Below are 72089 nucleotides of genomic sequence, written 5' to 3'. Positions count from 1 at the left end.
TCAAACACATACATTTGAAGGGTAAAATAGAGTTCACAGCCCAAGCATGTGCTTAGGCCTTAAACACCCCTATAGCCTTCTCTAATTCCTTAGAAACACTTCTAAATCCACATGAGACTTGAAAGCAATCAAAAACACTCCTCCCATGAGTTTACGGCCGTAAACTCATGGGGGATGTGGCCTCCCAACCGTAAACACACTTAGGGTGGGTTTTAGGAGAGTAAACTCCAATGTGAGGTCATACACTCCTTCCATACAACTCATTAACCTTCGAGCACTCAACCATAAGACCTTAAATCAAATTGGAATGTCTAAATGCTTTAATAAGAGTATAAGTCACTAATTCCTTGTAAAACATATGACTCATATGTTACTAGGGTCGTAAAGGGTGTACAAGTCCTTACTTGACACCAAACGCTCAACCGACACATTCAGCCGATTTACTCATTTCAGGTGAGTTCATACCCCTTAATGAACCATTTTAAATGTTTTTACATGTTTTAGGGGGGATACAAGTATAAACTCTACAAGTTTTATTATTAAATCATATGTGATTCACACAATTATCATCAAAAAGGAATTTTCTACACTTTTAACTGTTTTCCAATAAAATTGTTTTAGTTGATTATCAAATGCATCTTAAGATTTAAATTGTTATTAAACCGTTTTTTTTTAATTTCTTTTCTTTTTAAAATATATATACACTAATATATTTATATAAGTAAGACTTGAAGGACTTAGGACCGATAGCTCGCCTTATTTCTTGTTCTTGTTTGATGTGGTCCTAGGGTATTTGTTATCCGTCCAACTGTTGTTGACTTCTTAGTTATATATCATATATATTAATGTTAGATATGAAAGTCTTCATATTATACACTACCTTTGTTATTCAAAGGCCGGAAACCATACACTCTAGTTAGCTATAATAGATATAGCTAAGACTACTACTTGTTACCTCTACTATTGCTATACTCACAATAACGGCTATTACGACAAGTTAATACACGTATAAGAGAACACTCTAAGAAATATACAAAAGATTACTCTACTATAATACAAAAGAAAACATGAATCCAGGGTATAACACACTATCTCTCTAAAAGACACTCTACTACGCTTACACTATGTGACCAGGGCTTTCCGGATGGAAGGCATCACTACACGTATAGATCTATACGGGACAAACACTATTGCATCCCGACTGCTAGCTACAGTCCGAGCCGACTAGGCTTAGGGGAGACACTACTTCACTACACTACGCACGACCGTGAAGGTCATCGGGTTCTCTACTACTACATCATTCTGGTCACCTGAGGGGTTACCATCTTTACCCAACATAATACACTAAGACTTAAGTCTAAATTAACATCCCGAAGTAAGTAAATATAAATTACTAATGGAAGATTGCACCGCTACTACTGATAACAGGCATAACTTCTCCTAATCTATGTTACCCACACAAGATTTATTACTGTACTTTTGTGACTGAAGGTTTTTCAATGAAAATGCTTACACACGGCTCAAAGGATTTAACTTATAAAGTACTTTTCTGGAAAATATAGGATTTTCTACTACTTATAAACATAAACTTTCAGTTTTTATTCTATAAGTTGGAAACACTTTTATTTAACAAAGCCACTAAATTCTTATGAACTCACCAGCTTTATGCTGATACTCATTTTCAAAATAACTTGTATCCTCCGGTCAAAGATAGACAGGTACTGGTGCAGCATTTTGGAGAAGATGGAGCATACAAGATCCATCTCTTGTTTTTGTTATATTTTTGGTATCTACCGAATCTTAAAGAACACGATTGTAATTAAACTCACTATGTAAATGAAATGGTTGTTGTTTTTCTTTCTTTTACTATTATGCAATCGTGATGATACTGTACATGACGTCCTCCACCCCGGAACGTATTCCGCCGTTATCGGTTTTAGGGTGTGACAAAGGCTAAATCTGACATGCCCCGTGTTGCCCTCTGCTTGCTTCTGATCATCAACACGCCACGTGTTAAATCTAAGGCTAAATCTGACACGCGCCGTGTCAGCATCAACATCATTAACACGCCCACTGTTAAATCTAAGGCTAAATCTGACACGCCCCGTGTTAGCATCATCATCAAGAAAACCCTCCAAAACCCTCCTAAACCTTCCAACACGACCCGTGTCACTTGTTCCTTATCTTACATGACCCGTGTGCATGTTTTTACCCAAAAATACCTTAAATACAAATACATAAACTCATGTATTTCGTAGCCTTTTGTAAACAACTTGTTTACATAAAACCGAACTTTAAATGAACTTTTTGTTAGTTATCTAATGTCGGATTGATCTTTGAACAAATATCGACCAGTCGTTCCAAGAGTCCCAATATTGATTAGTCGTTCAAAGAGTACCAATATAGACCAGTCGCTCCAAAAGTCCCAATATCGACCAGTCATTTCAAGAGTTCAAATACCACCCGTCATTCCATCAGTCCAATTCAGTCAATTTATTGACGAACCTACTTGATATATATTTATATACTTATATACATTTTGTTATAGCTTTATGTCATTTAAATATAGTCATTTATATTATTTATAGCTTTACGTCATTTAAATACAGTCATTTATATTATTTATAGTTTTACGTCATTTATATTATTATAGCTTTCAGTCATTTATAGCTTTCATATTTATACTTATTCCGCATTTATTATTCTTATATATATCTACATCTTATATCTTTAACTTATATATCTGTCACACTGTAACTGGTAACCATCATCCATTTTCACACCTTTGGGACCCTTGTGACTTTCGAAGTTCAATGTTTTATGAGTATATAAGCTTATATCTATGTTTTTATTTACCATATTTCATTTTTTGGCTTGATATAATGATGGGGGTCGATGACGTTGCAAACTTTATGGATATCCAGTGTCCACTTACTGAGATAAGTGTTGGATCTAAACTATGGTATGGTTTTAGGACTCTTGCATGAGATCCTAACCTCATTGTTTCGTTGTTTTGCCCTAGCTTGTGTTTGGGACAAGGATTGGACATGCATTCCCAAAAATCTATAATCTTTATGGTGTTCTAGGATAGAGAAAGCCTTATGGAAGGTCTGAATTGCAACGCTTAATTAAGAGCTTCAATCTCATTTCTGTCCAGAGCATCATCATAATGTAACAACTCGGGTGCTACGGCGTGAAAATGGAAGAACCGCAGCTATTTTGTTCTTATTAGGTCACTATGTGACCAATAGATGGTAAAGACGTGATGACTAATCGAGTGACCTTGGAGTATTGACTTTGATCGTTGATTGTTGACATTGACCAAGTTTGACTTTAGGTCAAATGGAGTAATTTGAGTAGTAGATTGTGGCATGGTCCCTATTTGTTGTACAGTTGACCTATAAAGTTGGTATTTGGAGCAATGATCTATTCAGCTATCTTTTGGACTTTGAGTTGAGTTTCCTTCATTGTACTCATAGTTAGAAGCCACTAATGTCAGCCTACTACGTTGTGTTATATATCCTAGTTTATAGGATGTTGCTATATTGTAAGTGATCTATTAGATTTGTAGATCTATATTATTACTGGTACTTGTTGGTTGTATGTTTACGCTTATCTGTTGCATATTTGGACATAGTACAGTTAGGTTTAGGCAATACTGCTTTATGCAGAAGCCATCAAACCTGTGAGTAGACCAATCATAAGCTGAGGGCCGGGAGGGCAATCCAATCATATGTTGTGGGCTCGAGAGCAATCCTGTCATGAGCTGAAGGTCGGCAGGGAAATCCAATCTTATGTTATGGGCTCAGGGGTAATCCAATCATCAAAAAATGGACTCGGGGATAATCCAGTCCAATGATTGTGTACCAAACATGCAAGTTTGTATATTAATTGTTCTGTGGGGATATTTTGGGAGAACTCACTAAGCTTTGGCTTACAATTTGATTTCATAGTTTCAGGTAGATCAGATGATCGGAGCAAGGTGAAGGCATGATTATACACATCATCAATGGATATTGTATTGAGATCTTTTTGGTTACTTTGATTTAATACCTACTTTTTTGGAAACAAGGTTTTGTATGACTTATGGGTTATAAAGTGATTTTGAAAAACAAAATTTTTACTATGATTTTTGGGACGTTACAACCGAGAGGTTGATTGTGGAAAATAAAACATGTTGTATAGTAAAAAACTGTGTAAGCTGGGATGAAACCAGTTCATAACTAATTGCTTTAGAATGTTTAACAAGAAGTTTGATAGACAAGTCTGGATCCGCAAAACACATACCTATTTGTTGAAACATGTTACCTTTGCAATAACAAGGAGACGATATCAGATCCACACAGTAAAAAAGAAAATGAATGGTATTGACTATCATATACAATACCCAAGTCAAAGTGCAAGGACTTAATCGAATAAATCTTTAGAAATTCATAAAGACAGTTGAAGAAGTCAAAGGCGAAGGCAAAAATACAAAGAATCAAGTTCAATCAATTCAGAAGCCATCTCAAATTCAAATTTGACATGAATGAAAAACTGTATGATATGATATTTGTTGCTCTAAAAAAGTGAAAGCATAGGAACTAGGCCCGACAGGTGGTCCCACTACTTCAACGAAAGTTGATTTCACGTGACAGGTTCTTAATGATAAGTCAAGCCTTGTTCCTAATTATTTAGTCTCAAGGATATAAAATTCTAGAACACGCCATCCACATGAGCAAGGCTAATCAAGATATAAAGTTTAAATAAAAATTACAATTGGTTTATTGGGTTACAGTGTCAAGCTTCTTATTGAATTTGGGAGTCCTTGAAAGATGGAAGACATTGTGATAGCTGTCTAGGTAGTGATTTCATTAGAGCTTCCATTGGTGTAAAGTCTGATCATGTGAAAAAATTAGTGAAGTGTTCTTAGTTTCAAGTTATTTAGTTTTTATTCTATGTTCTTTTTATGTCTTCTACATATTTCCATTTTGTTCATAATATTTAATCTTTTTATTACTTGAAGACAAGTAAGGTTCAAGATTGGGAAGATTTGATAGAAGTCATTTTATGCATCATTTAGGATTGTTTTTATTAGCATTTTGCATCATACCTTATGTCATTTGCATGTCTTTATCTTAAATAATGTTTAGCTCACGTCTTTCGTCAGAATTCTCGTACTACTAGAATTTTTATGTTGTTTTCAGATAATTTGATTGGAACAGTACTTTAGGAGAAGCGTTGGATGCGCTTAATGGAGCATTGGAGTCTAGTGGAACTTATGAAGGATGTTGAGGAAGGCTTGTTAGCTATTTTTGGTCAAGAAAAAAATGGACGAGCCACACCAAAAAAACACAAATTTGATCCCACTTCACCACAAATTTGATCTAGCTGATCCTACGAAGATAGATTGCTACATTTTAAAGCCTAAAGGATGTTGTTGGCAGCTTGACCCCTTGTTAGTATTTTGACCATATCTCATGACTATGAACTCCAATTGACAAGATTCATGGAAACTAGACAATATTGTTTCATGTTTGTGCAAAAGTAAAATAGCACAAATATTCGATGATGTAAACAGTCCGCAGCTCAGAATTCGTCAGAAATCAATTTATGCCAAAATTCGACCAAAATCTAAAAAAACGCGATTGTGTTTAATAAAAAAATTGAATTAATTTACCATTTTCTTTTGAAGTAAGTAACTAGCTTGCATATAAGTTGAACCTCTTTTATCAAAGAAGACCAGAGATGTTCCCAGACAATGAAAAACCCTTCTAAAGGTGAATTTTTTTTTTTTTCCTTTTTCATCACTTTCCGAAGATATGAAGGTTGTGGACCATCTCCTACATTTAGTTAGTAAGATTTAGCTATTTAATGTTTCTTTTTATTGTTCAAGACCAGATTTTAGCCATCTCAAGTTAAAATCCTAGTTTTCAATTCTACAAAAGACTAGTACTTTTCATGTGATCAAACATCAGATTTGCTTTTTATTGTGTGTTTCTGTTTAGTAGTTTCATTTTTGTGCTTAATGAATGTTTGATTTTGATTTTTGTTAGTCTGATCATCTAGCCAGGGTTTAATTATTCTAGTTATTCAGTTGTTCAAATCCATAATTGTTTTGACAATCTGGTAATAAGTAACTAGTAATAAATCGATTCTTTGTTTGGATTTGACTTTATTATAAATTGAAATTTCAAATCTTTATGATTATGAGCTTATGAGAAGTATTGGATATTGCTTATACAAATCTTAACGCAAATTTTCTGAGTTTAATTAAAAGGTTGTTTAATTATATTAGTAAAAACTTAGGGTTAATTGAAGAGCTTGTTTTGGTTCAGTAATTAGGTAAAAGAGAATGTACAAGAGCTTATTAGGTGTTCCTAGTACCAGCATAAGATAGAACACATTTTAAAAAACTAGGTTTATGTTGATTGCACGATTTGGAAAGTCGTAGCATATCTGACTTCATTTTTGTTATTGAATTTTCATTAGTTATTTCCACTCCTATTTTAGATTTATTTAATAATAATAAAATCCTCTTTTCTTATATTAATGTTTTATGACTAGTATGTGCCTTATGCAACGAGGTATTGACAATTTGGATGTGTCCCTAAGGATTCAACCCTAGTTCCTTGTGCTATCGTTTAGTGAGTTTGAGCAGCGAAATATTATTTTCTTAAATCGTGTGTGACAGTGGTTTAACGTAGATAACTTACCTAGATAGTTACTCCGATGATTTACAGCCATCTGAATGATCCTACTGACGATTCAACTGACGAGTTGAGCCTAACAAGTATCTTTTAGGTTTTGAGCATAACAAACAATCCTATGTGTGCATGCAACCCTAATTGTCACAATCTATGTTTTCTCCAATTGGGCATGCAAGAATTTGAACATCAATTAGGAAATCCTAAGAAGCCTACATTATTTTTGAAATTTACATATAGGATTAGTAAACATACCTTTGATTGTTATGTAGTAATAACAATCTTAATCCAAGCTTGAAAACCTTTTGTAGCAAGCACCACAAGTGTCGTGCCTCTTATAGCTAAAAAACAAACCCTAACAACCAAGCAAAACTATAGAATGAGAGGTAAGGAGCCAAGATTTCGTCTAAGGCACTTAGAAAGAAAGCATAGAGTAAATTCAACCCTAATGAGGGTTTATATAGGTATTTGGAAGGTATTGTATACGGCATGTATCTCCAAGGTATCCCTAATCCCTTAACTTCCTCCCTAGGACATCCAAGGCACCGTTAAAGCCCAAGGAAACCCTAGAGACACTCTAGATTTCGTTGCCCCCTCTTTAAGGAGGTTCTCTAATTGCCCAATTCTCAACTATTGAACATTGTCACCTTTAGTCCCTACCCTTTTAATTAATTCATTTAATCCTAAAATTAATTCAAATTTAATTTTTGATAAAATATTAATTAAACAATCTATTTCCATAATACATTAATAAATCATTTATTTTTATTTTTAATTAATTAATTAACAAAGTAAAAAATTAATAAATCATTGTTCTTTCTCTAAAACTTATCCTATTCAATTTCCAGGTTTGAAGGCAACCCAAAAAGGATTGTGCTACCTTCAATTCAAGTTTATACCAACTATAGTTATGGGCTTAGACACCTACTCTGACAGTCTCCCACTTGGATAAGTCTAATGACTATAACTGGCAGTATAACTGTTTAATTAACTAGCAAATTGTAGCTACCAAAAGTCGTTGTCGAACTCTGACCTAGTTAGTGATGTGTCCTAAGATAAGGGATCAAATATTCCTCTATTATACAAGATATCATATGGACATGAGACCTAGATTATAATCAATCTCTTTGTCCAAGATTTGTTTCTTGATTTCCGATTTATAACGACTTAATTTTGACTACCAATTGAATACATCAATTCAGTCCAGGCTTGGCCAAACGCTTAATATGTCATCATTAAATCATAAAGGAGCCCACATATATCGCTTTTCTCATTAGGGAAAAATGAATGGATAAATTCGACTTATATACATGCATTATTCACTAATTAAATCACACACAACAATATGTTTTATAACATCAAATTACTGATGCGTTGACGTTTTATCAATGCACAACTGAATCTTAAACAATAACTCATATATCTCAGTTTCAAGAATATAATATACTATTGTCTCAAAATTACTTGTGATAAAATCCAAGAAGTAATACTCTGAGCGTGGGTTTATCCAATACTTAAAACCCCCATTTCAAGTACTAATGAACATTGCAGCAAAACCATTGCTATGTCTAATCCCCATAGACAATCTACAATTCAATTTATGATAGTCTTGATTCGATACTTACTTCCAAAAGTACGAGCAAATGTGGATATTTGAATAATCCAATTATTCAGGAAGGAAAACATGCAAAGTGAAACACAATAATAACCTAATTAACTATGGTCTCAAAACTATTAAATATAAATAAACCTCTTATTATTTAATCACCATATTAACTAGACTTTATTTGTTGTATAATGTTTCAAGTAATAAACTAAACACTTGAATAAAACATCAGTCATGCCACGTAATAAACATAAATACTATGTTTCTCGACGGTCCTTCCTTTGTGAATAGATCGAATGGACATTATTCCAATGATGCTTATTTCATAATTCCGAAGTCTTATTAGAACATGTAAGAATTCCAAATTCTTGTCACTTCTAAATGTGTTAGAGTCCAACGTTACATGCAATATCCTTTTGTGACGACGTGGCGTCAAAGTCACCAACACTTAGCTAATGATGCCATAAAAAGACCCCATTAAAACTTGGTTACTCAAAATAGTTTCATGGTAGGAAGTCTCAAATTCAAGGTAACTCCTTGAAAACCTTCCTTGCATTAAAGTTTCTAACTCGCATATAGATATTATCATCAACATCCACTATGGAAACATTTCCATATTCCCGTATGACTGGGAATTCTGAACAAGATTTACCTCCACTCAGAATTATGTCAATATGGTCCATCTAAATTAATATTATACATCTAACTATCCACAATCAACTAATGTTCAGTAAACCTCAGAGTGTTGTTGACAGTTGTTTAACAACTTTAGTCGCATCAAGTTCTAGTACTTTTCCCTCTCAATGTCCTAGGAATTACGGAAAAAAATCTGAAGAAGTTAATATTATAGCATATGTAATCAATCCTGTATCCGAAGAACACGAGATTTGATACATAATGTCTTACTTAAAGCCTAATATCTGATCAGCCTCTTGCTATAATATTACCATATACAAATTCCCTATGTTGAATCATTTCAACACGACATTCAAATATGTCCAAGACTAAGTTCAACTAAAACTTTAATCTAAACTTTTAGATTTTAAATGAAGTATGTGTTTCCTCTCCCCTAAGCTTATCATAGTGAAACAATTCCACACTTTGCAACTTACATATTTGAAAACTTTGTTTCCTACGAATAGTACTGCTAACTTGAAACACTTATCATAACAATTACGCTTCTACTAGCATAACACTTATGTGCCCAGAAATCAATTGGACTTCTAGAAATCAATACTCTTTGACTTCCTTACTAAAGTACATATTTTTGATAGATGATTCTTTGATAAGTATTCAGCTAGGCTTGTCAAGCTTTTCAACCTTACATTTGATAGTGTATGTGTCTTTTAGAACTTATACCTATAAGTCCTGAGCATTCAAATAGTTGCTTGCCATTTCTCACAATTCGAACTATGAAAAGATATGTCGTAATCATATTGAGAATTTGAAAACACAATTATCACAACCACTCATCGTAATGATATTTTTCGAATGTGAGAATTCAATTATTAAAGATACCTTTGATTGTTATGTATTAATAATAATCTTAATCCAAGATTGAAAACCTTTAGTAGCAAGCACCACAAGTGTCGTGCCTGTAATGTCTAACAAACAAACCCTAGTGACCAAGGAATATATATATATATATATATATATATATAGAGAGAGAGAGAGAGAGAGAGAGAAGGAGCTAAGGTTTCATCCAAGGCACTTAGAAAGAAGGTATATATGAAATTCAACCCTAAGGAAGGTTTATATAGGTGTTAGGAAGGTATTGGAAAGTGCAGGTATCTCCACGATAACCCTAATCCATTAACTTCCTCCCTAAGGCATCCTTAGAGCCCAAGGAAACCGTAGAGACACTCTTGATTTCGTTCCCCCACTTTAGGGAGGTTCTAGAATTGCCTAATAATTAACTATTGAACGTTGTCACCTTTAGTCCCTACACTTTTGATTAATTCCTTCAATTCCAGAATTAATTTAAACTTAATTTCTAATTACATATTAATTAAACAATATGATTTCTAATTATTATATTATTTCCATAATACATTAATAAATCATTTATTTTGATTTTTAATTAATTTATTTACCAAGTAATAAATTAATAAATCATTATTCTCTCTCGAAAAGTTATGCTATTTAATTTCCAGGTTTAAGGCAACCCAAAAGGTTTGTGTTACTATCAATTCAAGTTTATACCAATTATAGTTATGGGCTTAAACACCTAATCAAACAGTATTAACCTATAATAATATCACTTATTAATCTCTATGATGATCTAAATATGAAAGATAGATCTTCCATTAATCCCACTAAATGTTGAGAGTTCTATCAAATAAGGATCACCCATGTCGGATAGTTGCGAGGTAGGATCATTTCGACATATAACCTTTCTGAAATCCAACAACCAAGCCAAAGTGACCATTCTAGACACCTCTCTTGTAAGTAGATCAATCATCATTATAGTTGGAATTGTTGATAAATGTTATTTATATATTCATAACAACGAATATGAATATACATTTAAGTTACATCAAAAGCGTAGCTTCACTTACAGGGATCCTAGAGAAACCCGAGATTTGTGTAGCAAGAACTTTGATCTGAAAGCTTCTATTTTTCAGGCTTCTAGATACCTCAGAGTCTTACTAATATACCCTAATAAGTAGAGAAACTCGAGCTCCAAAATTCAGAGAAATTCAGAGAGTAGAAAGGGTTGAATGTGAGGAAATGGTGCAAGTTCGAAAGGTACATATAGGCTGACTCGGGATGTGCGTTACGCACATGGTTGGGTGTGTGCCACACACTTGGTTGGGGGTGCTGATGTGGTTTAATCTAGGTGGTGACACATTTCGGTATATTGGTGGTGTATCAGTGCGCACCTCGCACCTTGTCGGCGTGCGCGTCTATGTGTGACATTTAGCAAACTTTCAAAAATACATATCTTTTTTATACGAGCTTTGCTTTCTATGTTCGTTATATCCTCGTGTAGCTATCGACGATATCTACAACGTTCATTTAGACTATATAAGAAAATTTGCATTTTATTTTTAAATTTATATGACTATTAAAGCATGTATAAAAATCATAACTCTCTCATACGATATCCACTCTGGTTTTGTCTTTATATTGATGTAATCATATGGAAGAGATCTTTAAGGTTATATGACTATTAAAGTATGTACCTAACATGTTTGCACAAAGAGGGAGTGGTTCAAGAACTTAAAATTCGTGCATATCTACTCTTTTTGTCCAAGTTGAGGCAAAAAATTATTCTTGAAATTATGATTCTAAACACTTAAATTTGGTGTTTAATATATTTTAGAAGTGGTATCACGTAGAAAAGAGCTAACTGTTAATGATGTGTTGTATGTTCCAGAGATTAGGAAGAACCTAGTCTTTGTATGGTGGTTGAAAAAGCATGGATTTTGCTTGGTGCTTGAGTACAATAAATTTGTATTAACCAAAAATAGAATATTTATAGGCAAGGACTATGCACATGATGGAATGCTTAAATTCCATGTAATTACTAATATCCATAATATCAAGGACATAAATAACTCTTCCACTTACTTGTTTGATTCTTCTAATGTGTAGCATGCTAGACTTAGACATACTAATTATGAGACATTAAGACGGTTAATCAAACATGAATACGTACCTCACTTTCATATAAGTCAAAATATGGATGCAAAAGACATCATTCTTTCAAGTCTATTGAAAGGACAAGTAAGCCCTTTTGATTAATTCCCACAAATGTGTATTATATCAAGCCAAATACATGTAAAGGTGCATATAAGTATTTTCTTACTTTTATTGACGATTACACTAAACTTTGTTATGTGAATTTACTAAAAAGTAAAGATTAGAAGTTTAAAGTGTTTAAAAGTGAAGTTCAGATCGAACTTAATGAAAAGATTAAAGTACTATGAAGTGATTGTGGAGGTGAATATATATCACCAATTAAAGATTATTTTGCAATCACGGTATAATACATGAGAATATTGGACCTTAATTGCCATAACAAAATGGTACCACGAAAAGGAAAAACCATACCTTGAAGGAAATGATGAATGTCGTGTTGTTCAGTGTAACACTCATGAAAAATATATGAATAATCTTTTTCAATCAAACAAAATTCATAGTGGTTTACATTGTAATTTTTAAAACGAGTTTAAACATCAGAGAAATCCCAAAATGATGAAATAAAACATGAGGATGTGCACGATCACGCCTTCGCCTTCCCGTGATCCTCTAAGGTACCTGAAAGATAATCTAAAATTGTAAGCCCAAAGCTTAGTGAGTTCCCCCAAAATACCAATACATAGCAAAGAGTACAAATAAAATATCAAGATGCAATGTGTTGATATCTAACATAATGGGTTACCCCTTAGCCTACAACATAAGTCTGACTTGACCTTGGCCCATAACTTATGTCTGGCTTTCTTCCCAGCCTAATCAGTCCTCAAACTGAATACCACTAAGCCCTCAGTACGAGTCTGGCATGCCCTTCCTGGTGTGACAACCCCCAAATCTATTCCCGTTACAAATCTCATCTTCACTAACGGAATGCGTCACTATACGTTATTTTCTATAATATTTGAAATCGTCAATAACCGAATATCTAGTTATATGCGTGTCTTGATATTATCATAAGTAAATATAACTTGGATGTGTTAACCCCGTTTAACCTAATGGAGTTATATTACTTTTTCAACCACTTCACCCGGGTAAAAAGTTTTAACCCCGTTAAACTTTAGCATCGAGTAGCCGTGTATCGGGTACGATACCCGAGGCATATGAAATGAGTGTAAACAACATTTGAACACTCTTTTACCACACAATCACTCTCTCTCACTACTTTCTCTCTCTAGACCCGAAATCGACCCCAAATCCGCGAATTTCCGGCTTCCAAACGTAAGGATTCATTCCCTATCTTAATCTAAACATACTTTACTGCATTTAGAGTCCAAAATCATAGAAAACAAAGCTCAAAAAGGAGTTTACGGCCTAAGAAGCCCCTTAGGCCGTAAACCCCCAAAATCATGCCAAAGACCTTGTTTTTCCTTCCTTTAAGCTTACGGATTAATTAATGAATAAACCTAGGAGAGTTTGGACACAAAAACACAAGGAATTAAAGCTTAAAAAGGAGTTTACGGCCCAAGCTTGTGCTTAGGCCGTAAACACCTCAAACACCCCAAAAACCCATGTTTAAAGTCCCAAAAACTCATCTAGGGTGTTTGGTAATTTAGACTTGACAACAAGGAAGGCTTAAATGCATCAAACAACATCAATTGATGGCAAAAAGAGGAGTTTATGGCCAAGGCTAAGCTTGGGCCGTAAACACCCATGTTTTTGTGTCAAACAAGCCCCTAAACCACTCAAATGCATGTAAGGAATTTAGCTAAGGCCTTTGGAGGTGTGTTGTACCATTAAACTTCCCATTTTGAGGCAAAATGAAGAGTTTACGGCCAAGGATATTCTTGGGCCATAAACTCCCCAATTTCATGCCAAATTGTCCCAAAACTCATCTTAGGGCCTTCTAGGATTTACCTAAGGTGAATGAGAACATGTAGTACCATTTAAACATACATCTTGAAGGATTTAATGGAGTTTACGGCCCAAGAACAAGTCTTGGCCGTAAACTCCCAAAAATGACACAAAAATAAGAGTATAATCCCTCCATATTGGTCCAAGACTCATACCATTAAAGTAAGAAAGTGAAATAAGGCCTTAAACACACAATTTGGAGGACCACATGAGTTTACGGCCAAGCCTAGGGGGCTTACGGCCGTAAACTCCCAAGGGGTGGCCTTTCGGCCGTAAACTCCAAGGGAGTGAGCTCATGGACCCTCCCATAAATCATTCTTGGCCTTGTACCACTCCCGGGAACCCCTTCTAGGCCCTAAAACCCCGAAAACGATGCTAGAATGTCCAAATACTATAATAAAAAGCATAAGATGATTAACTTCTTGAAAAATACATATTTCATATGACATTAGGGTCCTAAAAGGTGCTCAATTCGTTATTTGGTACCAAACGCTCAACCGACACTTTTACCCGATTTACCCGATTCACCCGATTTACGCGATTTCAGGTGAGTTCATACCCCTTTAATGAACCTTTCAAATGTTTTAAATGTTTTAGGGGGGAGATACAAGTTGCTTGTATATGTTATTGAAAAGCTTTACAGAACGATTTTTCAATGTTACGATGATTAATCACATGTGATTCACTATTCTTAGTTCAAATCACATGTGATTTATCACTATGCCTTATAAACAGGTTTTTACATTTTCAAAACTATTTTTGGACAGCAAGTCAGATTTTTAAATGTTCTTTAGGAAAATACTTTTATTAAATCAATTTACTTATAAAACGTAACCACTCTGATATATTTATATAAGTAAGACTTAGAGGACTTAGGACCGATATCTCGCCTTAGTTCCTGTTCTTGTTTGATTGTGGGCTTAGGGTAGTAGTTATCTGTCCGACTGTCGTTGATTTCTTAGTTATATAGCTTGTATATTAGTATGGGATACGAATAATTCTCTTTCACTAAAATACTAAAGTCACTAACCTGTCAAAAACCATCCACACTAAGATAACTATAATAGGTATAGTTAATGTTGCTACTGCTATTACTCGCTAAAGTCACTACTCCTTACGTTATAATACTCACTACTACTAGACAATACACTAGTAAGAGAATACACTATGCTCAATACTAAAAGATTACTGCACTATAACAAAAGAGAAAACACTAGACAAACAATAATACACTAACTCACTACGGGTTACTCTATTCGTTACCCACTACGCCCAGAGTTTTCCAACTGGGAGACGATACTACATGTATAGATCTATACGGGGCAGACGCTATTACATCCCGACTGATAATTTCAGTCCGCGCCGTGCAGGCCCAGGGATGCCACTACTTCACTACACTGTGCATGACTGGGAAGGTCATGGGATCCTCTATTATCCTCATTATTAGTAATATACAAGGAATACACTATAACTACACTAAAATACTACCCAAAATGCTAAACTACATCCCGAAGTAAGTAAGTATCTATCACTAAAGGAAGCTTGCACCTCTATCACTGATTACAGGCTTAACCTATTCTATCTCATTTACTAGTTGGAGATTTGCTAATATGCTTTTACAATAAACTGTTTCAAAAATGAAGAATGCATACCTTTCACAGATTTTCACTTACAATGTATTTTCTGGAAAATATGGGATTTTCTTGGTTTCTACTACTTATGAATATAAATAACGCATTTTTCGTACTAATGCTTTGTTTACAAAAACTCACACTAAAATCTTATGAACTCACCAGCTTTATGCTGATATTCGTTTTCAAAATAACTTGTATCTTCAGGTCAAAGATAGACAGGTACAGACGCAGCATTTTTGGAGAAGGTGGAGCACACAAGACCCATCTCTTATTTTTGATTTACTTTTGGGTGATTGTTAAACATTACAAACACACTTGTAATTAAATCCACTATGTAAATGAAATGGTTGTATGTTTCCTTGTTTTTACTATTATGCAATTGTGATGATACTGTACATGACGTCCTCCACCCCGAGACGTATTCCGCCGTTATCGGTTTTGGGGTGTGACAGATTGGTATCAGAGCATTGTTTATAGTGAATCAAGTATATCAACCTATAAAAGATATACGAACTATAAATACTTCGGGACTAAAACACTCTGACCAAAAATATATATACTGTTAAGTATCTAAAAGATCTAACTAAGTATATATATATATACATATATATATATATATGTATATATATATATATATATATATATACACACACATCACTATAAAACACCGAAGTCAGTATCATCCTAGAACAAAACGAAAGTATTTAGATTGTTGGACAGCACAATTGGGTTTAGAGACATATAGTCACATTCAGGGTGATGTAGCCTGATCAACTACGTTTTCCAGAGAGTGACTAGCATGTGCCTAAGTTTGATTGTGATGTTGCAACAAGTCTAAAACTTACCAACAATATAATAATAACACTACCATAAGAATACTATAGGAGTATTCTGTATCTCTAGATTATACGTATGTGATAACAAAAAGGGGTCGTTACTAGTAGGACAATAGTTGCTAAGTGGATACATCACGATTACATGTGATTAGGGCGTTATAGACTCAGAGTTTGCAGCCTTCGCTTCATTCCCTGTTCTTGTTTGATTGGGGGTCTGAAGTTAGGGTGGTTTATTCGAAGGACTATCTTGCTTCGGTTACATGTAATCGGTATGCACTATGCAAGTATTGGGTCGACTAATAATGATTCATCCTATAAGTATCTTAGAATAGTACGTCTATTAATCCTCTTTTCCCCCTTTCTCGCGTAGATAGCATGGCTGGCTTCCACCTACCCGGCGATCCGTACTTTCCGAATCAGGGCAATGGAGGATGGCTCGAAGAGGAGTCAGACGATGATCACCCGATTCCTTTGGATGATCATCATGCTGAAGGCTTCTCGGATAGCTCGAGCTCCGAGCCAGAAGTCAACAACCAACCTCCTGGAGCCCCGAACCCTAACCCCCGACCGGCATTTCAGGGCCCCACCCCTATGTGGGCAATATCCTTGCACCGATGGAGCGAGGAGCAGGGTCAGACCTTGCCTTACAATGGAGACCAAAGCTTCTACAACATAGGCGAAGGAGGATCAACTGATCGGGTTCTACCCATCATGATCCGAAGGATTGCTAGGAATGTTAAGCAAAGTCAAGCTGTGATTGGTCGAGTTGTAGAAGTGGATGCCAACTCAAATCTCAACACTGTTCGCATCCGTCAGCTCGAAGAAGCCGTGGACAGGACAAGGAGGACCAACGAGGCTCTGCAGCATCAGCTGGCTGCATCCCGAGCTGAAGTTGGGGAACTCCGAGCACGCCAAAGGACTCATGAGAGACACCTTCAAGAAGTTATGCGTCAACTAGCGGATCTGAGGATTCGCCCAACAAGCAACCGTTGCCAGTAGAAGACGTCTAGTTACCTCACTCTTTTGTTTAAAAGGACTAGCCTTTTTATCTCTATGTTCCGTAGGTCTCTTGTCTGTAAACATTTCTAGTTTAAAAGTACTCTAGTTGAACCTCTAAACTGCCAACATTTTCTCCATGATATGATGTAAGACCTACTGCTAGGTCAATTTTCATGAACTTGTGTTGCATCATTAATACCAGTATATTGGCAGTTGATTTCTCTCTTGCTATGACTCTCATACTGAACTTGGATTATGTTGATTTAATCCATGAAACACTCTGTTCATATTCGCAATAGGCTCTTACTATTGCTATCATTTCTATGGTTTTCCAGCGAAGCATGCCTCCTAGAAAGTGTCCAAACCAAGGAAGACCAGCTACTCAAACCCCTCCCCCACCACCTCCTCCTCCTCAGTTCGATCCGGTGTTGTTCCAAACGGCTGTGACTGCCGCTGTAACAGCAGCCATGGCCCAAATGAACTCGGGTGATGCGAGCGGTGGGAATTCTAGATTTGGTGAAGTCCACCAACGAGTGCAGGGATGAACTTATATGGACTTCATGAATTGTAAACCTTCCTTCTTTGATGGTACCGGAGGGATCCTGGCGTTGTCCCAATGGTTCGAAAGAACCGAAGCTGTATTCGAGATGTGCTCTTCTCCTGAAGAGAGCAAAATCAAGTTCGCTACTGCTACCCTCACTAACAGGGCCTTGTCATGGTGGAACGGCCATGTCAACGCACTCTCCTTGGTCACAGCCAATGCTATGGGCTGGGACACTCTAAAAGATCTTATGAGAGGAGAGTACTGCCCTAGGGGCGAAGTTCAGAAGCTTGAGGAAGAACTCTGGAACCTCAAGATGAAGGGGACCGACATAACGGCTTACACTGCCAGGTTTTGCGATTTGGCGGCTATGTGTCCCAATATGATTTCGTCCGAAAGTAAGAAAATCGAACGGTACATCTGGGGTTTAGTGCCCCCGTATCGAGGAAACGTTCTGGCTTCATGCCCTACCACTTTCGACAGCGCCAAGGAATTGGCCCAGAGTCTGATCAACCACAAAATCTCCTCCACTCCAGCAACAACAACCACAACAACCACTGCACTATCCGGATCATCTGACAGAAAAAGGAAACGATGGGATAAGAAGAAAGGCAAGAAAACTCAAACCGCCTCCAAGGACCAACAAATTGTGGCAGCCCATGCAGCCACCACCCCAGCCACACCAGCTGCTCCAGCCCCGCCAAAGGCTTACAGTGGAAACTTGCCTAAGTGTCCCAAGTGCCCTTTTCACCACAACGGTCCTTGCCGTGAATTGCAGTGTTCCAACTGCGGACGAAAGGGCCATACTGTCCGATTTTGCAAGGCCCCTCCCAAACCTATCACACAGGTTCCTGGTACGGGAGTGACCCCAACTTGTTATGGCTGCGGTGAAGCGGGCCATTTTAAGAAGAACTGTCCGAAGGCTGCAAATGCTGGGGGAACTGGAAGGTTACTCGCTATCGGTCACAATGAAGCAGTAGCTGATCCCACGGTGGTCACGGGTACGTTTCTCCTCAACAACTCTTATGCCTGTGTCCTATTCGATAGTGGTGCAGAAAGAAGCTTCATAAATCAAAACTTTAAACACTTACTCAAACAAACCCCTCAACCACTAAAAGAAACATTCGTCGTAGAAATGGCTAATGGGAAGACAGAAAGCTCTAATGAAATCTATATAGGTTGTACTCTCACGTTAGATGATCACCCCTTTTTAATCGATCTTATACCAGTCTGAATCAAAATTTTCGATGTCATTGTTGGTATGGATTGGTTAAGTCTTCACTACGCCGATATCCTATGCTCCGACGAAGCCATTCGCCTGAACCTCCCGAATCGCGAAACCCTATTGATATACGGAGATAAGCAAAGTACGAGCCTTCGTATCATCTCTAGTATCCAGGCTCAGAAATACTTGCGCAAGGAATATCGCGCCTTTCTTGCTCACGTTGTCGACACTAACCAGAAATCGAAAGATCCAAAAGACATTCCGGTAGTATGCGATTTCCCTGATGTCTTCCCGGAGGATCTTCCAGGCCTACCTCCCGAACGACAGGTTGAATTCAGAATCGACCTAATCCCAGGAGCTACTCCCGTAGCTAAGTCGCCCTACCCTCTAGCGCCCGCCGAAATGCAAGAACTATCTGGTCAACTCAACGAACTGCTCAGCAAGGGCTTTATAAGACCGAGTTTCTCACCTTGGGGAGCTCCAGTCTTGTTCGTGAAGAAGAAAGACGGATCGTTTCGGATGTGCATCGATTATAGGGAACTCAATAAACTCACGGTCAAAAATCGCTATCCTCTCCCTCGCATCGACGATCTATTCGATCAACTCCAAGGAGCAAGTAACTTCTCCAAGATTGATCTTAGATCAGGGTATCATCAGTTACGGGTGCTTGAGGAAGATGTTCCAAAGACAGCCTTCTGAACCCGCTACGGGCATTTTGAGTTCGTAGTGATGCCCTTTGGACTGACTAACGCCCCCGCAGTATTCATGGACTTGATGAATAGGGTATGTCGCCCATATCTGGATCAGTTCGTCATCGTCTTTATTGATGACATACTTGTCTACTCCCGGAGCGAGGAAGAGCACAGGAATCATTTACGATTAGTCCTGGAAACGCTGCGATCCTAGAAGTTGTATGCAAAGTTCTCTAAGTGCGAATTTTGGATCCGAAGAGTTGAATTCTTAGGGCACGTGGTCAGTGAAGACGGAATCCACGTGGACCCCTCCAAAATTAAAGCTATTGAGAACTGGTCAGCACCGAAGACGCCTATAGAAATTCGTCAATTTCTAGGCCTCGCTGGCTACTACCGCAGATTCATCCAAAATTTCTCTTGAATTGCGAAGCCTCTCACTATGCTAACTCAGAAGGGTGTATCATTCGACAGGGAAGAGAAACAGGAGAAGGCATTTCAGACCCTGAAGCGAGCCATATGCACCGCACCAGTATTATCCCTTCCCGAAGGGACAGAAGATTTCATCGTATACTGTGATGCATCCAATCAGGGGCTCGGTTGTGTTTTGATGCAACGAGGCAAGGTTATCGCCTATGCCTCGAGACAGCTAAAGAACCATGAAGTGAAATACACTACTCACGACCTCGAGTTAGGAGCGGTCGTCTTTGCACTAAAAATCTGGAGACACTACTTGTATGGGACGAAGAGCGTGGTGTACACTGATCATAAAAGCCTCCAACATATATTGAACCAAAAAGAAATCAACATGAGACAGCGTCGATGGGTCGAGCTACTTAACAATTACGACTATGAAATTAGGTATCATCCGGGGAAAGCCAACATAGTAGCTGACGCCCTGAGTAGAAAGGAATATTCCGGTCGAAGGACCAAGTCGTTGGCAATGAATATCCATTCGCATCTATCCACACAGATCAAAGAGGCTCAGCTAGAAGCCTTAAAGCTCGAGAACGTGATAGGAGAATCCCTGCACGGAATGGATAAAAATCTGGAGGTGAAGGGTGACGGAGCCTACTACTTCATGGACCGGATCTGGACTCCGCGCCATGGAGGTTTCAGAGACCTGGTTATGAGGGAAGCACACAACACTCGTTACTCCGTTCACCCGGGTTCAGATAAGATGTATCTAGATCTCAAAAAGCTATACTGGTGGCCGAACATGAAAGCAGAGATCGCTACCTTTGTAAGTAAGTGCCTTACTTGCGCGAAGGTCAAAGTCGAATATCAGAAGCCGTCAGGACTCCTCCAACAACCGGAAGTACCAGAATGGAAGTGGGAGCGAATCACAATGGACTTTATCACCAAGCTGCCCAAAACAGCAGGTGGATTAGATACCATTTGGGTCATCGTTGACAGGTTGACCAAGTCTGCCCACTTTCTACCCATCAGGGAGACGGACAAGATGGAGAAACTCACTAGAACATACATTAAGGATATTGTACGACTACATGGCGTCCCAATATCTATTATCTCAGACAGAGATAGTAGATTCACCTCTAGATTTTGGCAATCATTGCGAAAGGCACTAGGAACGAGGCTAGACATGAGTACAGCCTACCATCCGCAGACTGACGGACAAAGTGAGAGGACGATCCAAACCTTAGAAGACATGCTGCGAGCTTGTGTGATCGACTTCGGGAAATCGTGGGATACACACTTGCCTCTTGTGGAGTTTTCCTACAACAATAGTTATCATACGAGCATCAAGGCAGCTCCATTCGAAGCCCTCTACGGCCGGAAGTGCAGATCCCCTTTGTGCTGGGCTGAGGTGGGAGACACTCAATTAGCTAAAGGACGAGTTCCTGACAGCGCCCTCACTGGTCCGGAAATCATTCAAGAGACGACCGAGAAGATTGTGCAGATACGTGAACGACTAAAAGCCGCTAGGGATCGGCAGAAAAGCTACGCCAACAAACGAAGAAAACCCTTGCAATTCCAGGTGGGAGATCGAGTCCTATTGAAGGTCTCGCCCTGGAAAGGCATGATACGCTTCGGAAAACGCAGAAAGTTAAACCCAAGGTACATAGGGCCTTTTGAGATTCTTGCCAGAATCGGCCCTGTAGCTTACAAACTAAACTTACCCCGCGAACTAAGCAACATACATCCTACCTCCCACGTCTCAAACTTGAAGAAATGTTTGTCTGACGAGACTCTCGTGATTCCCCTCGACGAGATCGAGATCAATGAGAGCCTCAACTTCGTGGAAGAGCCTGTGGAGATTTTGGATCGTGAAATAAAACGGAAGAAACAAAGCCGCGTCCCAATTGTGAAGGTTCGGTGGAACGCCAAGCGAGGACCGGAATTCACTTGGGAGCGCGAGGATCAAATGAAACTCAAATACCCTCATCTCTTCGCTTAGTAGTATTGTAATAACCTATTTGTTTGAATTTTAAATTTCGGGAGGAAATTCCCCTAACGGGGGGATGATGTGACAACCCCCAAATCTATTCCCGCTACAAATCTCATCTTCACTAACGGAATGCGTTACTATACGTTATTTTCTGTAATATTTGAAATCGTCAATAACCGAATATCTAGTTATATGCGTGTCTTGATATTATCATAAGTAAATATAACTTGGATGTGTTAACCCCGTTTAACCTAATGGAGTTATATTACTTTTTCAACAACTTCACCCGGGTAAAAAGTTTTAACCCCGTTAAACTTTAGCATCGAGTAGCCGTGTATCGGGTACGATACCCGAGGCATATGAAATGAGTGTAAACAACATTTTAACACTCTTTTACCACACAATCACTCTCTCTCACAACTTTCTCTCTCTAGACCCAAAATCGACCCCAAATCCGCGAATTTCCGGCTTCCAAACGTAAGGATTCATTCCCTATCTTAATCTAAACATACTTTACTGCATTTAGAGTCCAAAATCATAGAAAACAAAGCTCAAAAAGGAGTTTACGGCCTAAGAAGCCCCTTAGGCCGTAAACCCCCAAAATCATGCCAAAGACCTTGTTTTTCCTTCCTTTAAGCTTATGGATTAATTAAGGAATAAACCTAGGAGAGTTTGGACACAAAAACACAAGGAATTAAAGCTTAAAAAGGAGTTTACGGCCCAAGCTTGTGCTTAGGCCGTAAACACCTCAAACACCCCAAAAACCCATGTTTAAAGTCCCAAAAACTCATCTAGGGTGTTTGGTAATTTAGACTTGACAACAAGGAAGGCTTAAATGCATCAAACAACATCAATTGATGGCAAAAAGAGGAGTTTATGACCAAGGCTAAGCTTGGGCCGTAAACACCCATGTTTTTGTGTCAAACAAGCCCCTAAACCACTCAAATGCATGTAAGGAATTTAGCTAAGGCCTTTGGAGGTGTGTTGTACCATTAAACTTCCCATTTTGAGGCAAAATGAAGAGTTTACGGCCAAGGATATTCTTGGGCCGTAAACTCCCCAATTTCATGCCAAATTGTCCCAAAACTCATCTTAGGGCCTTCTAGGATTTACCTAAGGTGAATGAGAACATGTAGTACCATTTAAACATACATCTTGAAGGATTTAATGGAGTTTACGGCCCAAAAACAAGTCTTGGCCGTAAACACCCCAAAATGACACAAAAATAAGAGTTTAATCCCTCCATATTGGTCCAAGACTCATACCATTAAAGTAAGAAAGTGAAATAAGGCCTTAAACACACAATTTGGAGGACCACATGAGTTTACGGCCAAGCCTAGGGGGCTTACGGCCGTAAACTCCCAAGGAGTGGCCTTTGGGCCGTAAACTCCAAGGGAGTGAGCTCATGGACCCTTCCGTAAATCATTCTTGGCCTTGTACCACTCCCGGGAACCCCTTCTAGGCCCTAAAACACCGAAAACGATGCTAGAATGTCCAAATACTATAATAAAAAGCATAAGATGATTAACTTCTTGAAAAATACATATTTCATATGACATTAGGGTCCTAAAAGGTGCTCAATTCGTTATTTGGTACCAAACGCTCAACCGACACTTTTACCCGATTTACCTGATTCACCCGATTTACGCGATTTCAGGTGAGTTCATACCCCTTTAATGAAACTTTCAAATGTTTTAAATGTTTTAGGGGGGAGATACAAGTTGCTTGTATATGTTATTGAAAAGTTTTACAGAATGATTTTTCAATGTTACGATGATTAATCACATGTGATTCACTATTCTTAGTTCAAATCACATGTGATTTATCACTATGCCTTATAAACAGGTTTTTACATTTTCAAAACTATTTTTGGACACCAAGTCAGATTTTTAAATGTTCTTTTGGAAAATACTTCTATTAAATCAATTTACTTATAAAACGTAACCACTCTGATATATTTATATAAGTAAGACTTGGAGGACTTAGGACCGATATCTCGCCTTAGTTCCTGTTCTTGTTTGATTGTGGGCTTAGGGTAGTAGTTATCTGTCCGACTGTCGTTGATTTCTTAGTTATATAGCTTGTATATTAGTATGGGATACGAATAATTCTCTTTCACTAAAATACTAAAGTCACTAACCTGTCGAAAACCATCCACACTAAGATAACTATAATAGGTATAGTTAATGTTGCTACTGCTATTACTCGCTAAAGTCACTACTCCTTACGTTATAATACTCACTACTACTAGACAATACACTAGTAAGAGAATACACTATGCTCAATACTAAAAGATTACTGCATTATAAAAAAAGAGAAAACACTAGACAAACAATAATACACTAACTCACTACGGGTTACTCTATTCGTTACCCACTACGCCCAGAGTTTTCCAACTGGGAGACGACACTACATGTATAGATCTATACGGGGCAGACGCTATTACATCCCGACTGATAATTTCAGTCCGCGCCGTGCAGGCCCAGGGATGCCACTACTTCACTACACTGTGCATGACTGGGAAGGTCATGGGATCCTCTATTATCCTCACTATTAGTAATATACAAGGAATACACTATAACTACACTAAAATACTACCCAAAATGCTAAACTACAACCCGAAGTAAGTAAGTATCTATCACTAAAGGAAGCTTGCACCTCTATCACTGATTACAGGCTTAACCTATTCTATCTCATTTACTAGTTGGAGATTTGCTAATATACTTTTACAATAAACTATTTCAAAAATGAAGAATGCATACCTTTCACAGATTTTCACTTACAATGTATTTTCTGGAAAATATGGGATTTTCTTGGTTTCTACTACTTATGAATATAAATAACACATTTTTCGTACTAATGCATTGTTTACAAAAACTCACACTAAAATCTTATGAACTCACCAGCTTTATGCTGATATTCGTTTTCAAAATAACTTGTATCTTCAGGTCAAAGATAGACAGGTACAGACACAGCATTTTTGGAGAAGGTGGAGCACACAAGACCCATCTCTTATTTTTGATTTACTTTTGGGTGATTGTTAAACATTACAAACACACTTGTAATTAAATCCACTATGTAAATGAAATGGTTGTATGTTTCCTTGTTTTTACTATTATGCAATTGTGATGATACTGTACATGACGTCCTCCACCCCAAGATGTATTCCGCCGTTATCGGTTTTGGGGTGTGACACCTGGCCCTCACCTCGTATCAAGAATGCTCATGAGCCCTCAATATGAGTCTGACATGCCCTACTTAGCCCTCAGCTTATATCTGGTATGCTCTAGGATTTGTTGGCTATAGCACGGAGCAGTACAACCTCAAACCAACCCACATAATATGTGCTATGCCACGGAGCACTACAACCTCAACCCAGCCTACACATTATGTCGACATATAACAGATAACATCATATACAAATAAACATGCAGTATCATAAGTAGTCCTACAGGTCTACCAACTAGAATATCAAAACTAGCATACATATCTATTCCATACTCTGCATATCAACGATATCCGGTTATCAAACCAATGGGCTGGCCTTGGTGCCTTCGACCCGAAAGTACAATAAGGAAAACTCACCTCACAAGTAGTGCATGACTGATAAGGTCTGCCTTCTAATCTCAGCTCTTGAGTCGAATGCCTACAACCACCATATAACCACTTCTATTAAAATTCTAAAAATACCCAAGTTGCCCTCAAAAGTCAAACTCGTCGATTGCAGTAATGAAGTCGTCAGGTTTCTATAGTACTCATATGGTCGACAAAACCCTAGCCAACTCACCGAGTTGGTTGGAAAACTCGCCAAGTTTTCCCCAGCTTATCACATTCAGTTGATTCTTTGATTCCAGGGACTCTAAGGCTCATATATAAACTCAAATTTTGTCTAAATCGATAAAGTTTCCGAATTTATCCTTTGGGACTACTCTAAGCGCTCAAAAACCCATCCACAAGTCTTGAAAACTCAAGGGCTTAACCATTAAGCACAAAATCCTTAAGATCTAAAACCCAACGTTTCTAGAAGAGATTCTAGCCTGCAAAACATCCTAAGGGTTGGTGCTTTAAAAAAGTGCATGTCCATTGCATGTATTTAACCCAAAACGGGTCAAAGAATGAATCTATATATACGCACGGAAGGGCCGGCGGCCGCTCAACTGTTCGAGCGCAATGCAGTGGTATTGGTTCCGATTCGACAAAGGTAGAATGCCTGGTCGAAGGTCCAGTACAGTAGGTAGCAGGCATGTTCGTTTTGGCTCCCAAGCGTGAACGAGAAAGAGGCGATGCACCATCCGTGCTGCTACGTATGTTGACCTTAACTTGACAGATTCATCGAATTGAACTCAAACTCAAGGGAGGACCATAAGCTCAGGGCTCAACGAAAGAGAAAGTCTCGACATTAAGAAAATGGGGTTAACTGTGAAAGAGGCATTCATTTTTAAAATCCATGCATGGCAGCAAGACTTGTCTAAAGACCTGATCTAAACCACTATAAGTTCACCTTGACCTAGAGATTCATAAAGTTGTAACCTTTATGAAATCCATCCATAGCAACATCTAAGAATAAGGAAAAAATTCGACAAAAATCAAGATCTAGTTACATAGAGGAATAAAAATCAGATCTTGGACACTTACAAAGGTCCAGACGAGTACCAAAGTGAAGTGAGAGCTTTACTTGCTAGATACATGCTTCCTTCTTCCAACTTCCTCTTCTTTTGCTCCAAAAGTACCATATTAGCTCACCAAATGAGAGGGAAGAGTGATTAGGGTTCACAAGGGCTGATATGGGGGTTCAGAGACGGATAAAAGATCAGACTTAAGGACTTAAGGAGGTTATATAGGGTGCAAAACCGTAAAATTTAGGATTTTCCACCTCGCCATCAACACGTCGAGTTCTCCACAGCAACTCGCCGAGTTGGTGCATATAAATGCATGGCCCAAAAGCCCTTCAACACGCTGAGATGAGGCTATCAACTCGCCATGTTCCAAATGGAAACTTGCTTTAAACAATAAATATCATACCTGAAAATTGAGATGTTACAAGTCTCCGCCTCTTGGACTAGGATTCGTCCTCGAGGTCTACTGCAGAGAACAAATTTGAATAATTCTCCTACAACTAGCCTTCTGGCCCAGGTCCACTTAGAGCCCCTTCGGTGCTGCAACTGTACCTTTACCACAAGTATTTCTTTGCTACGTAAGACTTTCACCCACATCTCTAGAATAGCTACCGGCCTGTCGACATAGTTAAGTCATTTATCATAATGAATATCATCCAATGATACCATTGCATCCTGTTACGGTACACACTTTTGTATCTACGAAACATGGAAAGTGCTATGAATCTAACTGAGTTCCTCCAGAAGATCCGATCTATATGAAACTTTGCCAACCCTGGTAACAACCCGGAAAGGTCCAATATACTGAGGAACCTATTTCCCTTTCTTCATGAAGCGAATCACATCTTTCCAAGGTGAGACTTTCAATAGCACCATGTCACCGACCTGAAACTCCAACTCAGATCGGCGTCGGTGTTCATAGCTCTTCTACCGAATCTGAGTAGTCTGCAATCTCTGCCTGATCTGCTGGATCATCTCTGTGGTCTGAAGGACCACCTCGGTGTTCCCCATAACCCTGTGACTAACCTCACCCTAACAGACTGCGATATGACAGCACCATCCATACAAAAGCTCAAAAGGTAGAGCACCAATGCTGGAGTGAAAATTGTTATTGTAGGAGAACTCTGCAAGGGGTAGGTAGGAGTCCTAACTCCCACCAAAATCAATGACACATACTCGTAGCATATCCTCAAAAGTCTGAATCATCCGATCACTCTGGCCGTCAGTCTGTAGATGATAAGTTGTGTTGAAGTGTAGCCTCATGACTGGTTCCTCATGGAGCTTCTGCCAAAGGCGGGAGGTGAACAGAACATCACAATCTGAAACAATAGACACTAGGTCTCATGAAGAGAAACAGTCTCATGAATATACACATCTACCAACGTCTCGGCTGACGAGCTCTCCCTAATTGCTAGAGAATGGGCACTCTTGGTTAATCGATCAACGATGACCCAAATATCATCAAAACCCTTTGTCGTCTTCAGCAAATTGGTGATGAAGTCTATCGAAATCTACTCCTATTTCCACATGAGAACCTCCAGAGGCTGGAGCTTTACATGCGGCCTCTAATGCTTAGCCTTGACTATGCTATAGGTCAAGAACCTCTCAACATACCAGGTGATCTCTCTCTGCATACAAGACAACGATACGTCTTGGTGGCCCCTGGATGAATAGAAAAACGAGACTTGTGAGTCTCCTCCAACACAATTTTTCTGACCCCACCAGACATGGGAACCCAAACCCGACCATAACGGGTTAACAAACAACGATTGTCTGGAATAAACCGGGTGATCTCTGTTGGATTAGTGTCTAAGTCCATAACTATTTTGGTATGTACTTGACCCGATGGTGCATGGTCCTTTTGGGTTGCCTTCATCAAAGCAACTTGATAGGATGAATTATGGAGAGAAAGGATTAAATATGATTTTTTAATGTATTATGAGAATAATATATTAAAGGAGAAATCATATTGTTTAATTATTATTAGTCAAGAATTAAGAAGAATTAAGTTTGTGACTAAAAGAGATTAATTAAACTTAAGGGACTAGAATTGTAATTATAAGAAAATTGCAATTGGGCTATGGATTACCTTATTATTTAAGGTTGGACGAATTCTATGGGGAAACCCATTAGAAATCATCCAAGGCTTGTTAGAGAAGGGTCCATGGGTTGCTTAGGGCCTAAGCATCCAAATTAGGGTTTCCTAGTTTAAAACCCTAATAGCCTACATGTATAAATAGTACCCTTAAGCCTCAAAAATGTGGTGATCTATTTTGATTAGGGTTTCCACACGGTTTGGACAGCCTCCTTCTCTTTTCTTCTTCATCCTCTTGCTCTTGGTGTTTGTGAGCCATTAAAGGAGTGACATTTGTGACTCTAAGTTTTCTAAAGTCATTACAAGAAGGATTTGTGATTGTTATTGCTACATAACAATCAAGGTAAGATCTAAACCTATTTCTTATGTTAATATGATTACTTGTATGCTAGAACTAGGGTTTAAAGTCTTGGATGAATAGCATGTACAATAGAGAAACCTAGATCCAAGCATTAGGGTTGCATGAGCACATAGGATGTTCTTATGGCTAAAACCCATCAGTGGTATCAAAGCCTTGATTGGTTTCTATTGTATTGATGCCTAGTATGTTTGTCCAAGTCGCAAAATCGAATTTTGAGCTCCCTGCCTGATGAACTCGGCGAGTAGGCCTTAACTCGGCGAGTACATTGTGGTACTCGGCGAGTTCGAGCGTTAGAATGAGGCATGTTCGGGATTTCTTGTTGTTTTGGTCATGGATACTTGCCTAAACTGTTATGGGTCATTAAAATTAGAATTTTAATCATATTTTGGATGTATGCTTGATTAAACAAATGATATTTACCAATTGATTAGATAATTACTTCCTTATATGATAAAGTTTGGTTATTTGTATTAATTGGGTAACTTGTTTTGCAAGAAATTGAAATTAGGTCAAATATAGATAATGATGAAATTAATTGTTTAATTTATATTATTTTTTATTTGATCCTTGTCTTATGAAAAATTTCAATTTTTCCCCTTTAGGTTTTATAGTTTAAATTTGAACTCAAAAGTTTTGTTTTGAAATTTAAATAGATAAAACCCTTATGTTTTGAATAGTTTCAAAACATGACCTCAAGTTTTGGAATTTAAATTTGGATTAAAAATTTTGATTTTGAAATATTTAAATTCTAAACCCTAATGTTGTGAAATGTTTCAAAACTTGCCCTCAAGTTTTGGAATTTAAAGGTTGATTAAAAGTATAATTTAGGAATGTTAAATTCTAAAACCCTAGTATTGTTTTCAAAAGTTCAAATCACACCCTTATGGTTTTATTAATTAATTAAAGTATATAATTAAAAGAGATTTAGTAAATCCATAATGTTTTGGTGTACAATTTTTTTAAATTAAAAGTATAATTATTAAATTAAAACACCTAGTATTTTAAAAGTGTAAAATACACCCTATACTATATATAACATTAAAAGTCTAACATTATATATATATATGTATGAGTAAAAGTCAGTCTTACTGTTAGTAGGCCTCACTCACGAAGCTGGTCTATAAGGGGTGTTTAAGGAAATTGCCTATAAAATGGCGATTGAATGGGTATCCACTCTTACCCACCGCACTCTTGACTAGTGGAGGGTCGTTAGCCGAATGGGTAGGATAGGACAGAAACCTTCCATTATAAGTATATTGAAGTATAAAAGTAACTAAGTGTTTTCAAAATTCCCAATCTTAGTTACTTTAGGCAAAAGTGAATTGATGCAATTCCATGAAATTACACTTTGTGCCCTTGCGAAGACATTAGTGGAGCGCATGTGGTTAACCGGCACAATAAATGGTTCTAAGCAAAGGTATCAAAGGGTGACTCAATGTTTGTCAAAGTTCGGTGGAGCGTGTGTGGTTAACCGGCACATCAAATAGGTGATTGTAACATGTGGGGGCACATTGTAGATTTGCATGGTTATTCACACCCTGTTTTGTGATCCTCGGCATCCCAGTCACAAATCGAGGGGCATATCAAGATTTAAACATGTCATTGAAAAGTTCAATGAATCTCAAATGATCTAGGAGTTTTCAATACATTTGAAATGTAATCTATTTTACGTTTTTCATGGTGGAAAATTAGTGAATCGTCATTCACTTACCTTCAAATGTTCTGCAATTAGGGTTACGGCATCCCTCTCTCGAGTTGTGGAACATTGTGTTGGGTCCTAGCCTTAATATCTCATTTGGGTGATTTTTTAAGGACTCAATCAATCAACTAACTTGAATTCGTTTTCTCCCGTTTTGTAGATGTCAAAGTACGACAACTATGGTCTTCCCAAATCCTGTGGAACAAGCATTCCACATGAAGATGATATTCCACAATTCAATCGAGGAACAAGAAATCATGATTCACTTCCTCCTCCTCCTCCCGTTGTTCTTGCTAACCCACAAGATCGAAGAATTGAAAGGTTCAATGTCACTAAAGCCTTATTGGCAATAAAACATGAAGATGGTAAACCTGTGTGTGCCCACGTTCTAGGAATGAAATCACACATCGATACGTTGATAATGTTGGGTGCATCATTCCCTGATGAGTTAGCTATAGCCTGGGTTCTACAGTCGCTCACTGAATCATATAAAGAGTTCAAAATAAAGTATTATATGATGGATCATGACGTAAACCTCATTAACCTACCTTACATGCTCATTGCTGCTAAATTAGAAATGATTTGGCAAAAAAATGGAGCATATTTGTTGGGAAAGTCAACCAACCATGCTTCCGAGGATATTCTAGGAGAACCGACCTACGTTTGCTGCCAAGGGAAAGGGCGTTGGATACAAATCTGCCTTAAGAACCTGAAGAGTCCAGAAGATGGGAGAGTCAAAGAGTATGGTTGTGCTTCAGGTAAAATCCACTATCTAACTCCATTAAGTTCCTATTCATTGATTCTTAATACATAATGTGATAAGATTGCATTTGAATGTTTTGTAGGATCAATGAAAAGAGAGGAAGCTTGATGAAAGAGCAAGATGAGTCTAATTGTGAAGAAATGGATCTCGATCGCATGGACTTGAAGATTAGATTTTGAGTTTAGAAAGTTATGATAAAGTTGTTAGGAATATTAATTACATACTTTTTTCAATTGATTTTGCAAGGACAAATGTTTTCCGCTGCTTTTATGAATAAAAATAAATTTTGGTTTGACTCATTTATAAATTTATTTCCTTGCGATGAAATCGTTATGAAAAATTGACGTTTGCATATTTCTGCAACGAATGGATGTGATTCTTAATCGTGTTATTTGTGGAAAGGTCAAGAATTTACCAAATAGGGAAAGTTTCTCATCGCCCAAGTTTCAATTGGATAGAGACTTTGAATCATACAACAAGTGTTGCATGATGAATGAGAAGTTTCATATTTGGAAATTAGACTAATTCGTTGTCAAAGTGTCAAGTGAAGGACTAGGAGATCAAGTACACAAGGTTATGTGTTGATCAAGTCCACCACAAGAGTAACAAAGACATTCGTCATGATTTACTAATGTTTAGTAAATATGATTATACTTATAAGATTAAGTGTAATTCGTAGTTGATTGAAAAGGTTTAAATCAATAGCAGAACGAATAAAAAGAATCAAGTAGGCAGAAAGATAAAAGTTTCTCTATTCTAAGAAGAAGGGAGAGTACCTTTTATTATGTTTTATGATAGGTCTTAATGATTATGAACCATATCTCAATTGATCCTCTAAGTGAGTCTTAGTGCAATTGTATGTCTAAGTAGAGGAATCAAGAATTAAAGAAATGGTTAAATCAAGAAGTCAATCATACTTCATTCCAAAACAAGTCTTAAAGTTAAGATTGTGACGTTGAGTGACAAGTCTTAACAAGGTTTTTAACACTCATCAAATGTAGAATATGGAAAAAGTTTTCTTATTCTTGCACATTTGAAATTGGAAAGTTGTGATGTCTTGGATAAGACAAAGATCAACTAGGACCAATTTTATGAAGTGTTTTGTCTTGATAAAAACTACACTAACTCTAGAATATTTGTTTGTCAAGAAATGTTTTATTGACAAGAGAATCTTATATGTCAAGGAGTCAATGGGAGTCTTAATGGTCTTGAAAGGTTTCAAGAACAAATCAAAATAAACCTTATCGATCATCACTAGCACACGACTTGAGGTTTACAACCTATCGTGTTGACATTATCTTGTTTCTGTGTCGTTCCAATTAAGTTAATTATGCATGTGAGCCCTATGAGTTCTCATTTGAATGCATAAAAGGCAAGGACGTTAATCAATGAAAAATACATTGATGGAAAGGGTGAGTTGCTTAACTACTTGGAAGACATGGTGGGCAGCCGTGTTACCATAAAGCAAGAAATCAAGATTGAGAAAGATCGGTACATATGACTTTGAATTTGTCGTAAACTTTGCTTTTTGACAAATTCACATGGATAGGAACACATACACCATTAAAATCTAAGTGTCATAAGATTCCCTCCTTCAGGAAAATGACTGTGAGGAAATGCTTTCACTAAGAAAGATTTTTAGAAGATAGTGATTGTGAAATTGCATTCTCGAATTCGATTACGGTTACGATATCCCTTTCCATAATTCGAATTGTGAGATTTGGCAATTAGTCTGAATTGTTTAAGACACACATATGAGCTATATTGGACAAAGGTGTATGAGATTAGGAAGCTTAGATAAAAGATTATCAAAGCATTAAGTATTAGAGATATGAACTTAAGAAATTCAATAGGTATTGTTTTTCAGTAAGTTAAGTTGTTTTCTAAATACATGTCAAAGCTAGCAGGAGCATAAGTGTTATGTTTATAATAAGAATCATGATAGTGGGAGCATAAATGTTATGATTATATGATTAATAAGGCAAGTATTGCAAGTTAGCAATATTAATTATAGAAAACAAGAGTTACACTTTGCAAAGTAGTAAAGGTTGAATAGTTGTTTTGCTATAATTAAGGGAGAGAATATTGTACTTCGTTTCAAAATCTAAAGCTTAGATTAAGAAATTTTAAAAAATTTAGTCAAAGGATGCATAGTGTGTTCTTAAATTTCGATTATGATTACGGCATCCCTCTTCATAATTCGAATTATAAGAATGTAGCACATAAAATATTATGGCAGAAGATTGATAAAGTATTAAATGTTCATGTAAGACATTATGCATCATGTCCAATACGCTTCGGGTATAGGATCGATTGCAAATGCTATAATATTTGACCATTCTAAAATTTTCCAAATTTCTAACGCATTTAGAAGGAAAAAGGACTAGAATCGGTTTTGACTAAGATAATTTGACAACTATCAAAGGACGATTCAAAGCTCGTTGAGGATTGGTCGCTTGTGAGTAGTTGGAAGTATGATATTGGATGGAGCATATCGACATTATTATGAATAGATAAGATTCTATTAAGAATGAGTTGTCATATGGTAAGTATGGAAAGGTTTCCATATTGGGAATTGGATATTGAGAATCTATGTCTAGATTAGAAACTTTTATGCAAAAGGATGTTTAATGGAATGTACTTTGAGTGAGAGACATCACATCTATTGAATTGTCTTGTAACAATTTCCGATCGAGAGTTTTGTAATTTCATTGGCAATAGTCCTTGTGACTTTAGTGCAGTAATATTACGAAAGGATCATTGCATAAAATGTTAGAATCTAACATATACTATAAGTGACAAGAATTTGATATTCTTTAACATGACAACTTTTGTTGTCACTGATGTATCCCAACTATTGGATTGATGCCTCTTATATTTATGAATGATTCTCGTGATGAACTTATGATTAGGGATTTGTAGACTAGGTGTGTGGTAGATCCTTTTTTTCTAGATAGAGAGTGAGTGTTATGAACGGATTGTTAGATGTATTGCTTGTGCGTCTGCATGGGATTCTTGATGTTAGTGGCAATTATGATTGGGAAGTTTCTGAGGTCTCCATTTAAGATTTGGAAACTCTTTGATTTTGCTTGGTATTCATCTAGAAGATCATATCATGTTGTGTTATTCGTTCCAAAGGTATGGGATGCTATGTATCTGGTTGAGTCATTTTGGAGATTTGTCCTAGTTGTAATGCCAGTTGGTGGTAAACCTTAAGTGGCAGAGAACTAGGTATTCTATTTGGAGAATCATCAATTTGTTAGATTTTATAGTTTTAGAAGAATAAGTCATAGATATCTGTGGTTCGGGTATGCGAGACTTTTGTTCAAGACGGGGGCACAGACCAGGTTCTTATCAGATATATGTGCCAAAGAATGCATGAGTTGTCTTCACGAAAAGGAGCTATGGACAAGAAGCTTGTATAGATAATGGTTCCTTTTGGGAATGTTGATGTTTAGGTTTTGAGGCGTTTGGCTCACTCAAGTTGAGTATTGATTGTTGATGGATTTGTTAGCTCGTTGCATAGATTGTTATCTAATGTCCAAAATGAGCAATACTTTATTGGTAAATTGGTTTTAGAGTTTGGGATGTGTTGTTTCGCATGTTTTTTTTTCAATATTGTATTGGTCACTAGATTAGTTGTCAATGCATTCTCGATCGTTGGTTATTTCGTTCATCATTAATAGATGAGGTTCTTCGAAAGCTTTAAGCTTTATCTGTTGATGTCAATGGATACATCAACCTAGCATCAAAATATATACATTTTATGTTTTGGTTTTTGGGTATGGGTACCCTCATTTGTTGTTTATCGAAGTGTTGTTCATAACGGTCTCGAGTTTGATAGCTATCATTTGTTATTGGAAGTTTGGACATTGGGGAGACGTTGTTTAGTTTTCAGGTGTGGTTTGGGATTTGCATAGAATCTAATTTTCGCATGTCGTGTCGATAGGGTTGGTGTTTGGATTGGACCACCCATGGTGTTAGCAATGTTTTTGTATAACTTTGCAAGTTATTGACCTAGTTACGTATAGGTAGGATTTGTTCAGTTTCAATTGAGGTGTGGGATCTTGTATCAGTAGTTCATAAGGACGTTTCTATTAATGGTTGAGGATCGTCATTTTGTCAGCCTATTGGTACTTCACCCTTTGGGTAATGTTGTGAGGAAGAAAGAATGTTGTAGATCCAGGATCGCTTATGTGTCTCCCCTTGGTGTGTACTTTGTGGTAGTCCCTCAATTATGGTCAAGAGGAGTATATGTGGATAGAGTATGATAAGATAAGAACTATTGGTTAGTATTGTTAGCATGGTTATTATCAGGGTTATAGCCTTCGTACTGGAACAATAGTATGACCACCTATCTCATTCTCTGGTTATGTGTGACCATGCACTACTACAAAAAAGCCTTTATGACATGTAATGTGTGTCGTAAAACGCTTAGACGACACGCAAATGTGTGTCAAGGAAATCCATGTCATAATGAAAGACGACACACATTTACGACACGCAATTACGAAACACATTTACAACGCTCATGTATGACACACAATGTGTATTAAGGAAGGCCCTGTCATGAACAAAGACGGCATGCATTTGCATGTCATAACCTTACGACTCGCATTTAGGACACGCATTGTGTAACATTAAATCCACTGTCATAAATGTAGATGACATGCATTTGTGTGTCGTAAACTTCAATAACCATTTACGATATACATTTACGACACGTTTTTATGATTCTCATTTACGCATAATACAAAAATATGGAAAAAAATATATACCAAAACAATCAGTTTCATGCAACAACATCATGTCAACATGTAATACATTGATATTAAGGGAATCTGATTGTACATTGTTATTAAGAGGTTCTCCATAAATATATAACCTAATACTACATTGCTATTAAGGGACACCTTGTTTCAGATATCATGTCAATAAAAATCCTCCATGCCAAAAAATTAGTTGTTGTCCACTCGGTGTAGATGGAAAATAATATTTCCTTAAGTTTAACCATCATTGCTGACTGCATATAATCGTCATTAGTGATCTTCCTGGACGTGTCTGCATCTTCCTTTCCTTTGAAATCTTTGGCCATGTCTAATGCAATGCGCATCTTAACTGGCAAGAATGAATGGTGTCCCACTGGACAACTGGAACATCACTTATAGATCAAGTCTCACTTCAAAATAAAACAAATGTCAATAGAACATCACTTGTATATTAAGTCTCATTTGAAATCTTTGGCCATGTCTAATGCATTGGGATGTATTTACCAACAGCCTAAACAGTTATATAAACAATGAAAGTAAAACTCAGAACTTTTCTGGTTTCATAATCCTAACACTAGCAGCATCAACCTACAACATATTTATAAAAAAAATGTGGTTATAAGTTTATAATAAAAAAGTAAAGCATTCTCTATAAAAAAATTGAACCTGATATTTGTTGGAATAGTGTCTAAGGCTGCAAATATATAAGGCAAGTATTTGACCCGGTTGTGCATGGTCCTTTTGGGTTGCCTTCACCATAGCAACTTGATAGGATGATTTATTAAGAGAGAGTAAATATTATCAATATATTATGAAAATAATATAAAGAATAATATATTGTTATTTGATTAATATAAGTCATAGAATTAATTGGAATTAATTTGGTGACTTAAAGAGATTAATTAAATAAAGAGGGTATAAACTGTCAATTGTTTGACAGTTAAGCTTTAGACTATAAATCCTTATAGATATATAGTGGAAGGATTCTAGAAGCTAGGATAGCTTCAAAATCGTCCAAGGGATTATCTATGGAAAGGATTTGGATAGCCTTAAGAGAAGATTATCCAATTAGGGTTTAGGTTGTAACCCTTAAGGAGTCTACAAGTATAAATAGACCCCATAGCCAAGGCAAATCAGATCTCACCTAAAGTAAGAGAACCCTGGCCGATTTCCTCCCCTCTCCTCTCTCCTAAACCATCTTCCTTACTATTGGTGTTTGTAAGCCATTAGAGGAGTGACAATTGTGACTCTAGAAGCTCCAAGACAACAAGATCAACAAGGAATTCAAAGGTATGGTTCTAGATCTGTTTCAATGTTGTTATTTAACCTAATTAGTCATTAGAAGTCTTGGATTCAAAGCATGTTTAATTAGAAAGCCTAGATCCAAGCATTAGGGTTTTGCATGCGCACATAGGAAAGTTCTTATGGCTAAAACCCATCAGTGGTATCAGAGCCTAGCTTGGTTTTCATTAAATTGTTTCTTGATTAACTGAAACTAAACTGCAAAATTCGTTTTTGTGTTTCTGAGTCATGGACTCGGCGAGTTCCAAAGTGGACTCGGCAAGTTGGCCTGACTCGGCGAGTCCCTTTGTGCACTCGGCGAGTCCAAGCGTCAGGAATGGCCAGATTCAAGATTTTTTTTCATAATTATCTTATGGAAACTTACCTTAATCATAATAGATCAACCTAAATCCGATTTTTTGATATATACGACTATTATCTTGATCTAGTTAAAGGTATTTATCAACTAATAAAATATTTAATTTCCTTATATGATAATTAATTAATTATTTTAATTATTTTGGTAATTATCTTTGAAAGAAATCTTGAATAAAATCAAATATAGATAATTAGGATATTAATTGTTAATTGGAATTATTTGTTATTTGATCCTCCATGTTTTAAATGTTTAAAACTTGCCCTCAAGTTTTGAAATTTATATTTGTGATTAAAAGTTTTAATTTAGACAACTTAAATTTCAAACCCTAGATTTTAAAAGGTTTAAAATAAAACCCTATACTAATATGATACTACTAGAATAATATATATATATATATATATATATATATATATATATATATATATATATATATATATGTATAACTAAATGCTAGTCTTACCGTTAGTAGGCCTCACTCACAAAGCTGATCTATAAGGTGGGTATAAGGTTGCGGGATATAAAATGGCGCTTAATGGGTGTACACTCACACCCACCGCTTGCTTTATTGGTGGAGGGTCGTTAGCCGAACAGGTAGGATAGGGCAACCTCATCATCTCATTAAAAGTATATTAAGTAATACAAAGTAACTACACATTTTAAAAATTTCCCAATCTTAGTTACTTTAGGAAAAGTGAATTGATGCAATCCCATGAAATTACACTTTCCACCCTTGCTAAGAAGTTAGTGGAGCGTGTGTGGTTTACCGGCACACTAATTGGTTCTAAGCAAAGGTGGCAAAGGGTGATTCATTGTTTATCATAGTTCGATGGAGCGTGTGTGGTTTACCGGAACATCGAATAGGTGATCGTTACAATGAAGGCACCATGTGAATTTGCATGGTAATTCACACCTGCTTTGTGATCCTCGGTATCCCAGTCACAAACAAGAGGGGCATATCGAGATTTAAACATGCCATTGAATAGTTTCAATTAATCTCATCCGAACCTAGGAATTCTCAATACACTTAGGACTAATAGTTAAGTTTTTGTGATGGAGAATTAGTGAATTGTCATTCACTTACCTTCAATTTATTTGCATGTTAGATTACGGCATCCCTTTTCTAGTATGTAAATGTTATTGGTTGATCCTAGCCCTAATTTGTTTATTGGGTGATAATTAGGGATTCTTATTCTAATCTATCTTTGTCCTTACCTTAATCATAATAGATCAACCTAAATCCGATTTTTTGATATATATGACTATTATCTTGATCTAGTTAAAGGTATTTATCAACTAATAAAATATTTAATTTCCTTATATGATAATTAATTAATTATTTTAATTATTTTGGTAATTATCTTTCAAAGAAATCTTGAATAAAATCAAATATAGATAATTAGGATATTAATTGTTAATTGGAATTATTTGTTATTTGATCCTCCATGTTTTAAATGTTTAAAACTTGCCCTCAAGTTTTGAAATTTATATTTCTGATTAAAAGTTTTAATTTAGACAACTTAAATTTCAAACCCTAGATTTTAAAAGGTTTAAAATACAACCCTATACTAATATGATACTACTAGAATAATATATATATGTATAACTAAATGCTAGTCTTACCGTTAGTAGGCCTCATTCACAAAGCCGATCTATAAGGTGGGTATAAGGTTGCGGGCTATAAAATGGCGCTTAATGGGTGTACACTCACACCCACCGCTTGCTTGATTGGTGGAGGGTCGTTAGCCGAACGGGTAGGATAGGGCAACCTCATCCTCTCATTAAAAGTATAATAAGTAATACAAAGTAACTACACATTTTAAAAATTTCCCAATCTTAGTTACTTTAGGAAAAGTGAATTGATGCAATCCCATGAAATTACACTTTGCACCCTTGCTAAGAAGTTAGTGGAGCGTGTGTGGTTTACCGGCACACTAATTGGTTCTTAGCAAAGGTGGCAAATGATGATTCATTGTTTATCATAGTTCGATGGAGCGTGTGTGGTTTACCGGAACATCGAATAGGTGATCGTTACAATGAAGGCACCATGTGAATTTGCATGGTAATTCACACCTGCTTTGTGATCCTCGGTATCCCAGTCACAAACAAGAGGGGCATATCGAGATTTAAACATGCCATTGAATAGTTTCAATGAATCTCATCCGAACCTAGGAATTCTCAATACACTTAGGACTAATAGTTAAGTTTTTGTGATAGAGAATTAGTGAATCGTCATTCACTTACCTTCAATTTATTTGCATGTTAGATTACGGCATCCCTTTTCTAGTATGTAAATGTTATTGGTTGATCCTAGCCCTAATTTTTTTATTGGGTGATAATTAGGGATTCTTATTCTAATCTATCTTTGTCCTTACCTTAATCATAATAGATCAACCTAAATCCGTTTTTTTGATATATATGACTATTATCTTGATCTAGTTAAAGGTATTTATCAACTAATAAAATATTTAATTTCCTTATATGATAATTAATTAATTATTTTAATTATTTTGGTAATTATCTTTCAAAGAAATCTTGAATAAAATCAAATATAGATAATTAGGATATTAATTGTTAATTGGAATTATTTGTTATTTGATCCTCCATGTTTTAAATGTTTAAAACTTGCCCTCAAGTTTTGAAATTTATATTTGTGATTAAAAGTTTTAATTTAGACAACTTAAATTTCAAACCCTAGATTTTAAAAGGTTTAAAATACAACCCTATACTAATATGATACTACTAGAATAATATATATATATATATATATATATATATATATATATATATATATATATCTATATATATATATATATATATATATATATATATATATCTATATATATATATATATATATATATGTATAACTAAATGCTAGTCTTACCGTTAGTAGGCCTCATTCACAAAGCCGATCTATAAGGTGGGTATAAGGTTGCGGGCTATAAAATGGCGCTTAATGGGTGTACACTCACACCCACCGCTTGCTTGATTGGTGGAGGGTCGTTAGCCGAACAGGTAGGATAGGGCAACCTCATCCTCTCATTAAAAGTATAATAAGTAATACAAAGTAACTACACATTTTAAAAATTTCCCAATCTTAGTTACTTTAGGAAAAGTGAATTGATGCAATCCCATGAAATTACACTTTGCACCCTTGCTAAGAAGTTAGTGGAGCGTGTGTGGTTTACCGGCACACTAATTGGTTCTAAGCAAAGGTGGCAAAGGGTGATTCATTGTTTATCATAGTTCGATGGAGTGTGTGTGGTTTACCGGAACATCGAATAGGTGATCGTTACAATGAAGGCACCATGTGAATTTGCATGGTAATTCACACCCGCTTTGTGATCCTCGGTATCCCAGTCACAAACAAGAGGGGCATATCGAGATTTAAACATGCCATTGAATAGTTTCAATGAATCTCATCCGAACCTAGGAATTCTCAATACACTTAGGACTAATAGTTAAGTTTTTGTGATGGAGAATTAGTGAATCGTCATTCACTTACCTTCAATTTATTTGCATGTTAGATTACGGCATCCCTTTTCTAGTATGTAAATGTTATTGGTTGATCCTAGCCCTAATTTGTTTATTGGGTGATAATTAGGGATTCTTATTCTAATCTATCTTTGTCCTTACCTTAATCATAATAGATCAACCTAAATCCGATTTTTTGATATATATGACTATTATCTTGATCTAGTTAAAGGTATTTATCAACTAATAAAATATTTAATTTCCTTATATGATAATTAATTAATTATTTTAATTATTTTGGTAATTATCTTTCAAAGAAATCTTGAATAAAATCAAATATAGATAATTAGGATATTAATTGTTAATTGGAATTATTTGTTATTTGATCCTCCATGTTTTAAATGTTTAAAACTTGCCCTCAAGTTTTGAAATTTATATTTGTGATTAAAAGTTTTAATTTAGACAACTTAAATTTCAAACCCTAGATTTTAAAAGGTTTAAAATACAACCCTATACTAATATGATACTACTAGAATAATATATATATGTATAACTAAATGCTAGTCTTACCGTTAGTAGGCCTCATTCACAAAGCCGATCTATAAGGTGCGTATAAGGTTGCGGGCTATAAAATGGCGCTTAATGGGTGTACACTCACACCCACCGCTTGCTTGATTGGTGGAGGGTCGTTAGCCGAACGGGTAGGATAGGGCAACCTCATCCTCTCATTAAAAGTATAATAAGTAATACAAAGTAACTACACATTTTAAAAATTTCCCAATCTTAGTTACTTTAGGAAAAGTGAATTGATGCAATCCCATGAAATTACACTTTGCACCCTTGCTAAGAAGTTAGTGGAGCGTGTGTGGTTTACCGGCACACTAATTGGTTCTAAGCAAAGGTGGCAAATGGTGATTCATTGTTTATCATAGTTCGATGGAGCGTGTGTGGTTTACCGGAACATCGAATAGGTGATCGTTACAATGAAGGCACCATGTGAATTTGCATGGTAATTCACACCCGCTTTGTGATCCTCGGTATCCCAGTCACAAACAAGAGGGGCATATCGAGATTTAAACATGCCATTGAATAGTTTCAATGAATCTCATCCGAACCTAGGAATTCTCAATACACTTAGGACTAATAGTTAAGTTTTTGTGATGGAGAATTAGTGAATCGTCATTCACTTACCTTCAATTTATTTGCATGTTAGATTACGCCATCCCTTTTCTAGTATGTAAATGTTATTGGTTGATCCTAGCCCTAATTTTTTTATTGGGTGATAATTAGGGATTCTTATTCTAATCTATCTTTGTCCTTACCTTAATCATAATAGATCAACCTAAATCCGATTTTTTGATATATATGACTATTATCTTGATCTAGTTAAAGGTATTTATCAACTAATAAAATATTTAATTTCCTTATATGATAATTAATTAATTATTTTAATTATTTTGGTAATTATCTTTCAAAGAAATCTTGAATAAAATCAAATATAGATAATTAGGATATTAATTGTTAATTGGAATTATTTGTTATTTGATCCTCCATGTTTTAAATGTTTAAAACTTGCCCTCAAGTTTTGAAATTTATATTTGTGATTAAAAGTTTTAATTTAGACAACTTAAATTTCAAACCCTAGATTTTAAAAGGTTTAAAATACAACCCTATACTAATATGATACTACTAGAATAATATATATATATATATATATATATATATATATATATATATATATATATATATGTATGTATAACTAAATGCTAGTCTTACCGTTAGTAGGCCTCATTCACAAAGCCGATCTATAAGGTGGGTATAAGGTTGCGGGCTATAAAATGGCGCTTAATGGGTGTACACTCACACCCACCGCTTGCTTGATTGGTGGAGGGTCGTTAGCCGAACAGGTAGGATAGGGCAACCTCATCCTCTCATTAAAAGTATAATAAGTAATACAAAGTAACTACACATTTTAAAAATTTCCCAATCTTAGTTACTTTAGGAAAAGTGAATTGATGCAATCCCATGAAATTACACTTTGCACCCTTGCTAAGAAGTTAGTGGAGCGTGTGTGGTTTACCGGCACACTAATTGGTTCTAAGCAAAGGTGGCAAAGGGTGATTCATTGTTTATCATAGTTCGATGGAGTGTGTGTGGTTTACCGGAACATCGAATAGGTGATCGTTACAATGAAGGCACCATGTGAATTTGCATGGTAATTCACACCCGCTTTGTGATCCTCGGTATCCCAGTCACAAACAAGAGGGGCATATCGAGATTTAAACATGCCATTGAATAGTTTCAATGAATCTCATCCGAACCTAGGAATTCTCAATACACTTAGGACTAATAGTTAAGTTTTTGTGATGGAGAATTAGTGAATCGTCATTCACTTACCTTCAATTTATTTGCATGTCAGATTACGGCATCCCTTTTCTAGTATGTAAATGTTATTGGTTGATCCTAGCCCTAATTTGTTTATTGGGTGATAATTAGGGATTCTTATTCTAATCTATCTTTGTCCTTACCTTAATCATAATAGATCAACCTAAATCCGATTTTTTGATATATATGACTATTATCTTGATCTAGTTAAAGGTATTTATCAACTAATAAAATATTTAATTTCCTTATATGATAATTAATTAATTATTTTAATTATTTTGGTAATTATCTTTCAAAGAAATCTTGAATAAAATCAAATATAGATAATTAGGATATTAATTGTTAATTGGAATTATTTGTTATTTGATCCTCCATGTTTTAAATGTTTAAAACTTGCCCTCAAGTTTTGAAATTTATATTTGTGATTAAAAGTTTTAATTTAGACAACTTAAATTTCAAACCCTAGATTTTAAAAGGTTTAAAATACAACCCTATACTAATATGATACTACTAGAATAATATATATATGTATAACTAAATGCTAGTCTTACCGTTAGTAGGCCTCATTCACAAAGCCGATCTATAAGGTGCGTATAAGGTTGCGGGCTATAAAATGGCGCTTAATGGGTGTACACTCACACCCACCGCTTGCTTGATTGGTGGAGGGTCGTTAGCCGAACGGGTAGGATAGGGCAACCTCATCCTCTCATTAAAAGTATAATAAGTAATACAAAGTAACTACACATTTTAAAAATTTCCCAATCTTAGTTACTTTAGGAAAAGTGAATTGATGCAATCCCATGAAATTACACTTTGCACCCTTGCTAAGAAGTTAGTGGAGCGTGTGTGGTTTACCGGCACACTAATTGGTTCTAAGCAAAGGTGGCAAATGGTGATTCATTGTTTATCATAGTTCGATGGAGCGTGTGTGGTTTACCGGAACATCGAATAGGTGATCGTTACAATGAAGGCACCATGTGAATTTGCATGGTAATTCACACCTGCTTTGTGATCCTCGGTATCCCAGTCACAAACAAGAGGGGCATATCGAGATTTAAACATGCCATTGAGTAGTTTCAATGAATCTCATCCGAACCTAGGAATTCTCAATACACTTAGGACTAATAGTTAAGTTTTTGTGATGGAGAATTAGTGAATCGTCATTCACTTACCTTCAATTTATTTGCATGTTAGATTACGGCATCCCTTTTCTAGTATGTAAATGTTATTGGTTGATCCTAGCCCTAATTTGTTTATTGGGTGATAATTAGGGATTCTTATTCTAATCTATGTTTGTCCTTTCCTCTTTTGTAGATGTCGAACGCAAACAACGCTGCTGCTAGTTCTTTCACGTTGATGAGCCTTTGCCAAAAGGTCACCTTCGGTGGGACGAACTTTAGTGAATGGATCAGATACATTTGCACCATTGCTCGCTATGAGGATAAGGAGTATGTCCTCGATGAGAAGCTCAAGAAAATCAACCCTGAAATCGCTACTCCGGCCGAAATCACCGCTTTTGAGACTCATGAGCGAGATGCAACGAAGGTACATTGCATCATGATTGCCACCATGAACTCCGAATTCCAAAAGTCCTACGAGGACATGTACCCGTACGAGATGCACCAAGACTTATTGGATAGATACCACCAGAACGCGAGACAAGAGCATTATGAGATTTTCACTAACATGATTTCTGCTAAGATGGGTCATGGAGAATCTTTTACCGTGCACCTGCAAAAGATGCAAAGGTATGTCGACCGCCTTCGCAAGTTAAATGTTGACTTTGGGGAAGACTTGGCGATCGACATGGTGCTTCACTTTTTGCCTCTGATGTACAACCAATTTAGGATGACCTACCACATGAACAAAGAAGAGGTCACCCTAATCAAACTCCAAGGTCTTTTGAGGGTCGCTGAGAGCAACTTCAAAGATAAGTCTGTTGCACCAACTCCCAATCCGCCTGCAGCTCCTGTCTTGGCTATTGGTCAAGGAAAGGGAAAGAAGAGGAAGGCTTCATCGAAGAACTATCGCAAGGTCAAAGCCCGAGATGGTGCCTCTTCTAGTGGGACCAAAGTTGATCCCGCTAAGCCCTGTCCTAACCCGAAGGAGGCAGAGTGCCACCACTGCCACAAGATAGGACATTAGAAGAGAAGCTGCCCAGAGTACCTACAAGCAATCAAAGAAGGAAAGATCAAGCCATCTTTCGCAGGTATATACATAATTAAATCTAACGATTCTAATCATGCTATTTCTTGGGTTCTTGATACCAGTTGTGGTTATCACATTTGTTCTAATGTGTAGGGACTAAGAAGAAGTAGGGATGTGGAGCAAGGAAGGATCAATCTAATCATGGGGAACAGAAGATCGTCGCATGTGACCAAGATTGGAGTGTATTCTTTAGTGCTTAGGAATAATTTGTGTTTAGATTTGAACAATTGTTGCTATTTGCCAGAAATGGCTAGAAACATCATTTCATTTCATGGTTTATATAGACAAGTATTTAGGTTTTCTTTTAATAATGAGAATGGTTCTATTTTGGCCTATCTAAATGGTGTCTTTTACTTTGAAGCTATACCATGCAATGGAATATATGAAACTTAATGATTGTTGATAACTTAGGAAATGATGTTTTGAATATAGATTCTTCCACTAGTATGGATAAAGCATCCTTATGGCATTGTCGTCTTGGACATGTCAACAAGAAATGCATAGCCCAACTCCAAAAGGATGGAGTGTTGGAGTCATTCGACCTTAGGGAAGATGACACATGCGAGTCTTGTTTACTTGGAAAGATGACTAAATCACCCTTCACGAGTACGTGTGAAAGGGGTGAGGGTCTATTGGACCTAATACATACCGATGTATGTGGACCGTTTCGATCAACCACAAAGGATGGGAACCGCTTCTACGTGACTTTTACCGATGATTATAGTAGATATGGGTATATCTATTTAGTCAAGCAAAAGTCAAAAACCTTTGAAAAGTTCAAAGAGTTCAAGAATGAAGTGGAGAATCAATTGTGCAGGAAAATCAAGATGCTTCGATCCGATCGGGGAAGAGAGTACCTAAGTCTTGAATTCCAAGATTATCTCAAGGAGTGTGGAATAGTTTCGCAATTGGCGCCTCCTAGGACACCGCAGCTGAATGGTGTGGCAGAAAGGCGTAATCGAACCTTATTGGATATGGTTCGCTCTATGATGAGTCGTGCTTCACTACCTATCTCTTTTTGGGGGTATGCCTTAGAGACTATCGCCCATATCCTTAACCGAGTCCCTACTAAGAAGGTTGCCAAAACACCTCACGAGATGTGGACAGGGAAAGCTCCCTCGTTGACACACATCAAGGTTTGGGGTTGCGAGACTTTCGTAAGACGAGATACTCACGACAAGCTCAAACCTTGAAGTGAGCGATGTATTTTCATCGGCTACCCGCAGACATCCTTTGGATATCTCTTCTATAGACCAAAGGACAACGTTGTCTTTGTTGTGAGGAGAGGAGTTTTCCGAGAGCGAGAACTCATAAGCCAAGGAGACAGTGGGAGGCAAATCGAACTTGAAGAGATTCAAGAGTCGATAGATAAAGGAACCTCTACCGCTGGCACTCAACCCGAGGAGGAAACTCCGGTTGAACCAATTGACGAGTCCTTACCTCTTAGACGTTCCGATAGAGTTAGAGTTCATCCCCAGTTTTATGGTTTTCATATTACTACCGAAGGGGACACGTATATTAGTGATGGTACACTAGTAAATCTTGATGAACCTAATAGCTATAAGGAAGCCATGGCAGGCCCGGAGTCTGCAAAATGGAAAGAGGTAATGGATAGCAAGATCCAATCCATGTATGATAAACAAGTTTGGAATTTGGTTGATTATGTACCCGGACGTAAGACCGTTGGGTGCAAATGGATCTTCAAGAAGAAGACGACGTGGATGGAAACGTGCACACATATAAAGCGCGATTGGCTGCGAAGGGCTTTACTCAAACTCCCGGAGTTGACTATGATGAGACCTTCTCACTAGTTGCAAAGATTAAATCTATTAGAGTGATGCTAGCTATTGCCGCATTTCATGATTATGAGATTTGGCAAATGGATGTCAAGACCGCTTTCCTTAACAGAAAGTTGGCTGAGGATGTTTACATGGCTCATCCAGAGGGGTTTGTGGATCCGAAGCATCCGAATAGAGTGTGTAAGCTTGAGAAGTCCATTTATGGACTTAAGCAAGCGTCTCGCAGATGGAATCTTTGCTTCGATGAGAAAGTCAAAGAGTTTCGATTTGTACGAAGCGAAGACGAATCTTGTGTATATGTTAAAGCCAGTGGGAGTATAGTAAGCTTCCTCGTTCTATATGTCGATGACATATTAATCATAGGAAACGACATCCCAACTCTGCAGGAGGTTAAGTCCTAGCTCAGGAAGTGCTTCTCTATGAAGGACCTCGGAGAGGCTTCTTGCATTTTGGGAATAAGGATAGTGAGAGAAAGAAGTAAGAGACTAATTGGACTTAGTCAGAATACTTACTTAGAGAAGGTACTAAAACGTTTTAGTATGGAAAACTCGAAGAAGGGAGAATTACCAATACAAAGTAATTCCAAGTTGAGTAAGACTCAAAGTCCGAGTACCGAAGCTGAGATAGCGGAAATGAGCCGAGTACCATACGCTTCCGCAGTTGGCTCAATCATGTACGCTATGACTTGTACTCACCCTGATGTAGCCTTCACTTTGAGCATGGTTAGCAGATATCAAGGGAATCCTGGCAGAGCACATTGGATTGCGATGAAGAACATCCTTAAGTACCTTCGGAGGACGAAGGAATGGTTCTTAGTCCTCGGAGGGAGTGATGACTTGAAGATGAGAGGGTATAGTGACGACAGTTTTCAGACCGACAGGGACAACTACCGTTTGCATTCGGGCTGGGTCTTTACCCTAAATGGAGGAGCAGTGACATGGAAGAGTTCCAAGCAGGAGACCGTAGCTGATTCAACGTGCGAATCAGAGTACACTGCAGCGAGCGAAGCGTCGAAGGAGGCAATATGGCTAAAGAACTTCATCGGTGATCTTGGATTTGTACCTGCCATAAAGGAGCCCATGGAGATTTTCTGTGATAACGAAGGAGCGGTTGCCTTGACCAAGGAACCGAGGGATCATGGTAGATCAAGACATATCGACAGAAAATATCACTTCATCAGACATCGTGTAGAAGAAGGACAAATCGTAGTAAAGTGGATATTATCAGAAGATAACCCAGCAGATCCGTTTACGAAGGGACTGAGTAGGGTTAAGCACTTTCAGCATGCTAGGAGTATTGGGCTGAAGGATGATATTAGCATAGATTAGATAGTATTAGAAACGTGTAATAGATAAATGTAATTAACATTTGATGATTAAATAAAGGAGTTTTATTTATGAGTAATGTTACTATCTTATGTTAATTGTTTAACTATTGTTTCACTTTGCATGTTTTGACTTCCAGAATAATTGAGTTTATTAGGAATAATTGAATTGTTCAAATTGTCCACAATCGTTCATATGTTGGAAGTAGATATGAATGAAGATTGTCATGAATTGGTGTGTAGATTGTCTAAATAGTGTTAGGCATAGCAAAGGATTGCTGCAATGTTCATGAGTGCTTATGAACTAGTTTTGAACATTGGAACAAACCCGTGCTTGCTGGAATCACTTTATGGAATATGATATAAAAGGGTGATCGCAAGACGATAATATCATATAGTCTTAAGACCTAGATATATGGTTTGTTATTTGTTAATTGATTTTACATTGATAATGCGAAAACGCATCAGTAACTCGGTGTTATAAAACACATTGTTGTGTATAGTTGGTTAATGAATAAGTAAATGCATATAAGTCGAATTTTATCTGTAACTTTTATCTAAGAAGGTAAAAGCGATGTCTCGGCCGCTCGATGATTTGATTTGACTTATGTGTCGGGCCCGGTTAGAACTGAATTGATGTGTTCGATTAAGTTCTATGTCAAATAAATCAGAGATCGAGAAACCTAAATGCTTGACTAACCATTCCATAGGATTGTCAGTTTGACAGCGTCTTTGAGAGCTACGATTGCAAACCGAATTGTACTTGTGCATATAGTTACTAGACTTATCCAAGTGGGAGACTGTTGGAATAGTGTCTAAGGCTGTAACTATATTAGGCAAGTATTTGACTCGGTTGTGCATGGTCCTTTTGGGTTGCCTTCACCATAGCAACTTGATAGGATGATTTATTAAGAGAGAGTAAATATTATTAATATATTATGAGAATAATATAAAGAATAATATATTGTTATTTGATTAATATAAGTCATAGAATTAATTGGAATTAATTTGGTGACTTAAAGAGATTAATTAAATAAAGAGGGTATAAACTGTCAATTGTTTGATAGTTAAGCTTTAGACTATAAATCCTTATAGATATATAGTGGACGGATTCTAGAAGCTAGGATAGCTTCAAAATCGTCCAAGGGATTATCTATGGAAAGGATTTGGATAGCCTTAAGAGAAGATTATCCAATTAGGGTTTAGGTTGTAACCCTTAAGGAGTCTACAAGTATAAATAGACCCCATAGCCAAGGCAAATCGGATCTCACCTAAAGTAAGAGAACCCTGGCCGATTTCCTCCCCTCTCCTCTCTCCTAAATCATCTTCCTTGCTATTGGTGTTTGTAAGCCATTAGAGGAGTGACAATTGTGACTCTAGAAGCTCCAAGACAACAAGATCAACAAGGAATTCAAAGGTATGGTTCGAGATCTGTTTCAATGTTGTTATTTAACCTAATTAGTCATTAGAAGTCTTGGATTCAAAGCATGTTTAATTAGAAAGCCTAGATCCAAGCATTAGGGTTTTGCATGCGCACATAGGAAAGTTCTTATGGCTAAAACCCATCAATATTGACGATCTTAGAATACTCTCTCTGTGGTGCTTGCATTTTCTTCCATAGATTCCTTCAATTGGATAGCATTCACCTGTACATGGAATGGAATGGAATAATGAAATAAGAAAAAGAATGGAATGAGTCATTCCATTCTAATTTCATAGGAACTTCACATTATATATTTGTATAAAAAATTAAGTGATCTCACCATTATATGATAAAGAGAAGCAGTAAATACATCATTAAACATGAAGGAATCATTATCATCCACTTCCCTCCCTTTCGGAATCTGAAAAAACATCAACAATATGTATCTCTTTTTTCAGAAAGATAAACCCAATAATAGCATGACTCATATATTTCTCTGGTTTTGGAGTCAGAGGGAGTAATGAAAACATATATATTGCTAATAACAAATTCCATTCGACACAACCCACTAAATAATATGATTAGAGAATTGAAGTCTCTAGTAACCTGATTATTTAACAAATAATTCGATTAGGTGATGAATCTCTAGATCTTCATAGCAAGTTATAGAGGTAATAATTTTTTACTCAAAATTGACGAATTTAGCTGTAGAGATGATTTTTTTTGGTGTTCAACAATCCCTCTCAATTTCTGTCCAAGTTGGATAGTTTTACACTTGGTACCTGGGGATTCAATGTAATTCTTGAATTTAGGATCAAAAGGATATGGTGAAGGAGAACAATACATCAGATAACATAAAATTTAAAAATCTAGACTTTATATTTTTTGTCAATAGTAGAAATTTTCAAAAATTCAATGTAATTCTTATAATTAGCAGGTTATGAGTAAGGATACCCTTTCAATAAGCTTTATATTATAAATTTCAGTTAGAATAATCCTTTTGCATCTTTTTCTATCAAATAATTCACTTCCTCACTTTGTTTCTTTCCCTTTTTCTCTTAATAATTATGGTATGTCATGGCAGTATTTTGATCAACTATTTTAGTATGTGAACAATCTCAAGAAGATTTTGTTTCCTTCCTAGTAATTATTTACTATATTCTTTAAAAAAAATCAAGATAGTGTTTCCTGTATTGTATTGATTGTATTTATGAAAGTTACCCTATTAGAGTTTATAGATGCTCATATTTGCCTATATATGATTTCATTTTAGAGAAACAATTAGGTATTCTATTCTTCTCTATAACCAAACTTCATCATAGATTTTTCACAATCATTTTCCTCATCTGATCCTCGGATTGGTCTACAGATTTCCCTTTCACATCTACTAATTTGATGGATACAAAGTGTTGATTACATAAGAAGGAATATGGAAATGGAGATCCATGTTCGTTAAACTGGTCAATTAAGGACCCATAATCCCCACCACTTGTATGCTCATCTAGGCGAAGATACTTGTACTGTTTACAAAATAAATAATCCTCCATCACATCAAGCAGCCTAGACATTGTTGAAAATAGAAGAACCTACATTTTGTACTTCTAATACAAGCATCTAAACAAAAAAAATAACTTATATTACAAGATACCTGGCATATTACAAGTTTTTCAATTCTATAAACTAAAATATAATTACAAAGGGAACATTAAGGTAAGTTACTCAACTCAAACAAATTCAGTGGGAATATAATATTATACCCAATGATTTGTAGCTTTTAGCTTGGGTAGTAGTCAATCTAACATCTCAAGCTTCCCACAAAATCTGATCACATTAGGAAGAAGATGCTTCAGAATGAAATCACGGGCCTGAAATTAAAAAAAGCAACATTCAACATCAGCAACTCCACAATGAGTTTGCATTAATGATAGAAGAAAGAAAGAGAATATCAACATCTTCTGTACGAAGTTGGCTGAGGTAATGATGACTGCATATATTTCATAGCTCAACAACAGAATTGTGCACTGATCGACTCTGGTGGAAAGATAAACATTAGAGAAAAGATACCTTAAAAACATAATTTCAACTTGAAAGTAGCTTAATTTCATTATGATGTATGCCATTTTTGCATGTTTGGGTCATAGATTCTAAAGGAGTCCAAAGGAATTGGAATGGAAGATTAACAGATTAGTGTGAATAAAAAGTTTGAGTAATTTATTTCTAGTAAACTTGTTTATTTTGCTACATAAATAAAATAAAATATACAATAAATGGTAAATGATCATGTCTATAAAACAATAAAGAGATTCTAGAAACAAATAAAGAATATTTTGGTCATTTTACAAAATTTATTTTCCAATGCCTTGGTGAATTCAAACAACAATACATTTCTTATATTATTCTTGCTTTGAAACTTAAGTATTATTCATTTAGGCCTCAAAAGAAATTGAAATTTTAATTTGTTCTTTGAAATGAAGAACATGAAATCATGCTCCAGAAAATTATTGCAAAAAATGAGCCTTGGTAGCACCGAATGCACCCATATTGTCTTCTACTCTCTGCATCAATATCTTATGATATGCAGAAGATTCGCATCTTACAAGTCTCTCTATCTTTTCAAGCAACTCATTTTTAACCTATCAAATCAAAGTAAAAAAATATCATTTGCAGAAAAAATAAAACATTAACATCCTTTAATAATGTTTATGTAGGTATAAATAGTCCTTATGTTTTAGTCTCCTGAGAACAAATGTTCTGAGAACTTGGTGAAGACGATTTATGATTAATAGATTCTCCTCCTCAGAGAGCAATGTCACAACCCCAAACCGAATTGGCAGAAACATTCGAGGGTGGAGGATGTCATGTACAGTATTATAACAATGCATAATAGTAAGACAAGCAACAACATCTATTGCATTAATAGAATAGTTAAATACATGTGTGTTCTTTAGTAAGGTTTAAATGACACCAAAAATGTATAATAAAAATAATGATGACCCTTGAATCCACTCCGTCCTTCCAAAAGCTGCATCGGTGTACCTATCTTACTGGTTCCCTGAGAATACAAGTTATTTTGAAAGAGAGTATCAACATAAAATGTTGGTGAGATCATAAGCGTTTAGTGTCATTTAGTAATTAAAACCTTGAAATGTTTGTATTAAAACCTTGAAAATTTTGTAAAGTTTTCCCAGAAAATCCTATATTTCCTACTTATGATTTAAAGTAGCCTTCTACCCGAGGCTCGACTGTTTTACATGTTTGTTCTCGTATAAAAAGGTAATGTTTGCATGTATACTTGGAATAGTATGGAAAAATATAGTAGTACTTTACATCAGTGCAAAAGTATTTTTTTCTCGCATTTATTACTAACATCTATTAGGAAAAATAGAATGTTTATCTCAGCAGTGACACTACTGAATATGAAATGATAAACTAAAGACTCATAGTCGTATTAAATGTACTATACTCCTTGGAGAGTCTTATTGCCTTTAATTTCGATTTGGTTAATTAAAGGGTTAGATGTGAATTAGTTGTAACCATATTGATTGATGGCTAACCTTCTGGCGTCATAAAATAGTAAGGTGACATTTTTTCACCCCTTGGCCTTACCGGCTGGGACTGTAGCTAGCAGTCGGGGTGTGGGAGTGTCTGTCCCGTATAGATCTATACACACGATGCCCGCTCTCCATCCAGGAGACTCTGGTTACAAATGTGATACAACAATGTATTGTTGTACCATGAAGTAGTATTTCACATTCTAGTTATCGTATTCTTACTGTACTATTATGTATATGTATATGTATATGTTCGTTCCTGTTCTTGTATATGTATATGTTCTTTGTATATGTAGATGTATATGTATATGTTCTCTTCCATTCTTTGTATATGTAGATGTATATGTATATGTTAGCTTCCATTGTTTGTATATGTTCACTAAACTATACCTATTATAGTTTACTAGATGTTTGTTTTGATCTTGACTTGTAGACAAGGCTCAATTGCTCAGCTGGAACAATTGAGTTAAGTAAAACTTTTTAAAGATAAAATTTTATATTCTATATTTAGCATGTATAACTATGAGTTAATCGATAGTCGGACTAGTGTATCCTACCCTAAGCCCACAACCAAACAAGGAACAGGAGTCAAGGTTATTCACAATAGTCCTAAGTCTATTAAAGCATACTTATACACTAATACATAAATGAATATGGTTTTGAAAGTAAAAGAGTTTGACAAGAGTTTAAAAAAAGTTTAGAAAGGATTTTATAAAGAAGTCTAACAATGTTTTAAAAGCACTTTGAAAATGGTTTGAAACAAGATGTTTAGCAAGTATAAAAATGTTTATACTAACACAATTTCAATTGTGTTCACTTGTATTCCCCCCCCCCCCACCTCCCCTCCTTAAAAGCCTTTAAAACAGTTTAGAAAGGTTGATTGTACAGGTATGAACTCACCTATAGTGAGTTGTTTGACTGAAAGATCAGGAAAGGATGCTGAATACTAAGTGAAATCTCGGGCACAAGCAGATCCTAATAAGCATATAATGGTACATACATGTATATAACTAGTGTTTAACTCAACTAATTATGATAGGTAATCACTTTAGGGAATAGGAAACACTTATTTTGAAGTGTTACAATGACATATGATTGCATATATGGGGTATACGGCCTCACAAATGGAGTGTAAGGCCAAAATGAATTAGTTTGGTGTGTTTGTGGCCACGATATGCAGCCCAAGTGGGTGTACGGCTGCACACTCTCTATAAAACTTGCTAAAGTGTGTCTTAAGGCCTTGGGAACCATCTAGGAAGTGTGTTTTAGCCAAAGCTTAACTTAAATGGGTGGTTTTTACCATTTTGGACCTTAAAAGGGTGCGTATGGCCACACAAGTGGTGTGTACGGCCATACACCCTTGATGATCTTGTAAAAATGGTAAAAAGTGTGTTTCAACGATATATCTTGTATCCTCTAAGTGTTCTTGATCATGATTTAGAACAGAATGTGAGTTTTAAGGCCAATATGCACCAAACAAAGGGGTGTAAGGCCACATGGGGTGTGTACGGCCGTACACTCCTTGATGATCATGACTTGGATGATTTTTAAGGGCATATCTAGTAAGTAACAAGCATGGGAAAGAGTACTTACAATATAGAAGCCTTAAGGGGTGTTTGATGTCCAAGAACTTAGTAGGTGTTCTTGGTGAAACTGAAGAACACTTGAAGATCTACCAAAATGAAGTGATTTCATGGATGAAATCAGTTATTCATACAAGATAGGGGAAGAATCAACAAGTCAAGGGAAGAAATACTTACAATCTTGATGATCTAGGTGAAGAATCGGATGATAGTTGAGAGAATAAACAAGTTCTTGGCTAAGGGAGGTAAAAAGGGTTGATTGAAGGCTAAGTCCCCCATATATAGCCCAAAGTGTATAGCCCGAGGGGGGTGTACGGCTGCATACCCAAGTGTACGGCCGTACACTCCTCATGTTGGAGTGTTTTGGCTATTTGGGAAGTGTTGAACTAGTGAAACCCATTTCTAAACCCTAACTTTGAAGGTACAAGGCTTAGAACACTCTAATTGATTCAAAACAATGCTAGATGATTGCAAAACGAGTCTGAACCTGATTGATTTGAATAATTGTACAAGATAGAAATTTCGGGTTGTCACAAGCAAAGCCTATGTATAATAAGCAGAACCTCATGTTAAGTAAGAATTAATGAAACAAGAATGTGCAGAGATTGATTAAATATAATGTTCACTTCTTCAAGGGAGTTATTTGCATTACTTTCAAATGGTTTGTTGAACCACTGAGAAAAATCCTCAACCGAGTTAAAAATATTTAGCAACAGAAAGTTAAGCAATGCCCACAGTTCCTCAAGATTATTCTGCAAATTTAGATAAGTAACATAGATTTAGTACAATGAATTATTCAATTACGTGAATTGTTCAATAATTATGGGGACAGATACAAGATATATCAATGTACTTCCATTTTTTGTGTATTATAGCCTCCTACTTTCATTTATTTCTATTACAAAGCATTGTACTTTCAGGTTTTTTCTTATTAAGGCATTGTAATTTGAAAAGTCTACTCGATTACAACTTTTTTTTTCCTATTTAGACGTTATGTTGACAAAACCTACCAATTATAGTAGTAAAAATTACTTGTATTTGTGTTTAGGTTACATTGTTTTTATTAGTAAAATCTTCAAAATACAATGTTGTAATAGAAATCAGTGGAAAGTAGGTTAATTTTTCTTTTATTTAACCTTAAAAGATGCCAAGAATCATACTCAAACCTGCAAAGGAGTTTTAGTCAAAAGCAATCTGTGAGAGCTATTATAATGCTTCAACTCAGCATTTAACTTGCAAGAAGCATTTTTTTGTTGGAATAGTGTCTAAGGCTACAACTATATTAGGCAAGTATTTGACCCGGTTGTGCATGGTCCTTTTGGGTTGCCTTCACCATAGCAACTTGTCAGGATGATTTATAATGAGAGAAGGAATATTATTAATATATTATAAGAATAATATAAGGAATAATAATATTGTTATTTGATTAATATAAGTCATAAATTAATTAGGAATTAAGTTGGTGACTTAAGGAGATTAATTAAATAGAAGGGCATAAACTGTCAAGTATATGATAGTTATACTTTGGGCTGTAATTCCTTGAAGATGAAGGGGGGACGGTTTTGAGGACTTTGGATAGGCCTTGAAATCGTCCAAGGCTTATCATGAAGGGGATTAGGATTGCTTAGGGCCTAAGTTATCCAATTAGGGTTTAATGGTGAAACCCTAGGAGCCTTACAAGTATAAATAGACCCAAGGGGTTGATGAAATCGGTACTCTTGCCTTTGGAAGAACCCTGGCATATTTCTAGCTCGCTCCTCTCTTTCTCTCAAGTCATCCTCTTGCTAAGTTGGTGTTTGTAAGCCATTAGAGGAGTGACAATTGTGACTCTGAAACTCCAAGGATAAGAAGATCAAGCAAGTGATTCAACGTAAACTTATAACTCTGATTTCTTATTGTTATAATGCTAGAATTACCATTAGAAGTCTTGGATTCAATGCATGTTCAATTAGAGAAACCTAGATCCAAGCATTAGGGTTTGTATGTGCACATAGGAATGTTCATATGGCCAAAACTCATCAGTGGTATCAGAGCCTAGATTGGTTTCTATTGAATTGATGCATTGATTGCTTGTTTGTTGCTTGCAAAATTCGAGTTTTGTCATTTTGCCTGATGAACTCGGCGAGTCCTATAGTGGACTCGGCGAGTAGGCTCAACTCGGCGAGTCCATTGTGGTACTCAGCGAGTTCGAGCGTCAAAAAGAGCTAATTTCGGGATTTCTTGTTGTTTATCTATTGAAAACTTACCTTAATCATGTTAGATCAATATAAATCCGATTTTAAGATATATTTGAGTATATTCTTGACCTAATTGATGATATTTATCAATTAATTAAATATTAATTTCCTTATGTGATAATTGATTAATTATTTTAATTAAATTGGTTAATTGTTTTGCAAGAAATAATTAAATAAATCAAATATGGATAATTATGTGATTAAATTTTAATTTAGATTATTTGTTATTTGATCCCCTATGTTTTGAAAAGTTTAAAACTTGCCCTCAAGTTTTGAAATTTATTTTTTGTGATTAAAAGTTTAATTTAGACAATTTAAATTTCAAACCCTAGAATTTTACAAGTTTAAAATTCAACGCTATACTAATATAATATTACAAGATTAATATATATATATATATATATATATATATATATATATATATATATATATATATACGTATAATTAAAATGCTAGTCTTACCGTTAGTAGGCCTCATTCACAAAGTCGGTCTATAAGGTGGGTATAAAGTTGGTGCCTATAAAATGGCGCTTAATGGGTGTACAGTCACACCCACCGCTTGCTTGATCGGTGGAGGGTCGTTAGCCGAACGAGTAGGATAGGGAAACTCTCTCCTCATTAATAAGTATAATGAACATATAAAGTAACTACATATTTTTTTTTCAAAAATTCCCAATCCTAGTTACTTTAGGAAAAGTGAATTGATGCAATCCCATGAAATTACACTTTGCACCCTTTCTATGAAGTTAGTGGAGCGTGTGTCGTTTACCGGCACACTAATTGGTTCTAAGCAAAGGTGGCAAAGTATGATTTATTGTTTATCATAGTTCGATGGAGCGTGTGTGGTTTACCGGCACGTCGAATAGGTGATTGTTACAATGAATGCACCATGTGAATTTGCATGGTAATTCACACCCACATTGTGATCCTCGGTATCCCAGTCACAAACGAGAGGGGCATATCGAGATTTAAACATGCCATTGAAAAGTTTCAATGAATCTCATTTAAACCTAGGAATTCTCAATACATTTAGACTTAAAGTTATGTTTTATGGTGGAGAATTAGTGAATCGTCATTCACTTACCTTCAAATTGTTTGCATGTTAGATTACAGCATCCCTTTTCTAATACGTAAATATTGTTGTTGGATCCTAGCCCTAATTTTCTTATTGGGTAATAATTAGGGATTCAAGTTCTAATCTATATTTTTCCTTTCTATTTGTAGATGTCGAACGCGAACAACACTGCTGCTAGCTCGTTCACATTGATGAGCCTTTGTCAAAAAGTGACTTTCGATGGCACGAACTTTAGCGAATGGATAAGATACATTCGCACAATTGCTCGCTATGAGGACAAGGAGTATGTCCTCGATGAGAAGCTCGAGAAGATCAACCCAGAAATCGCCACTTAGGCTGAAACGGCTGCTTTTGAAACTCATGAGCGTGATGCAACGAAGGTACATTGCATCATGATAGCCACCATGAATGCCGAATTCCAAAAGTCCTATGAGGACATGTATCCGTACGAAATACACCAAGACTTGTTGGAGAGATACCACCAAAATGTGATGCAGGAACGTTACGAGATCTTCACTAACATGATCTCCGCCAAAATGGGTCATGGTGAATCTCTAACCGTGCACCTGCAAAAGATGCAAAGGTATGTCGATCGTCTTCGCAAGTTGAATGTTGACTTTGGGGAAGACTTGGCGATTGACATGGAGCTTCACTCCTTGCCTCCGTGTTACAACCAATTTAGGATGACCTACCACATGAACAAGGAAGAGGTCACCCTAAGTAAGCTCCAAGGTCTCCTTAGGGTTGCTGAGAGCAACCTCAAGGACAAGTCTGTTGCACCTACTCCCAATCCACCCGCTGCTCTTGTTTTGGCCATTGGGCAAGGAAGAGGCAAGAAGAGGAAGGCTCCGTCTAAGAGCCACCGCAAGGGAAAGTCCCGAGATGGTTCCTCTTCTAGTGGGACCAAAGTTGATCCCGCTAAGCCTAACCCTAACCCAAAGGAGGCAGAGTGCCACCACTGCCACAAAATAGGGCATTGGAAGAGAAGCTGCCCAGAGTACATACAAGCTATAAGGGAAGGAAAGATCAAGTCGTCTTTCATAGGTATTTATACAATCAAATCTATCGATTCATCTCATGCTATTTGTTGGGTCCTTGATACCGGTTGTGGTTACCATATTTGTTCTGAATTGCAGGGACTAAGAAGAAATAGGGGTGTGGAGCATGGAAGAATAAATCTAATCATGGGGAACAAAAGATCGTCGCCTGTGACCAAGATTGGAATGTATTCTTTAGTTCTTAGGAATGGTTTATGTTTAGATTTGAACAATTGTTGCTATTCACCAGAAATGGCAAGAAACATCATTTCATTTCATGGTTTGTTTAGACAAGGTTTTAGATTTTCTTTTAATAATGAGAATGGTTCTATTTATGCTTATCTAAATGGTGTCTTATATTTTGAAGCAATACCATGTAATGGAATTTATGAAACTGTTATGATTGTAGATAACTTAGGAAATGATGTTTTATGCATGGATTCTTCCAATAGTATGGATAGAGCATCCTTGTGGCATTGTCGTCTTGGACATGTCAACAAGAAGCGCATAGCCCAACTCCAAAAGGATGGAGTGTTGGAGTCATTCGACCTTAGGGAAGATGACACAAGCGAGTCTTGTTTACTTGGAAAGATGACCAAGTCACCCTTCACTAGTACATGTGAAAGGGGTGAGGGTCTATTGGACCTCATACATACCGATGTATGTTGACCGTTTAGATCAACCACAAAGGATGGGAACCGCTTCTATGTGACTTTTACCGATGACTATTGTAGATGTGGGTATATCTACTTAATCAAGCAAAAGTAAGAAAAGTTTGAAAAGTTCAAAGAGTTCAAGAATGAAGTGGAGAATCAATTGTGCAGGAAAATCAAGATGCTTCGATCCGATCGAGGAGGAGAGTACCTAAGTCTTGAATTCCACGACTATCTCAAGTAGTGTGGAATAGTTTCCCAATTGATGCCACCTAGGACACCACACTTGAATGGTGTGGCAGAAAGGCGTAATCGAACCTTGTTAGTCATGGTTCGCTCTATGATGAGTCGTGCTTCACTATCTATCTCATTTTGGGGGTATGCCTTAGAGACTGCCGCCCATATCCTTAACCGAGTCCCTACTAAGAAGGTTGCCAAAACACCTCACGAGATGTGGACAGGGAAAGCTCCCTCGTTGGCACATATCAAGGTTTGGGGTTGCGAGGCTTTCGTAAGACGAGATACTCACGACAAGCTCGAACCTCGTAGTGAGCGATGTATTTTTATCGGCTACCCGCAGAAATCCTTTGGATATCTCTTCTATAGACCGAAGGACAATGTAGTCTTCATTGCGAGGAGAGGAGTTTTCCGAGAGCGAGAACTCATAAGCCAAGGAGACAGTGGGAGGCAAATCGAGCTTGAAGAGATTCAAGAGTCGATAGATGAAGGAACCTCTACCGCTGGCACTCAACCCGAGGAGGAAACTCCGGTTGAACCTATTGACCAATCCTTACCTCTTAGACGTTCCGAAAGAGTTAGAGTTCAACCCCAGTTTTATGGTTTTCATATCACTACTGAAGGGGATACGTATATTAGTGATGGTATACTAATAAATCTAGATGAACCTAATAGCTTTAAGGAAGCCATGGCAGGCCCCGAGTCTGCAAAATGGAAAGAGGCAATGGACAGCGAGATCCAGTCCATGTATGACAACCAAGTTTGGAATTTGGTTGATAATGTGCCCGGACGTAAGACCGTTCGGTGCAAATGGATCTTCAAGAAGAAGACCGACATGGATGGAAATGTACACACATATAAGGCGTGATTGGTTGCGAAGGGCTTTACTAAAACTCCCGGAGTTGACTATGATGAGACCTTCTTACCAGTTGCGAAGATAAAAATCCATTAGAGTGATGCTAGCTATTGCCGCATTTCATAATTATGAGATTTGGCATATGGATGTCAAAACCGCTTTCCTTAACGGGAAGTTGGCTGAGGATGTTTACATGGCTCAGCCAGAGGGTTTTGTTGATCCGAAGCATCCGAATAGAGTGTGTAAGCTTGAGAAGTCTATCTATGGACTTAAGCAAGCGTCTCGCAGATGGAATCTATGCTTCGATGAGAAAGTCAAAGAGTTTGGATTTGTACGAAGCGAAGATGAATCGTGTGTGTATGTCAAAGCCAGTGGGAGCATAGTTAGCTTTCTCGTTTTGTATGTTGATGACATACTGCTCATAGGAAACGACATCCCGACTCTGCAGGAAGTTAAGTCCTGGCTCGAGAAATGCTTCACTATGAAGGACCTCGGAGAAGCTTCCTATATTTTGGGAATAAAGATAATGAGAGAACGAAGCAAAAGACTAATAGGACTTAGTCAGAACACTTACTTAGATAAAGTACTAAAATAATGCCAACTTGAGTAAGACTCAAAGTCTGAGTACCGAAGCTGAAATAGCAGAAATGAGCCGAGTACCATACGCTTCCGCAGTTGGCTCAATCATGTATGCTATGACTTGTACTCGTCCTGATGTAGCCTTTGCTTTGAGCATGGTTAGTAGATATCAAGGGAACCCTAGGAGAGCCCATTAGATTGCGGTCAAGAATATCCTTAAGTACCTTCGGAGGATGAAGGAATGGTTCTTAGTTCTCGAAGGGAGTGATGACTTGAAGGTGCGAGGGTATAGTGACACCAGCTTTCAAACCGACAGAGACAACTACCGTTCGCAGTCAGGCTGGGTCTTTACCCATAATAGAGGAGCAGTGACTTGGAAGAGTTCCAAGAAGGAAACCGTAGCTGATTCAACGTGCGAATCAGAGTACATTGCAGCGAGCGAAGCGTCGAAGGAGGCAATATGGTTGAAGAACTTCATCAGTGATCTTGGAGTTGTACCTGCCATAAAGGAGCCCATGGAAATTTTTTGTGATAATGAAGGAGCGATTGCCTTGACCAAGGAACCAAGGGATCATGGTAGATCTCAACATATCGACAGAAAATATCATTTTATTATACATCGTGTAGAAGAAGGACAACTCGTGGTGAAGAGGATATCATCAGAAGATAACCCAGCAGATCCGCTTACGAAGGGACTGAGTAGGGTTAAGCACTTGCAGCATGCTAGGAGTATTGGGCTGAAGGATGATATTAGTATAGATTAGATAGTATTAGAAACGTGTTATAGATAAATGTAATTAACATTTGATGATTAAATAAAAGAGTATTATTTATGAGTAATGTTGCTGTCTTATGTTAATCGTTTAACTATTGTTTCACTTTGCATGTTTTGACTTCTAGAATAATTGACTTTATTAAGAATAATCGAATTATTCAAATTGTCCACAATCGTTCATACATTGGAAGTAGGTATGAATGAAGATTGTCATGAATTGGTGTGTAGATTGTCTAAATGGTATTACACATAGCAAAAGTTTGCTGCAACGTTCATGAGAGCTTATGAACTAGTTTTGAGCATTGGAACAAACCCGCACTTGCTGGAATAACCTTATGGAATGTGATAAAAAAAAGGTGATCGTAAGACGATAATATCATATGGTCTTAAAACCTAGATATATGGTTTATTATTTGTTAGTTGGTTGTACATTGATAATGTGAAACTGCATCAGTAAATTGATGTTATAAAACGCATTGTTGTGTATGATTGATTAATGAATAAGTAAATGCATATAAGTCGAAGTTTATCTGTTACTTTTATCCTAAGAGGTTAAAAGCGATATATCGGCCGCTCGATGATTTGATTTGACTTATGTGCCAGGCCCGATCAGAACTGAATTGATGTGTTCGATTAAGTTCTATGTCGAATAAATCTGAGATCGAGAAACCAAATACTAGACAATTGGTTCCATAGAAATGTCTGCATGATATCTAAACAGAGGACTGTACGATCCCTTATCTAAAGGACAAGATTGATTAGATCACAGTTTGACAGCGTCTTTGAGAGCTATGATTGCAAACCGAATTGTACTTGTGCATATAGTTACTAGACTTATCCAAGTGGGAGACTGTTGGAATAGTTTCTAAGGCTGCAACTATATTAGGCAAGTATTTGACCTAGTTGTGCATGGTCCTTTTGGGTTGCCTTCACCATAGCAACTTGACAGGATGATGAGAGAAGGAATATTATTAATATATTATATTAATAATATAAGGAATAATAATATTGTTATTTGATTAATATAAGTCATAAATTAATTAGGAATTAATTTGGTGATTTAAGGAGATTAATTAAATAGAAGGGCATAAACTGTCAAGTATATGATAGTTATGATTTGGGCTGTAATTCCTTGAAGATGAAGGGGGGATGGTTTTGAGGACTTTGGATAGGCCTTGACATCGTCCAAGGCTTATCATGAAGGGGATTAGGATTGCTTAGGGCCTAAGTTATCCATTTAGGGTTTAAAGGTGAAACCCTAGGAGCCTTACAAGTATAAATAGACCCAAGGGGTTGATGAAATCGGTACTCTTGCCTTTGGAAGAACCCTGGCCGATTTCTAGCTCCCTCCTCTCTCTCTCAAGTCATCCTCTTGCTAAGTTGGTGTTTGTAAGCCATTAGAGGAGTGACAATTGTGACTCTGAAGCTCCAAGGATAAGAAGATCAAGCAAGTGATTCAAGGTAAACTTATAACTCTGATTTCTTATTGTTATAATGCTAGAATTACCATTAGAAGTCTTGGATTCATTGCATGTTCAATTAGAGAAACCTAGATCCAAGCATTAGGGTTTATATGTGCACATAGGAATGTTCATATGGCCAAAACCCATCATTTTTATGTGATGCCCTTCATCAATTATAATATAATGACAATGTATGGGTTATAATATGAGGTTTACATTGCTATATTTGGAATGTTTATATATGGGTTATAATATGAGGTTTACAAGAAAGGATTCAAACATAAACGAAAGGGTTTGAATGTTTGATCGGGTCTCAAATTGGCATCAATTCTTGAAATTTCTCAAGTATAATAAAAATTGGTTTTAGTTTATGACAAAAAAAGTTCAGAAAGATTAGCATCGATGATGTAATTCCAAAAAAATCATTGATTTTCATGACACTTGACACTAACCAGATATGGAAGAACGGAAGATAATATTTAAAATGAAAGGTTACTGAAAAATTAATGAAATAGAGAGAATTTTATGGATTTTGAAACTGATTAATGGAGAAAATTAAAATTTACCTTCTCTTACCCCATTAAATCCTACAAGCTAGCCATAAGTTCTAGTCCATAGCGACCATCACCCTTTGAATTGATAAAACCAATAAACGGCGATTCAAGGGGGACTTGTGGCAGTTTTTCGTGACCGGGGGTAATGATTTTGTAATAAGGTTTTTCGACGTCGATATTTATTGATGCAATGGTTTCTTTGATAGTGAGGCATAACTATTCTGACATCGTAATATTCTCATCTACGTTGATTAATGGCTCTTTAAAAATGCCCTAGCCCTTTCTATGATAACATAGTAAATCAAAATTGCATCTATATGGAATTAGTTTATTCGAATGAAACCAAAAATTAGGGAATAGTTAAAAACTAACCCCTACATTCTATTCTAATATCGAAAATCAAGCTCAAGATAACATATAAGAGAAGAATCAAACCTGCTTCTGCATCAATCGGACGTAGGGATTGTAAGGAGAAGGGATTTTTGACTAGTGGAAATAAGGGAGAGAAGAACACAAGGTGGGGTTTTTAACTTTTGGGATTTCGTTTTCCCCATTTTTATTAAGAGAGAATGTGCATTTCCTAAAAAACTTATAAAACGACATGCTTATACGACACGTTTTTTTGATAAGTGCCCTCCGTGTTTTTTTTTGTGACACAAATTTTAGGGGATGCAAAAATATGCGTCCTAAATTCTTCAAATTTATGAAGATATGACATTATTTTTAGGGCACGCACTTTTGCGTATCATTAATCTGTACGTATCGTAAATACCGTGTTATTAAAGGTCTATTTTCTAGTAGTGATGTTTTCATTTGGTTTTACGTTGGTATCAACATGTGCTATGAATGAAATTGTGTGTGATAGAAGGGTATGACCCATGTTGTGTTTGGTTAGCATTGAGATGGATGTTGCTGGTTGAGTATATTTAGGCCATGTGGTGCTGATCGTAAGTCTTCAAGACAATGATGGGATAACGGCAAGATCGGCATACTACTGTGAGCTTATAATTCAAGTGCTTAGAGATGTTGTGAGGTATCATGAACCAATGCTATTATGATTCATATGGGTGGAACCGGTAGTCATTTGATTGAAACTCTTAGGCTTTGGATCGTTAGTCTTGTTGGCATGTTATTGGGAGTCGGGAGACTCATTGACCAGCTGGGTTGGATCGTGTGGACAGTAAAAGGTTGTTAGGAGTATTATTTGGGCATTAGAAGTTTTTTGCTGAATGTTTGCATTATGAATCATGTTTGCTTTTGGGCAGTTTAATAGGAATTTTGTTACCAATGTTGGGTATCGGTTATGAAATCCTGAGTCATGAAGTCCATTGTAAATGTCTCGAATGATTTTCAGGTGGATGTATACCTGAACTAAAAAGGGAATTGAATGAGATGCAAGATTCTTGGATTAACTATCATTACGCTCATGGGAGCAGTAAGCTGGTCACGACTTATTAGGAAGTCAAGTGTATATGTAAGGTTTATTGGGCACAACTTTCAGTATTTATTTCTGCATGATTTGGTGATATTCTCAGTTAGGGAACTAGGGATAGGTACAACAAATGGATGATCATTAGACTTAGGATATGGTTTATGAATTTTTGAATGATGGGCTCTCGATTCCGAAAAGTATATTGATGGAATTGGTTTTTGGTTGTGGTTTTGAGAGTTATAGGTTTGAGTAGTCCTCACTAGAAGTTGGGTCTTCAATTAAGGAGAGAAAGATAGTTGTCGTGGTTGAGTATTTTCAACATTTTAGGTTGTTTGTTGGCAGCTATGGGTTTATGAATGTTCTCTCGAGTTTTATTTATAAGATGCATTGATTTTGAAGTGGTTAGACAAAGCTTATGGAATGTAGTGGCATTGTTTTAGAGATCCTAAACAATATTTATTTTGAGGACGAAATCCAGTTTAAGTGGTAGAGAGTTGTAACATCCTATTTCGAGAAGTATCTTATCCCGGGATTGTGGACAATAAATGGATCTTGTACAAGCCTTGGACTTCAAGAGAATGAGGTTTAGACCTTATTAGATGATGATAATATTGGATAAGCGATTAAAGCCTTGGTTTATGTCTTGGAATCAAAGGGTAAAATGGGAAAAGTGATGTTTTAGACTTCTTTTATGAATTAAAGATTTTTGTTCGATGTATTTTAAGTAAAAGGTAATAAGTTAGGGTTTTTGAGCTCCTCAAGACATGTCCATGGATATAAGGATGATCAAAAACAGAGTTGGAACGAAGAAGTTTTGACCGTTTGAAGTTACGAAGATTTTGGGGTTAGCTGAGTACGTTGGGCGTATAGGGCGTACTGGGCAGGAATGATCACAGATGACCAACCCAGTACACTGGGCGTACACATGTCGGATACAAACCCTAATTTTGGGTCATGGACCCTATTTAAAAACCTTAACTCATTTCCAACCCTCCTTATCTTCAGCCTCCCCCCTAACCATAAATTTGAAACCTTATCCCATTTGGAAGGTTATTAAGACTTTGAGTGATTTTTCGAGGATTTTGGTGCATTTGGAAGAAAAAGAACTCAATGGAGAAGTTTTGGTTTCCTTAGAGCTTTTAGATCCAAATCTTGCTCAGATTGATCTTTCTTCTATAGGTATAAATCTTGAATATTGATGATGCATTTGATAGATGTAGCTAGTCTTGGGTGTTATGAGCTTTTGGTCACTTTTGTGCATAAGGTTTAGATCTTGAAAGCTTGTGACCTTGTTATGGATAAAGTTAGAAACTTTATCCATCTAAACATCATATTGATTTAGATCTAAAGGTTGGACACTTGGACATAATGGATTAAGTTAAAAAAAAAGATACACTTTTGGTCCCTTTGAGACTTAAAGACTAGCTTTTGGTTGTTTGGATCATTCTAATGGATAAAGTTGGAAACTTTATCCATTATGGAGTTATCAGGAACCATAAAAATGTGATCTTGGTCCTTCTATTCCTTCCATGTATAAGTTGGTGATCTTTTGTTGAAGTTACAGATTTAGGGCTTTGGTTTGGGTACCATTAAGCCATGAAAAATCATAAAGTAAGGAACTTTATGACTTAGGACATCCCGTAAGAATGAGTTCGGGAAGTTATGCATGTTTTCTTAAGGCATTAAGAGGTTTGGAGAAGAATTTTGCCTTCAGCGTCATATGCTCGACGTACTAGGTTGGTACATTGGGCGTAAATGACTTTGGGCCATTTTGGGCCTTGAGTTATTTTGTGTACAGGCCTTGTCTTGCTAGGCCAAGTATAGCAAGGGTAAAATAGTCTTTTACGCATTGTTGTGAGGATATATGAATAGGACCTTGGTTTATGGGAAATTGTCTTAATTATTGATTAAGGATAATTTAGATGTGTTCAACATAAGGAGCCTAGTAGCAGCAGCGCGTGAGATTCAGTTATCTCTAGATTGAAGTGAGTCTCCTCATTATACCTATGGGTCAAAGGCACCAATGTCGGACCACTAGGATTTGTTATGTGCTTTTTGTCTTTGTGACCCTTGCTTTATATTTTCATGTCTGTTTGTTATATGTATATGAGGTGAAATAGACCCTGGGGAGAAATAGACCCGTACGGTTGAAAAATACTTATTAAGTCGAAATAGAATCGGGGTGAAATAGACCCAGGGGTGAAATAAACCCGGTATAGCCTTGATTTGACATATTATTTGAAATAGAATTGGGATTGAAATAGACTCAGTACAGCCTTGAGGTGGCATATGAGTTGAAATAGACTCAGGGGCGAAATAGACTTGATGCAGCTTTGAGTTAACATATATGTATGGTATGTTGTATTTTGGGGAACTCACTAAACTTTGTACTTACAGTTTTATGTTTATGGTTTCAGGTACATCCAGTTCGAAAGGGGAAGGGACCGACTTGATCGCATCACATCCACCTATGTTTCCGCACATTATGATATTAGGAATGTACTCTGATAACTATTTTTAATCTGATATACTTTTGAATGGTTGATAAGAATAAATGGTCTTTATGGGTTGAATTAAAATTGATATTTTTACCTTATAATTTTTGATTTGTTACATTATTTTTAAGGACTACATAAAGTCAAAATAAGATTTTGGATCCACTAACAAAATTCTTGAAATGAGAGGTCGTTATGAGGAATGGGACTAAAACCCTAAAATTAATAAGTTTTTGATAATGAAACCCAATCTAGTTGACTGGAGATCCGAAAATCTAGGTTCAATAGGACAATATAGTTGCATATAACATTTGTGAATCATTTTGGGGGTCAACCCCAACGCATTCCTAAAACAAATAGTGATGCATGTTAAGCTTATAGATGTAGATGATAAATTGAAAATCAGCATGCAATAGCTTTTAATTATTATTATAGAATCACTTATATGAGAGAGAAGTTGGGTAGATTCAAATGGAATTGTATGGGCACATTCCTAAGAGCTCTTACAGAACTAGGCAAGTGTCCATAACCATAACAGACACATCAATGAGAACCTAACTAGGTCAGGGAGAATCATGTGAGACGTGTATTGATTATTTAGAAAAACGGCATAACAGTTCAAGGACATCGATTCTACTGGTCCGTTAGTAAAATAAATATGTATCTTAAGGGAATGTTGAAAGGGTAACACCTACCTATCGTATGCATGATCCAGTTGTTGGATATTATCTAGGTAGCTTGAAAATGTTTGATCAGTTTTCATTCATGTGGCAGATTATTCGAAAATTGGTCTTCACCAATTCATAAAAACTAGTTTTCCCCTTTTTGAACATGTCCAAAACGGATTTAGTATGAATGAGAAATTAATCCTTAAAATGAGAATGTTGGAAGAACTAAATCAAAGATTTTAGTGGGTGAGAGAGAAAAAAGGTTCAGTCACCTTACTGCAAATATTTCTCTTTGTAACTAAAAATACATATTAATTACTAAATTAATATTAAGATTAATGTTTGCATTTAATCTTTGTCAGTTACATATTTTACCTCTAATTTTGTAAAACAAAGAATTCGATTGAATGGTTTAGCTTTTCATGTATATTCACAATTAAAATAAGATACTTATATAGGACTAGTACAATAGAAATCCCATGGAATAAGGAGCTATATACGGACTAGATAGGACACACAATACTTTCTATGGTTATCTGATTTTATCAATAATGTCCAAACTTAGCTTGATACTTGTTACTGCTCTCGCCAACACTCCCCTTAAGATGATGAATGGATTCCGATCATTCTCAGCTTGTCAAGAGAGTTATAAAATGAATTCATACACATTGCTTTTGTTAACATATCCACCAGCTGATCCTTTGATGTAACATGCGGTAGCTTGATTGTTTTCTTTTCTAAGTGGTCTCTTATAAAATGTCGATCTACCTTTACGTGCTTAGTTCGATCATGGAGTACTGGATTATTTGCAATAATCATTGTTGTCTGATTGTAGCAATGAAGATTCATTGATTCCCTAACTTCAAAACCCAGATCTCGCATAACTCTCTTGATCCACAGAAGTTCACAACCACCATGCACCATCCCAGGAAATCCTGATTCAGCACTAGAGTGTGCTACCACCTTTTGTTTCTTGCTCCTCTAAGTTAACAGTTCCCTCCAACAAATGTGAAATATCCCGCTGTTGACTTCCCATCTGACTTATCCCCAACCCAATCAACATCAACATACTTTTCCACTTCAAGACTTCCAGTTTTAGCAAAAAACAAAACTTTTCCCAAAGACGACTTAAGATAGCGTAGGATTCTAATCACTGCTTTCATGTGATCTTCATTTGGTGCGTGCATGAAACGACTTACTACACTCACAACATATGCAATATCTGGCCGTGTATAGGATAAATAGATAAGTTTCCCAACTAGTTTCTGGTACCTTTATTTATTCGTTAGAGCCTTGTTGGAGAGAAAATTCAGCCCATGATTTTTTTTTTTCGATTGGCATGTCAATGGGTTGACATTCTAACATTTTTGTCTGTGTGAGAAGATCAAGTGTATACTTTCGCTAACACATGGTAATACCCCGACTGGATCTCGCCACCTCAATACCTAAAAAATTCCACTTTTCCCAGGTCTTTCAACTCGACCTCAGCACCCAGAACATCTTTTAACTTATTCATTTCATCTTCATCATCGCTTGTCACCACCATCTCATCGACATAAACAATAAGGGTTGTAAGTTTTCCTTTGTTGTTCTTAACAAACAACATGTGGTCAGCATCACTCTGCTTGTATCTAATACCCTTCATGAACTTTGAGATTCTCCCGAACCAAGCTCTAGGTGTCTGTTTTAAGCCATATTAAGCTTACAAACCTTGTTACGAAAATTCATTCCCGGTGGAGGATCCATAGACACTTCTTCTTCTAAATTACCATTCACAAATGCGTTTTTTTCATCATACTGTCTCAGTGGCCATTCTTTGTTTGCTGCTATTGAGACAAGAATATGAATAGTATTAATCTTCGCCATCAGAGCGAAATTCTATCCGTAATCTATACCGTATTTTTGTGTATACCCCTTCGCAACCAACCTGGCTTTCAATCTGACTATCTTCCTAAAGGAATCTAGCTTTGTAGTAAATATCTATCTGCATCCAACAAGTTTTTTTTCCTGGAGGAAGAAATACCTCATCCCACGTCCAATTCTTCTTTAAGGCATCCATCTCTTCTTGAATAGCTTTCCCCCACCTTGGATCTTTAAGTGCTTCTTGAACCGAATTCGGTATGGCTACAGTTGACAATTCTTCC

The sequence above is a fragment of the Lactuca sativa genome, chromosome 5 (genome assembly GCF_002870075.4).
Source record: "Lactuca sativa cultivar Salinas chromosome 5, Lsat_Salinas_v11, whole genome shotgun sequence".
Lineage (NCBI taxonomy): Eukaryota > Viridiplantae > Streptophyta > Magnoliopsida > Asterales > Asteraceae > Lactuca > Lactuca sativa.
The sequence above is the reverse complement of the archived record's forward strand: the minus strand, read 5'-3'. Positions refer to the sequence as shown.